Source organism: Chelonia mydas, chromosome 3 (genome assembly GCF_015237465.2).
Source record: "Chelonia mydas isolate rCheMyd1 chromosome 3, rCheMyd1.pri.v2, whole genome shotgun sequence".
NCBI lineage: Eukaryota > Metazoa > Chordata > Testudines > Cheloniidae > Chelonia > Chelonia mydas.
The window spans coordinates 165,639,542-165,697,114 of record NC_057851.1 but is presented as its reverse complement, the minus strand read 5'-3'; the positions used below and the strand labels follow the sequence as shown (position 1 = coordinate 165,697,114).

At 42.4% G+C, this 57,573-nt stretch overlaps 1 protein-coding gene across 3 annotated transcripts; it reads left to right on the top strand.

The window, feature by feature from the left end:
* Window positions 1–11,676: 11,676 nt before the first annotated feature.
* KCNG3 (potassium voltage-gated channel modifier subfamily G member 3) lies at window positions 11,677–49,018 on the top strand. 3 transcript variants are annotated; one of them, XM_043543756.1, is made up of 3 exons: window positions 13,337–13,362; window positions 13,478–16,095; window positions 42,853–49,018. In XM_043543756.1, exons 2-3 carry the CDS (start codon window positions 15,443–15,445, stop codon window positions 43,496–43,498), a joined length of 1,299 nt encoding a protein of 432 aa, XP_043399691.1. In that variant the 5' UTR covers window positions 13,337–13,362; window positions 13,478–15,442; the 3' UTR covers window positions 43,499–49,018. The 3 variants fall into 3 exon arrangements, with proteins under 3 accessions (XP_043399690.1, XP_007068734.2, XP_043399691.1); XM_043543755.1 differs by having other exon boundaries at window positions 11,677–16,095; XM_007068672.4 differs by having other exon boundaries at window positions 11,679–16,062.
* The last annotated feature ends 8,555 nt before the right edge of the window (window positions 49,019–57,573 follow it).

The window sequence follows — 57,573 nt, the reverse complement described above, 5'->3', positions numbered from 1 at the left end:
GTGTGTGAACAAACAGTAGTGCTTACCCAGCCAACACCGTCATTTAGGGCCCAGTTCTGCCAGGTACTGAATGCCATTGAAAGTCAGCTGAAGCCAAGGGAGTTGTACATAGTGTGAAATAGAAGGCTCTTTGCACCTTGCAGAATTGGGCTCCATATACATAAATTCAAGGTCAAATCCTTCTCTGCTTATAGTGAGACTAGTACCATCAAATTCCATGAGAAAAGGAAGAAATATTAAGTTATGAGTGTTATAAAAATGTTAACAGACAATAGCAGAGCTGGCTGAAAAATGTCAGAAGTTGACATTTTGATGAAGCTTTCGGTAGTACTGCCCTACATTTTAGGGTGGTAGTGGTGTTTGACTGTTGCCATCCAAAAACATTCTGTTCCGGAAGTAAGGCAAAGATGGTCTCAATATTCAACTTTTCTGTTGAGAAAACATAAGAGCTGAATTGATCATACTGTAATGAGCTGGCAGTTTTATGTATGCTGTTGTCCTCCACTGGATGGAATCAGAACTGCTCAGCTGGATGCCATAGACTCTATATTGCTAATTACTAAAAGAGATTCTCCTTTAGCTCAAGTAGCAGTATCTGAATTCTGTCTTGGCTCTTGCTGTAAGTTATCATCCTGTGTGGCTTAATGACACCATGACTCAAAGTGACCTGCCATTTTTACAGATCTTTGACTCCTGTATTCCCTTCCCACCCATACATGTCACTTTAAAGGTATAAGTGAAAATTAACAGTATTTAGTTGTGATTTCAGCTTCTCTTTTGAGAGAAATTGCCCCATTGATCAGGTTCTTCTTTCCCCTTGAAATTCAGAGGATAAAAAGCGTTCTAAGGATTGGAAGAAATATTTGTTACTGAATTAATTTTCAATGAGTTCCTGTTTCTGAAGGTGGTAATGCATGGTTCAGCAACATCAGTGTTCATAGAAAACAGCTAATCTTTGTATACTGGCTAATTAGGAAGACTCCCTACATTCCATTCAAAATTGTTTCACCAGCAAAGAGACAGAAGAAAAATTACAATTCTGCATGTTTCTTTGTAAAATGGAATATTACATCCAAGTATTAGCTTTGTGCTAGAGGCTGCTGTTTTGAATGAGGAAAAAAGAAAATGTTATATTATTTTATAGATTCCAATCCTGGCAGCCTTTTGTGTGCAGAACTTCTGGGCACAGAGGTCCCATTGTGTCACCATTCATAACTCCAAAGTTTTCTCCATCACTATTTCCATTATCAGCCTCTATAAGATTTTATAACTTGGCAGTAAAAGTTGATGCTGGGCTGAAATTTGTCCTAGAAGGTTTCAAGAACCCAAGAGCAATTATTTTCTTTTGATATCAATTATTTTTCTAGTTGTATGAATGTAAAGTGTGGTGGGTTTTTTGTGTTTTTATGACTGCATAACTCAAAACAGTCTAATATCTCAAAGCTTTTTGCAAAGCAATTCGTTTATAAGGTTGCTTCTGTTCAAAATACCTGTATCTTAGGTCATCTGGGTGTTTTTGTGGGGATGAAGGCATTTCAGAAGGATTAAGAACAGCCATACTGGATCAGACTAAAGGTCCATCTAGCCCAATATCGTGTCTTCCGACAGTGGCCAAAGGTAGGTGACCTAGAGCAGAGGTGGGCAAACTATGGCCCACAGGCCATATCCAGCCCACGGGACCCTTCTGCCTGGCTCCTGAGCTCCTGGCCCAGGATGCTAGCCCCGGCTCCTCCCCTGCTGTTCCCCCCTCCGCTCCGCTCCCTGCACCTCCAGTGCAATGCTCTGGGCAGTGGGGCTGCGAGCTCTTGCCGAGCAGCGCAGCTGCAGAGCCGTGGCCTGACCCTGTGCTCAGCACTGCACGGTGGCTGCCCGTCCTGGTGATCTGTGCGGTGCAGCTGTAGCACTGTCCACCACTGGCATTCCAGGCAGTGCAGTAAGGGAGCAGGGGGGTTGGATAGAGGGCAGAGGAGTTCAGGGTGGTAGTCAGGGGGGAAGGGTGTGGATAGGGGTCGGGGCGGTCAGAGGGTGGGGAACGGGTGTTGAATGGGGGCAGGGGTCCTGGGGGGGGCAGTCAGGAAGGAGAGGGGGGTTGGATGGGGGGGCAGGGGTTCCAGGGGCGATCAGTGAGAAGGGATGCTTGGATGGGGCAGGGGTCCTGGGGGGGCAGTCAGGAATGAGAGGAGGGGTTGGCTGGGGCAGTGGGGGGCAGGCAGAGGTTCTGGGGGCCAGTCAGGGAACGGGGGGTTGGATGGGATAGGAGTCCCGGGGGGCTAGCAGGAGGTGAGAAGCTGGGGAGGGGCAGCAGTGCCTCCCCTAACAGGCCATCCATACAATTTCAGAAACCTGATGTGGCCCTCAGGCCAAAAAGTTTGCCTGCCCCTGCCCTAGAGGGAATAAACAAAACAGGTAATCAAGTGACCCATTCCCTGTCACCCATTCCCAGCTTCTGGCAAAAAGAGGCTAGGGACACCACTCCTGCCCATCCTGGCTAAAAGGTCCGTCAATGGCTATCTTCCATGAACTTATCTAATTCTTTTTTGAACCCTGTTAGTCTTGGTCTTCATAACATCCTCTGGAAAAGTGTTCCACAGGTTAACTGTGCATTGTATGAAAAAATACTTCCTTTTGTTTGTTTTTGAACCTGAGGCCTATTAATTTCATTGGGTGACCCCTAGTTCTTGTGTTATGAGAAGGAGTAAATAACACTACTTTATTTACTTTCTCCACATCAGTCATGATTTTATAGACCTCTATCATATCCCCCCCCTTAGTCATCTCTTTTCCAAGATGAAAAGTCCCAGTCTTATAAATCACTCCTCATACAGAAGCCGTTCCATATCCCTAATAATTTTCGTTGCCCTTTTCTGAACCTTTTCTAATATGTCTTTTTTGAGATGGGGTGACCACATCCGCAAACTGTATTCAAGATGTGGGCGTACCATGGATTTATATAGAGGCAATATGATATTTTCTGTCTTATCTATCCCCTTCTTAATGATTCCCAACATTCTGTTAGCTTTTTTGACTGCTGCTGCAAATTGAGTGGATGTTTTCAGAGATCAAACTAGGTAGAGTCATAAAGGGTAACAAGAAAACATTTTACAAATGCATTAGAAGCATGAGGAAGACCAAGGACAGGGTAGGTCCATTACTCAATGAGTGGGGGAAAAAAATAAAAGAAAATGTGGAAATGGCAGAGGTGCTTAATGACTTCTTTGTTTCAGTTTTTACTAAGAAGGTTGGTGGTGATAGGAGGTCTAACATAGTGAATGTCAGTGAAAATGAGGTAGGATTGGAGGCTAAAATAGGGAAAGAACCAGTTAAAAATTACTTAAACAAATCAGATGTCTTCAAGTCAGCGGGGCCTGATGAAATGCATCCTAGAATACACAAGGAGCTGACTTGAGGAAATATCTGAGCTATTAGCGATTCTCTTTGAAAAGTCATGGAAGACAGAGATTCTAGAGGAGTGGAAAAGGGGAAAATATAGTGCCAATCTATAAAAAGGGAAATAAGGACAACCCGGAGAATTACAGACCAGTCAGCTTAACTTCTGTACCGGAAAGATAATGGAGCAAATAATTAAGCAATCATGTTGCAAACATCTAGAAGATAATAAGATAAGTAACAGTCAGCGTGGATTTGTCAAGAACAAATCATGTCAAACCAACCTGCTAGTTTTCTTTGACATGGTAACAAGCCTTGTGGATGGGGGGGAAGCAGTAGACGTGGTATATCTTGACTTTAGTAAAGCTTTTGATACTGTCTCGCATGACCGTCTCATAAACAAACTAGGGAAATCCAACCTAGATGGAGCTACTATAAGGTGGGTGCAAAACTGATGGGAAAACCGTTCCCAGAGAGTAATTATCTGTGGTTCACAGTCATGCAGGAAGGGCATAATGAGTGTACAGTGATCAGTTCTGAGTCCGGTTCTTTTCTATATCTTAATCAATGATTTAGATAATGGTATAGAGAGTACACTTATAAAGTTTGTGGACGATACCAAGCTGGAAGGGGTTACAAGTGCTTTGGAGGATAGGATTAAAATTCAAAATGATCTGGACAAACTGGAGAAATGGTCTGAAGTAAATAGGATGAAATTCACTAAGGACAAATGTAAAGTACTCCATTTAGGAAGGAACAATCAGTTGCACACATACAAAATGGGAAATGACTGCTTAGGAAGGAGTACTGCAGAAAAGGGTCTGGGGGGGTCACAGTGGACCATAAGCTAAATATGAGTCAACAGTGTGACACTATTGCAAAAAAAAGTGAACATCATTCTGGGATGTATTAGCAGGAGTGTTGTAAGACACAAGAAGTAATTCTTCTGCTCTACTCCATGCTAATTAGGCCTCAACTGGAGTATTGTGTCCAGTTCTGGGTGCCACATTTCAGGAAAGATGTGGACAAATTGGAGAAAGTCCAGAGAAGAGCAACAAAAACAATTAAAGGTCTAGAAAACATGACCTATGAGAGAAGATTGAAAAAAATGGGTTTGTTTAGTCTGGAGACGAGAAGACTGAGAGGGACATAACAGTTTTTGAGTACATAAAAGGTTGTTACAAGGAGGAGGGAGAAAAATTGTTGTTCTTAACCTCTGAGGACAGGACAAGAAGCAATGGGCTAAAATTGCAGCAAGGGAGGTTTAGGTTGGACATTAGGAAAATCCTAATTGTCTGGGTGGTTAAGCACTGGAATAAATTGCCTACGGAGGTTTTGGAATCTCCATCGTTGGAGCTTTTTAAGAGCAGGTTAGACAAACACCTGTCAGGAATGGTCTAGATAACCTAGTCCTGTCATGAGAGCAGGGGACTGGACTAGATGATCTCTCAAGGTCGCTTCCAGTTTTATAACTATGCACAATGACTCCAAGATATCTTTCTTGTGTGGTAACAGCTAATTTAGACCCCATCATTTTAGATGTATAGTTGGAAAACATAACCCCAATGTGCAGTACTTTGCATTTATCAATATTGATTGTCCGGGCCACAAGGCGGAAAGTATACCAGGTAGGGAAGTTGTGGCCATACAAAATTACCACAGACAACATTGTGCAGGGAGGAGCAGGCTTAGAGATACTATCCACTCTTTGTGCATCAGCTGGGGAGCAGAGAAGGCCAGGGGCTGCATTGGATCAGTGAATCTGTTTGGAAGCCTCCTCCAGCAGAGCTCCTATAAAGTCCCTGACTGAAACTACAGCTGCCCCCAAGCAGCAGCTCCTACCAGTGTAATTTCCCCTTGAGTGCTTAGGATCTCACTGATGCAAAGAGCTGCAAATAGCAGCTCTTCATACTGGGCAGAATGAATCTGGCTCTGCATCTTTACCATTCAGGTCATCACCTGCATGGTGTTAATCCAGAAACCATCTATTACAGGCGGTGCTTACAGACTGTTCAGAATGAACCTTTTTCAGTACTTGGCAGCATAAGGGAAATCACATTTGACTGCTTGAGTTATGAAATGGGAATTAAAGGCAATTTATTGCAAAGGTGAATAATACTGATAGACGCTTGTTTTAGAACACAAGATTTTACTACCAGAGATCTATTGGGTGGGGGACACAAGGGTTGGGATGGAGAACCCTACCACGCACACAATCACCCTTATCAGATGAAAATTCACTCTCAAAAATCAATTACCAAATTCCAGACATCCTACATATTAAGATTGTTAATTTTGAGCTGAGTATAATAACCAATTGTCATTATTCCTTTACTTGAATGTAGAGCTGTATTTTATTTGCATGATTATTATACTAACAATTTGGTAAGAACATGGCATTGATTTCTTCACTTATTCTGATCATTCTTGATACAGTCATCAAATTATGTCATTCAATTATGTAAAACTATTAGTGGTTATGTTGACAGTCTTGAGTGATGTCTTAAATTCCACTCTTAGATTACATACCCTAAGGGTATGTCTTCACTGCCAACGTTACAGAGCTCTCCCATTACTGTAAAAAAGCCACCCACACGAGGGGAGTAGCTACCAGCGCTGGTGCACTGTCTACACTGCCACTTTACAGCGCTGAAACTTGCATCACTCAGGGTGTTTTTTCACATTTTATAATGCTAGGTATTAAGGACCAATTATTGTGCCCAAAGTAAATTGGAACTCTACCTCTTGCTGCAGATTTGTACTGCAGAATCTAAGCTTTCATTTAAGAAAATGATTTTAGCTCTTATGTTGGTGAAAATAACCTTGAAAACATGAACAGAGTGTCAATTGAGCGTGACCACCTGAAAGCCACTTAATCTGTGCCTCAGTTTCCCCTCTGTAAAAGGGAGATATAACACATCCCATTGTAAAGAAAGGAGCTATATATAAATAACTTTGTATATTTATAATATAAAATGTTAATGAAGCAGTAATGTCATCCTGTGTTTGCAGACAGCATGAAACAGTGGTTCTGAGAGGTGTGAATAACCTCATTCATCTCACTGTGGGGTTAACCCTGAAACCTAAAGCCGATGATTAAAATGTCAGCACTTTCTATTACTTCACTGCTGAGAATGTTGGCAGAAACGTACAGTTAAAGTGATTGCTCCACAAACCAAACTGCTTCAAGGAATAGCAGCCATGAAAGGGACAAGAACGTCAATTTCACATATTTTGTTTCAGGAACACTATATATCAGTGTTTCCAACATGAAATTTTGGGGAATCTCCAATTCACTGAGAAGTTCAGTAAAATTGCTTTTGTTCTAAATCAGAGTGAAAGCAAATTTGGAAATACTGAAATGTCTCGTCAACAGAAACACCCACTGCTATTCCTCACCCCACGCCCGGTTTCAGCCTGCTCTATTCCTGTGTGCCCTTGGGCAAGTCACTTAGTATCTCCTTGCCTCAGTTCTCCTTCTATAGAATGGGGATAATAGCACTGCCCTACCTCACAGTGAGGTTGTGAGGCATTCAAAGAAACAGTAATGGGGACCATGAAAGTACTCAATATAGAATATTGCTCATCATATACACTGGAAAACCAAGGGGAATTGCAATTGAATTGTGTGAGCTGAAACGAGAGACAGTCCTTATTACAACATCTCCCTGAGAGGAAAAAGAAATAAAGGAGGGGGCTACTGTTGAGACTTGAAGGAAGAGCTGGGGTAAGGGCTGGAACTAAAATGTTAGGGAATTCTGGCTGGAAGGAAATATTACTCATTTGTGGGCTCAACAAAATATATTACTCAGGCCACTTTGCAGCTGCCAATTTTGCCCAGAATAGATATTCTTCAGGGAGCCTGTATGTGGAAAAACTGGTTAAGATTTTTTTTTTTTCTTTCTGTTGAAAGTTTACACTGCCATTTGTTCTAATTGTTCTACTGTTTCATCCATCAAAACAGGCACTTGTTAAACAGACCTAATAAGTTTCCTTCTGGTTCTTAACTCTAAAGATCTCAGATTATTTTTTTCTTCTGGAAAAGAAACCAGTTTAACTATCAGAAAATGTTAGACAAAAGGGCAAAGAAAGCTATGGATGTACTTTAATGAATTAAAGATATGGATGTTAACAAGAAGACAGGGCACTGAAAGTATAAGATGACTCTTCTCCGTTTTGTTGAAGTCTACCCAGCAGCACCAATCTCTCAAGATGAAATAGCTTTAAAAAAAAAAAAAGTCATATACACAATCTATTGGGGGAAAATTGTACTGATCATCTGATAACTTTCTGAAGAGTAATGTTAGGTCAGTAAGGAGAGCTTGAGACCTGTAGTATTTAAAAAACAGCACTATTAGCTTGTATGTTAGTGGAATATACAAAAGCAGAGACACTTTCCACAAAGAAGAAGAAGCAGCCCTTTTGAAAGCAGACATTCTGTGCTACTACTGTAGCTCTTAACCTTTTGCCACTAGAAGAGGTAACACTGGATTTGTTAACGTGCAACAGCAACCCGAACGGAGGCCACGTCTACGCTATGGGTGCTCCAGTGGCATATCTATAGTGCTGTAGATATGTCATTGTAACCTGGCAGCGCAGATGAAAACTACAGAAGGGGTTTTTCCAGCACTGTAGGAATGCCAAGTGATGGTAGCAGTTCAACAGAAGCATTATTCCATCCACCTAGCTGCATCTGTACTAGGGGTTAGGTTTGCACAGCCGCTGCACTCAGGGGTATAGATTTTTCACACCCCCTGAGCTCTGGAGGTTTTAAGGTAGACTGAGCCTGAAATTGGAGTAGGGACCTTGAAATGACCTTTTCTATATCCCATCCACAGGGTTTCCTTTAACCTTAGCTTCAACATTGAAGATGTCAACAATTTGCACAGTCAAGCAAAACGACATCTGGCTTATATGGGTCAGAGAGAAATTTGATTTGGAGCTTGAAATTAGTGACCTACTGTGTAAGTCTACTCACCACAGGCACACACCCCTCTTTTCCTTTAGCTCCCCCTGCTCACAGCCAGTCTGGCCTTGCGATGGTCCGCCTCTTTCTGTGACTCAACCCTCCAACCAGGTTACTTTTAGTCCTGCCTCTTCTGCGGAAAACCAAGTCCAACAGACCAATAGTCTGGCAGCATCATGCCAAACCTTTAGCCCAACTTCAGACTTTGGAGGCTTTCCAACTCTTGGCTCTGGGGTCTTCACCCCACTGCCCTGGGGAAGCCAATAGGTGAACCTAGGCTCAACCTCTACCCTGGGTTCCAGGCCAGGAACCCTGTATGGAGCAGATAAAGTATGTTTGTGCAGACTCTTCTGTATCCCTGAGCTTCTTCCTACCATTGTCTGCAGCTGGGCCTATCTCACCATCTCTTCCCAGACTGACTCTTCTACACATCTGCAAAAAGGGAAACGTTAGTTATGGGGAACAAAAGGTCCCATATGAGACCTACCAGCTCCAAGGAACTCTGACCCCAGCCAGCCCTTCCTTTATAGGACTAGCTCAAGAAGTCCTCTCTCAGTCAACCACTAGTGAGCTGAACTCTTACTTGTTTAACTCCTCCTTCCAGACTTGACACCTAACACAGGTTTATCAGGGTGGGTCTGATTGGGCCCATAGGCTCTCATTAACCCCTTCTTGGTCTGTGTGCCCTATTATACCTGTCATGTTCTGACTGCTGCAACTGAAAGACACAGCTATTAATTGGATAGGCAAGTTAAACCATTTACTGTACATTTAAGGACAGATCCTAATCTGCTGTAATTTGGCAACTCTCCATTGAGGAGCTGTTCCTCAGTCACTGTTTCTGGGAAGGACTTCTTTATAAACAAGAGCAGGGAGATGTGGAATTCTGGTGTCCTGTCTGCTGAATCCTGGTTGGATTTTGTTTCCAGCCTGTTGGCAAGGTTGTTGGCAAAGTCCCACTGTTCTCAGCCATTTGACTGCACAGTTTATTACAACTAGGAACAAGGGAAATTATAGGAAGCTTAAGCTGTTGGTTTGTTCATTGGCATTTTCCCCTGCATGCACAATGGCAGATGGGGCAATGGCAATTCTGGCACTCCATTTTGTGTGCTCATTTGGTATAGTTTAAAAGTTCTGAGCAGCCCTGGTAATACATTGCAAAATCCACCAGCAGTGTTTTGGGGACAACCAGGTGACAGAGGAAGAAAGATATTTTAGTCTATTAGTCGCTGCCCAGTGCAAACTGAATCTCTAGAAATATTCAATCTATTCTTCATTTACTGCTTCTCGGCATAATTGAGATAAACATGGCCAAGCAATATATGCAATAACCTTAATACCAAAAAGTAAGGAACTGGGTTCTTTTCCAATGTGTCATCTTACTCATTGCAAGCTCTCTGGGGCAGGGACTGTCTTTGTGTTCTGGGTTTATATAGTGGTAGCACAATCGGATCCAATCCATGACTACAGCTCCCAGTCCTGCAGTAATACAAATAAATAGTATTGGCAGAAGTCACCTCATGTTAGGCTAATCCTGCACGCCTTTATATCAATAGTGATATGCCCATTGACTTCAACAGGTGCAGGATCCAACACAAAATTATGTGTAAGGAACTTTTTAGTGGCAACCACTGTAACTAGATCCATATGATCACATAAATGAATTGGGAATCCTTTTATTGAACAAACATAGCATTACAGTCAAAACAGAACAGTGGCCCCAGCACAAAGCCAACATGATTTTGGAAGTTTGTAGAAAAGATTTCAAATATATTAAATACCTTCATGATGTATTAGTACAATGAGAACTGTGAAAGGAGGTGCTGTTATAAAACCTTACAAAATGCCTATTCAAAGCTCCTGGGCAGTGAATGCTAAAAGTGCATACCCTCACGAAATTAAGGTAATTCCATGATTTAACATCATATTGAATATTTCCAGAGCTAAATATGGTTTGCTGAATAAGTGAGAAATTCAACTGCCTGATTGAACAGGTTTTTTTCATTATGTTTTTTAGACCAATATCCTTAGTCAGTAGCACTGAAGATTCATTTTAAACCTATACTGTAGCTGTGATGAAAAGGATCAGTACCATTTACCAATTTTTATGCTGACCCACTTACATTGTCTGGCTTGCTTGCTTTCTTGAATTAGTACCGTCCTTCAAACTAGCACAGCTGGAACTACACAATGCACAATTCTGTGTTGGACTTTGTTTTTTTTTTTTTTTAAATTAAAGCTCTTGCTCCTCTTATTTTCCTGGATATCTCACTTACAGCCTCACAGTTCTCAGACTCTCTGCTGACTTTCCTGAAACTAACGAATTTCTTATATCTTCCAAGTTCTAATCTCCTTCTTTTCAAATCTCATGAAGTTGTCACTCATGAGATATAACCGAAGGGGATGCTCTCACTGAAATCTCTGGAAGTTTTGCCTGTGATGGCAGTGAGGAAGCTTCAGTGAGGAAAAGTTTGGACTCCCAGCACCAGATTCTGATCTGTTGTAAATCCAGAGTAACTCCACTGAAATCAGTCAAACTACTCTGGATTTACTACAATGAAATCGATGAAGTTACTACAGATTTATCTGCCTCCAAAATTCCAAAAATCAGATCACTTACTGGACAGTTACAGCTTCTATCTATTTGGTCACAGACTTGAATGATTGCATTACCTGCTGCTCCAGTTAAGACAGCTACTTAATTTACAACTGTACATTTGTTGATGATACTGGCTAGCAGAATCAAATGTACATTCTGTTGAAAAGAACTAAACTATTTAAAATAATTTATGGAAAGTGAAAAATACATTTTGGGCCCTTTTGCAGATTAAAGAAATTGCAGTTTTCAGATTAGTTTGTTCTAATATGCAGCAATTCTAATATGCAGCAATATTGTCCTTATGGAGAATTCTGTATTAGGTGTCATATTAAAAAAAACTAATTTATTTTAAAATATCATCTCATGTCATCAAGCGATCCACTGAGGAAAGTGAAGTTTGATTCTTGTATTCCCAATCTCTAATCATCCTTCTGCTCCCGCAATACATCTTGTTATAAAGCCACTTTTCTATGATATATTCTCTAGACTTCGCATTCCTAGCCATTCCTCTGTACTCATGTCTTAAAGTCATATTATTTATATACTGCTCTATGAATTAGCAGATAAGGTGCTAAAGGGGTTAAACAATGTATTGAAGCAGCATTTAAAATTACAAAGTTAGAAATGACTGGGTAAGTCATTATCAACATGAATGTGCTAACTACTGTCATTTGCAGCTTTTGAAACTATTTTTAACCAGGCCTTGAGCAATTGCTCCTGAAAGTGTGAAATACAGAGGCATGTACCTTAAAGCAAAGGTGAAGAAGGTTAGTACAAAGAAAAGGAGTACTTGTGGCACCTTAGAGACTAACCAATTTATTTGAGCATAAGCTTTCGTGGGCTAAAACCCACTTCATCAGATGCATGCAGTGGAAAATACAGTAGGAAGATATATACACAGATAATGAAAAAATGGTTGTTGCCGTACCAACTGTAAGGAGACTAATCAATTAAGGTGGGCTATTATCAGCAGGAGGGAAAAAAAACCCTTTTTTAGTCATAATCAGGATGGCCCATTTCAAATCGTTGACAAGGTGTGAGTAACAGTAGGGAAAAAATTAGCATGGGGAAATAGTTTTTACTTTGTGTAATAACCCATCCACTCCCAGTCTTTATTCAAGCCTAATTTAATGGTGTCCAGTTTGCAAATTAATTCCAATTCAGCAGTTTCTCTGAGTCTGTTTTTGAAGGTTTTTTGTTGTTGGAGAATTGTGACTTTTAGGTCTGAAATCGAGTGACCAAAGAGATTGAAGTGTTCTCCGACTGGTTTTTGAATGTTATAATTCTTGACGTCTGATTTGTGTCCATTTATTCTTTTGCGTAGAGACTGTGGTTTGGCCAATGTACATGGCAGAGGGGCGTTGCTGGCACATGATGCCATATATCACATTGGTAGATGTGCAGGTGAACGAGCCTCTGATAGCGTGGCTGATGTGATTAGGCCCTGTGATGGTGTCCCTTGAATAGATATGTGGACACAGTTGGCAATGGCCTTTGTTGCAAGGACAGGTTCCTGGGTTAGTGTTTTTGTTTGGTTGCTCGTGAGTATTTGCTTCAGGTTGGGGGGTGTCCATAAGCGGGGACTGGCCTGTCTCCCAGGATCTGTGAGTAAGGGATTGTCCTTCAGGATAGGTTGTAAATCCTTGATGTGCTGGAGAGGTTTTAGTTGGGGGCTGAAGGTGACAGCTAGTGTCGTTCTGTTACTTTCTTTGTTGGGCCTGTCCTGGAGTAGGTGACTTCTGGATCAGTGTGTGTTTGTTTTTTTTTTTCCTCCTCCTGCTGATAATAGATAAAAGGTTAGTACAGTGATTATTACTTATCAAATAAACTGCAAGCAAGAAACCTTTAACTAAAGTCAGCACTTGATAGTAAAAATCTTTCCAGATACATGAAAATATAAACTAGAGTTTGTTATCCCTGAAGAAATCTAGAAAATGAATTTATTGTGGGACAGTACATTGATTTGTATGCTTGACTACTTTTTTTTTCGCTCCCTAAATTAACGGAGAAAAATGGCTTTCACTATGACCTCTAGTGGACATAGTGCAATCAAGCATAAAAGTGACTTATCTTACAGAAACAAGGTGGGTGAGGTAATATCTTTTTTATTGGTACAACTTCTGTTGGTGAGAGACAAGCTTTTGAGCTTACACAAAGCTCTTCTTCAGGTCTGGGAAACTTAATCAGTGTCACAACTAAATACAAGATATTACATAATTCTTCCCAGTAGTAATGTGCACATCTGATCTAATCTGTCGCCTACCATATTGCAGAAAGATCACAGAAACTGATTAAAATCAAGAGCATTTATTTCATGTTCTCATTGTCTTTGAAATATTTTGTTACTAAACTGTAGGACTATTCACTTTTTTTAACCTTTATAGGTGTCCTACAAACATCAGCTGTCGAGGTAAACTGATAGTAACAAAACAATTTAAATGTATTTATTTTTATGGGTTAGCAGCAGCAGTAAAAAGATGCAATAGTAAAACAATGGTGTATTTTGTCCTTGCTGTTCCCTTTAGAAGTACTGGCTTCTGCCCAGGTTTGGCATCAGTTCTGAAGAGATACTCACTTGCCCTTCCTCTTGGGCAGAAGGAGCCAAATTCGGTAATACCTGGTGTAAACTGAACGAGACGGATAGTTATACTTTGGATGAGCTTATTCCAAGGTGCTTCAGATGCTGATGACTATGTGCCTCACTTAAAAAAAAACAAGGGAGAGGAAAAATAACGACCTCCCCGCAACCACTAAATCCCAAACCAAGAAACTCGGACAGGCTCATCATCATCATTGTGCTGTAACAATGTGTTAAAATTCTGTTCACAAGGACAAACTCATGCTGAACGCTGGGTAACTAAGTAAGACATGTCTTAGTAAAAACAAACATTCTGTACTGGTATAAGAAACAACAAGGAAGAAAAATGAAGATAAATAAAATCAGCGCATAAATACTCTACTGAAGTGGCTATAAATAGAACAGCCAGAAAGAACTGACGCTCTTGCACCGTTTCCTAAGTTATGCGTGTGGTGGGTCTGTAAGAGGACAGACAGAAGATAAGGAGGGGGAGGAATGTAAGCTCCTAACCCTGAAGTGCATCGGGCACCTTAAAAAGAACAAACACGTCAGAATTCAGAAAAAAATGAATCCAAAAGATTGGTGTTTCCCCCACCCCATATCCTCAAAGCTGTGTAGGTGCGAGCGCGCTCTGCCTACCCAATTCCCATCCCAGCGAGCTTTTAACAGCAGGCTCATCATCCCTAATATGAATGTAAGGATACGATGAAAACAAAGAGCGCTGGTTCCCAGCTGGGTTAAACAAGCAGTGGGTAAGGTGGTGATCAAACGTTTCTGGGCCAGGGACTTTCAGTCACTTTGTTGGATACCGCCGGCTCTTTGCAGGCAACTTCTCCAACGTCTTTGTACGCAGAAAGCTGCCAGCAAACAAACGTGTTCTTGGTCTGAGTTTACAACCTCCCGCTCTCCGCAGGCTGCGGTGCAGAGTCCGACGGAGCCCAAGTCATCAGCTTTGCAAAAGTCACGGGCTCCCCCTAAAGCCACCCACTTCTGTTTTCCACCCTGCTCCGCTGCCTCAGGAAGAAGGCGAAAATGGGATGAAAGCTATTCGGGCCGAGAGCAAGTTCTGCTCGTGTGAAATATTAATGCACCCGTGAAATGGAGCTTTTAGCCAACCGAAGCGCAGCCCTTTCGCAGGCAGGAGCCAGGGGGAATCCCAGCGGGGCTGGCGAGTAAATGACCAGTGCTTGCTTGGGAGGCCTCATTCCGGGGAGCCGAGCGGGGCGGGGCTGGCCCAGAGGGCGGGAAAGGGAAGGAGAAGGAAAGCAGCCGCTGGGTGAAGCCCCCCCCTGAGCTGCCGCCAACCCCTGGCGGCGGGGGACGGAGGCAGAGGCGAGAGGCAGCTCCACTCCCTCGCTGTGCCAGGGAGGCAGGAGGAGGCGTGTCCCCTCCCCGCCGCCACTTCCCTGGCTCCGCGGAGCCGCTCTGTCTCCAGCTCGCCTCTGAGCAGACAGCGGGCGGCGGCAGCGGGGAGAGCGGAGGAGGCAGCGGAGCGGGGCTCTCCAACTTGGCGGGGCTTTCCCTTCCTCCCTGGCCCCGCGGCGGCACCATGCCCTCGGCGCCGCCTCCGCGGGCCGCCCGCAGCTGCAGCAGCAGCACCACCACCCGGGCACAGGGAGCCCCGACGCCCGCAGCCGCGCCCAGCGGGCTCCCGGGCTCTTCCTCCGCGCCCCACTGAAGCGGCAGCTCCCAGCGCCGCGGCTTGCCTGGGTCTCCCTCCGCCCCGGGGCGCGGGCAGCCGCTGGCTCCGAGGGGACGCACGCGCCTCTCGCCGCGCCCAGCCCCGGGGAGCCGAACCGCAGGAGGGGCGCGGGGACCCTCCTCTCCCCGCCCGCGGGGGGCATCAGCCGGGGGCCCCGAGCCGAGGCCAGCAGCCGCCTCTTGCTCTCCTCCCCCCCGCCCCGCGCAAGCCATGAACTTTGGCCGGGGCCGCTCGGTGGTGTTGAACGTGGGGGGCACCCGCTACTCCTTCTCCCGCGAGGTGCTGAAGGACTTCCCGCTGCGGCGGGTGAGCCGGCTGCACGGCTGCCTCTCGGAGCAGGACGTGCTGGAGGTGTGCGACGACTACGACCGGGAGCGCAACGAGTTCTTCTTCGACCGCCACTCGGAGGCCTTCGGCTTCATCCTGCTCTACGTGCGGCACGGCCACCTGCGCTTCGCGCCGCACATGTGCGAGCTCTCCTTCTACAACGAGATGATCTACTGGGGGCTCGAGTGCTCGCACCTGGACTACTGCTGCCAGCGCCGCCTGGACGACCGCATGTCCGACACCTACACCTTCTACTCGGCCGACGAGGCCGGCGACGGCGGCGAGGACACGCGGCCCCCGGCCGAGCCCCCGCCCGCCGCCGAGGGCAGGAAGTGGCTGGAGAGGATGAGGCGGACTTTCGAGGAGCCCACCTCGTCCGTGGCCGCCCAGATCCTGGCCACGGTCTCCATCCTCTTCGTCATCGTGTCCATGGTGGTGCTGTGCGCCAGCACCCTGCCCGAGTGGCGGGCGGCGGAGAACCGCAGCGTGGAGGAGCACAGCAGGTACACAGCAGACTCAGTGAGGGAACCCTCCGGGTAGGACGAGTCACTTATTTTCCCACTGTCCAGTCCGGTGTGTCCAGTCCCGTGTGTCCTGCCGCTCATCCTGACAGTTAATGACTATCAATTATTGAGCACCCTGATACTCCACACTCTCCCCCAGGACTGACAGCCCACCACACAACCAGCCCTGAAACTCCCCCGGGAGGGTAATGCCTGCCCTGGTCGGGTTTGGATCGGAACCTCCTTGTCCTAGGCCCTATGCTAACTCCCGCATAAAAAACCTCCTTACCCATGAGCTGACATTGTAATTAACAATTCCCTCATCTGTAAACTAGACGGCTCTGAATTTCAATATTTATTTATTATAGTGGAAACCTCCTAAGTAATAGGAGGAACCTTGTAGCTATTCTTCGTCTAGAAAGAGGGGGACAGATTCTAATCTCGGTTACTCTGGAGTAAAATGGATCCTGCACCCCTTTTGCCCACCAATAATCATAACCCATAAGAATAATCCCTTTTAAGTCTGTGGGACTCTTATGAGTAAGGATTACTCAAGTGAGGAAAGGGTGTAGGATTGGTCCTCCTAAGTGGAGAGAAGCAAACTAAAACCCTAAACTTTAAGAAATAGATTTATTTTGCCCATTTTTGATTGTTTTAAAAAATTAAATGCAATATATATTCCATAAATATACTTACAAGGACCCAGTCCTCCAATATATACTGTACACAAATGCCCCGCTTCTGCAAGTTCTTAAGTATGTGAGTAACTTTACAGCCCTACATCCTGGCAGGACCAGATTCTATACATAGACTCATAGACATTAGAGATGGAGAAAGTCTGTTAGAGAAATGATTCTGTTCCCTTACAAGTGTATTATATAGTGTCCCAACAGATATTTAAATTGATGCCATATATTACATTTGATTTTAGCCAAAACATATTTAAAAACATTAAGGTTGTGAAATAAACAAAGACATACAAAATTAATATTGTGGCTTTCGGGCTCAATCCTGCAGGTCTTATAAATATGAGCAATCCGTATTGGGCTTGATTCTGATCTCACACCAGTGTTGAACTGGTGTAACTCCATGGATGTCAGTTATTCCTGATTTAAACAAGTGGGAGAACGGACTCAAATGCACAGACTAAGTAAGAATTACTCATCTGAGGGAGTTTGACGTATACCAAAAAAAAAAAAATTTCTGTTCCTCTTTGCTGATGGGGGATATCTGTGTGCCAGCAGAAGTTTTCATCCTCCACAGTTCAGCCTATCCTGCTTTTCTCTATAGTTAAGTCATCTTGTCACTATGAAATCAGTCTGTTGCCATAGAATTAATTGGTATGTGATATATTCTGTGCTAATAGTCAAATTCATTCCTTGGAAGTATGTTCATGGTTTCCATTGACTTAGATATGTGTGCAGCTCCAAGTTCACTGTAACTGGGCCAAAGACTTCACTGCAGGATCAAATGGGGGTGGAGATGGACTGAGAGGGAGTTTCAGAGTAACAGCCTTGTTAGTCTGTATTCGCAAAAAGAAAAGGAGTACTTGTGGCACCTTAGAGACTAACCAATTTATTTGAGCATGAGCTTTCGTGAGCTACAGCTCACTTCATCGGATGCATACTGTGGAAATTGCAGAAGACATTATTATATACACAGACACCATGATGTCTGTGTATATAATAATGTCTTCTGCAATTTCCACAGTATGCATCCGATGAAGTGAGCTGTAGCTCACGAAAGCTCATGCTCAAATAAATTGGTTAGTCTCTAAGGTGCCACAAGTACTCCTTTTCTTTTTGAGAGGGAGTTGACTCCTGTTTAGATACAAATACCATGGGTAAAAATGAAAAGATCTATAATTAAGCTTGATATATGTGAAAGTTTCTGGCGGTTTAAAAGCTCGCCTTTAAATTGTCCCTAATTATTTCAGATATCTCCAAAGAGTAGATACCTTGGGTGATTTTTATATAACAAAAACTTATGTAGATACCTAACAGATAGAAAAATATGTGCTGACACACCTAAGCACTGTTGACTTTACTCACAATAATTCTTGATAGTGTGCAGGTCAACTGTAAAGTTGTTGCACTTACCTAAATGAGTTTTTATTTACAGCTAAGCGTTACATGTTTTATACTTAGCTTTTAAACAAAACTTAGTACCCCTTCCACAAAAATGCATTTATATAACATTACTCACCAGGGTAACCTTGTCATATGTATAAGTATTTGCAGGAGTGAGCCTTAGATACTAATAACATACAATGTGGCCAGTACCTGGGGAAGAGAAGGAAAAAAAATATTGAAGAGTGGTCTGTAAATAATTGGAAAAAAACAGTATCAATGGTAGGTTGAGAACTATTTGTGATGCCATATGGAATTGCAAAGAACTGGCCTACGGGATAGGGAATCAGGGTTGTGCTTCAACAATCCCTATGCTGCTCTTGCAGGAATCTTTACTATCTAGCCAATGATGTAACTTGGTTCATTTGAGATATAACTTTTTTCATATATTATTGCTTCACAGATGTTAATAGTTTAACATTGAACATATTGCAAATGGGTGCATGTTCTTCCTCCGGTTGCCACCATACTTATAGGACACGCTAGCTGAGGTGGCATAGTTCTTACATAGAGTGGCTATCATAATTATGCACTTCAGTACTAAAAACATCAGGAGCTGGAAGAATGTGAGTTTATTTGCAGCTAGTGTAAATCGTCATAGGCACGTTGACTTCAGTGAGCTTGTGACAGTTTACACCAGTCGAGAAGCTGACCCTGAGAGCCCAGTCCTGCAAACACATGAGTATTTGTTACTTATGTATTTCCAGGATCAGGCCCCAGCACAGCTGTTATCTGGGTTTACTGCCTTCCTGCTTGCTTACCTTTGAATTTCCTTGCTTTCACTGGTATAGTTACAATTTAACGTTATTTACATTTAGAGCCAGATTTTCAAAAGAGCTCAGCGCTAAAGTTTTTCCATGAAATCCAGTATTTTTTTGAATGTAGGTACCTGCTGTGTTTTTAGTCTCTAGTATGTTCATTAATAAAAACTATTGGCCTTTTATCAGTGTTCTTCCTCCTCTTAAAAAGAAAAAACACATAAAAAAATACAGTGTAACAAAAACTCCCATTAATTTCTTTGGTATGAGGGACAAAGTATTATATTTTTCTCACAGCACTGAGCTGGTGACTATATTTCAACAATAAATGGAGATGTTATTTAAATAATTCAGAAATAAGAATCTTTTCATCTTCTTAGTGTATGCACAATGTGCCTCGAGTGGCATGTGACAAAGATTCATCACCGTATGTGGTCCACTGGTTGGATCATTAGCTTCCCTGGTGCAGGCCGGATACTGAAGGGGAGCACAACATCCCTCCCTCACCCCCATTTTCATAATGCAAAAGATCAGATGACTGCAAAAGTCCTCAAGATTGGCATGTGAAAGTTAAGGTATATCACATGACTGGCATTTGGCACAACTTTTTTTTCCTCCTGGATTTCACAGTGAATCAATTGCCTCAACCTTTAAATTCCATCAGTAAAGTTTAAAAAAAGGCTTAATTATTTTTAATACCCATTATAAATTACCTTTTCATTAGCTTCTAGGATTTCCTGAAATTCTACTGGACTTTTATGGACTTGCAGTCCTTTTGCAGAAAAAAGTTCCCATTTCAGTTAGCTGAGGAAGGACCGCAGGAGTAAACCCATTGACACAGTTTTAGGACAAGCTTTAGACTCTTTCTAGTGTCTTAAGTGCACCCCTCAGGTGACAAGCGTTTCTTCCTATGATCCAGTCTCTGTTGGACTGGATCGTGGGTGGCAATTCCCTGTTTTACAACTATTAACAACAGGCCCAACTGTGTTTTGGGGCCTATATAAGCCCTTTTCCTCTGGGGACCTGTGACCAGCAAACTGAGTAAACAAACTTCTAAACAAATCATTATTCATCCATCCAAAAGGTACATAGCACACAGAGCAAAGGGTAAAAACAACAGAGGTCTGTATATATAGTTCCCCTTACCTACACCTAATCTTTTCTTAGAAGTTTAGTAAATTCCTTTCAGCCCAGTTAGCTCTGTCTCTGGTATGGGAGAGAGCCTGTTTGCTGCAGTTTGTGTCTTTCTCAGACCATTTCCATTTGTGTCTTCCCCTGGGCAACTACTGAGAACCCACCAACAGGTAAATTAAGGTGCATATGATGATATTTATAAAGTATATGCTTAATTATTTCACTCTCTATAACCATACGTTGTTAAGTGCATCACTTTGCGCAGCACTCCTAAGGTCTAATGGAAAGGTCAACTGAAGTAAGTGGAAAGACTCTCATGGACTTTAACTGGGTTTGGATCAGGCCCCTAGTCTTTGGAAATCTAGATTAATCAGGGAGGGAGGTAGTTTATCTCCTGGAATATTTCATTATATTCTGGGGGCTTTCTCTTAAAAAGAAGATGAACAAGATAGCTAACTACCAGAGTATTTACTGCTTTTTAAAAATAAATTAACACATATAATAATTGCAGTTAATTTCAGTGCCCACTCATTTGTGTCAGAACCTTGCTATTCCCCTACCAATTCTTTACCTGCACATTCCTTATACATTTATAATGTTTCAGTTTAAAATGTGCCCATCCTATTGTAGGCATCTGTAAACTTTTTATAAAACCATCAGTTTAGAATCAATATTGTAAGAGAGAGACCCACTGTCACACATCAGTAGAATAAGCTATGATGGTTACATTTGTCCTGTGTCAAGTAATTCTACAGTACAACAAAGAGATGCATTCTGTTTTCATTGGAAACCACAACGCTTCATTACGATTTTTCCCAGGCTATTTTTCAATTTAAAAAAAATAATTTATTTCTTGGAGAAGGCAGACTGGTCATCCCGGCAAGTGAATGGTTATCTGCAGAGCAAGTAAAGTATGGACAGAAGCTGGGCAAGCTTCCCCCAAACAGTCCTACCAATCAGCCTTGACCCCCTTCTGTGGGTAATACCACTAAGAATGATAGAGTAGTTCAGTCCACAGCCTATACAGTCCTCTGACTTTATGGAGACTGTTAGTAAGAGTGGTGTCTACTAGTGCCAACTGACACCAGTTTTGTGTACATGTTCAGATGTGAGCACCCATTCACAAGAAAAAGAACTGAGAGCAACAAACCTTTCACGTGGTCCTCTGAACAGCCATCAGATGATTATGAGTTTTGGTCATGACCATTTGGGTCAATATGTGACCCAGTAGTAAAAAGATCTATATTCTGTCAATCCCCTGGAGTCAGGTTCCCTTAAGTTAAAGCCATATCATATCCTCTCACTTCTGGGAGGGAGATAGAGGGCCTAGGAAACTCAGGGAGAGTCACGTAAGGGTCCTCTCTTAGGGAGAGTCATGGAGTATAAGAATTCCAAATCCTGCCAATCCCAGAGATTAGCAGGGAATGGGGCTTCTGGTTTGCAGTGAGGCTGCCCTCCATGGGGCTATTCCTAGGAATGAGGGAGTAGAAGTACAGAGCAGAAGTTATTACTGAAAACATTTCGCACAGCAATGTATTTTGTGACCTTGCTCTCCTACCTGGTACGTCCCACTCCTCAAGGGAGAAGAATTGTTCCAGGACTTCCACAGGCTGCTGTGGAGCAGACAGCAGCAGCCTCAGTCTCCCCTTCTGTTGCTTCTGGTGATTTAAAGTCCTCCTCATAGACTCATAGATATTAAGGTCAAAAGGGACCATTATGATCATCTAGTCTGACCTGCACATTGCAGGCCACAGAATCTCACCACCCACTCCTGCAATAAACCTCTCACCTATGTCTGAGCTATTGAAGTTCTCAAATCATGGTTTAAAGACTTAAAGGTGCAGAGAATCCTCCAGCAAGTAACCCGTGCCCTATGCTACAGAGGAAGGCGAAAAACCCCCAGGGCCTCTTCCAATCTGCCCTGGAGGAAAATTCCTTCCCGACCCCAAATATGGCGATCAGCTCAAACCCTGAGCATGTGGGCAAGATTCACCAGCCAGATACCCAGGAAAGAATTCTCTGTAGTAACTCAGATCCCACCCCATCTAACATCCCATCACAGGCCATTGGACCTATTTACCATGAATAGTTAAAGATCAATTAATTGCCAAAATCGTGTTATCCCATCATACCATCTCCTCCATAAACTTATCGAGTCTCCTCTTTGTTCCCCTGTGTCACACAGCAAATGGGTATTTAGGGTCCTGAAAGTTTTTAATTTGTGGACCCATCTATAAACTGATCCTGTTATGACACTGAAATGAGAGCTGTGCAAAATCTTTTGGGGACTTCCTAAGCCTTTCCATTGCAGGTCATTTGGAGCCTGTCATAGACTCACCATCCTGGAGCACCTCCTCATGGCAAGACTCAGTATTGCAGCCCCTCTGTCTTACCCTCCTCCTCCAGGCTTCAGTGGTCTGTGCAGTGACTTGGCCCTCCACTAAGGTCACACTAAGAGTCCGACCCCTCCTAAGAATTCCATCTTGAAGGAATGAAAACTCTTTCACATGTCCCAGACGCAGTCATCCACAGACTCTTTCCCCCTCTCCCAGACTCTGTACATCTCTTCTCACTCCCTTTCCTCCTACGGCTTTCTCTCTGGAGGACCAATTTCTCTTAAATCACTGATCCTTGGGGTATCTTCCCTGGAGTCTCTCTTCTCCCAGGCTAGCTTCAGGAGTCTCATTTCCCCAGCTGTCCTCTTCATTTAGGGACAGTCCCACAGCATAAGCTTTTTCCCACAGAGCAGAAACTCACACCTTCTCACATATGACTCCACTTCCTAGTGCCCTGCAGTCCCTCCTCTATACGAATCACCCAGTCTGGTTCTCCAGCTAGGTCTAATGCTTAATTACCTGTCTCCCATCCAGGTGCCACAGAACTGACTAATTGGGCTTTCTGTCTCTCCTTAATCCTGCCTCTCCCAGTCCTGTTTGGAATGTACCCTATCACAGAGCCTTTACAACCTATTGTGCCAATTGGCTGTTGTGCGTGCTCATTCTCAGAACTGTTTTCCCAGGAAGAGATGCCCGCCCCCACCCTTTTTCACATACTGAAATCATGGTTGAATGTGTAGAATGTAACCCCCAGTTAGTAAGTATGTATAACTTATGCTTTCCTAGGCACGGTAAAACAAAAATAGCTGCTTTTCTAAACACCACCTATCATCAATTACCAGAGGGCATTTGTTCACATTATAAAATAGATCTCTGCAAAATTTCAGTTAAAAAACTTGAGCTGTATTTGAATCTCCGGAGCCCAGAAAATATGTTTGAAACCACTAGTGTTTAGTTTCCTACCTTCACAGAACTTCAGAACACCAAACACATTTGTTTCCAACATTTAATAAAAAAGAAGAAGAGCTCCTTGCCAGGCTGAGATCCAGTTTGTCGTGTTTTAGCCCCAAACACTATTTTATAGCTACATTCTAAACTCCTTTATATATAGAGGGCTATGACTAGGTGATGGAACTACATACATCAATTTAAATATAGGGACATGAATGCCTCTGCTATAACTGACTTGTCCCATGAGACATTCATACAAAGGTACATTCAGACTGGAACAGATTGTAGCTAGCCCTGTGTGCGGGTGCACCAGAGAACGAAAGGGTGCCAGGATCTGACATGTCTCCTTACTTCCTCACATAGGCTGGCCATAATGGGCATTGGCAAGATCTACTCAGGACTAGGTGCTGCAAACTTCTAAAAAGTGGGTAGGAAGGGATGGTGAAGAGCTAGTGTTTCCCTATCCCCAGCAGCAGTGGTCAGAAGACAACTGCAGAGCAAGTGCACTCTGTACTTTCTTTAGGCACAATAACTGAACCCCTGGGAGCTCCAGAAGGCATTTTGGGAAAAGGGACCTTGTTACCACCCCTAATGTGGGGCTGTGATCATGTATGACATAGTCTAGCCCATTCAGATATACTATCACTGACAGAATGCAGAACTGAAAGATGTTGACAGGAAAGTTTTGAGAACACAGTAAGTCGAGAATTCCCAACCACTTTACAGATTCTAGCCCTGATTCTGCAATATTTGCTATTTTATACTTGACGTTTTTCTAGTTTAATGCTGCTTTTATGTGGAAATAAGATTTTAGGAACAATTTAGGCACAAATGGATGTTGACGGACTTTAATCACATATTGTCTTGTCATGTTTTCTTCATGTGTCCTGTTGACTGTGTATGTTTTATTCAGAAGTTTAATAGATGATAAAGCCACTCCAGTTAATTCTTTTTTTGAGATTTCAGCTAATTTCTTGGAGAATATTCTAAAGAAAAGAAAATTATCAGTTTAAAAAAAAAAGAATTCACAACTGAAGGATGCTTTGTGACAATTCAGAATATGATTACTTTGAGTACATCACACTAGTCTTGTTAGTGACTTTAAAAAAAGGCATTTCCAAAGCAGTCTAAACCAGTCTATATGTAAAATAGGTTATTCTGCTAGGTAATTATAATTCAGAACAGAAAATTAAACAAAATGATTGGTTTAGAAAAAGAGCTACAGAGGACTGATTTTCATTTCACAGACAAAGAACCACATTAAAAATAATGCTGAGGGTCTTATTTGAAAACTGATAAATACCTAGAGATTTAGCGTTTTTGATGAGAACTAAATTTTCATTGTGTTTAGGCACAAGCAGGGGTCATTGACACAATAGAAGATTTTACATACCATCTGTGCTAGAATAGCTAACCACTGAATAAAAATGAGAGTTCAGCATTTTCTCTGAATTTCTCAGATTTTGTGAAATTTTGAGGGAGCATTATTTTATGTTTGTTTTAAAAATATTTTCTCAATTTTTAATGGTCAGTTGTTTTAAAACTGAAATGAAGAAGGGGAAAAACCTGCTAAAAATCTTGATTGGAAACATACAGAGTAGATGCTGGTTTGCCTAATGATATCAACATAAAGTCTGTGTTGTAAATATGTATTTAAACTTTTTAAACTTACATATGATTTAAACAATGGACTATAATATATAGTCTGTCAGGTGAACATAGAGTGAGACAGTTTTAAAATGTATATGCTTTATTTATCCTCTTCCACCCTGTCTCCTCCTCCATTAAAAAGAAGCAGGGTGTTTGGCATAAGGAAATATCCAGAGTATTTTAAGAAAAGTGAATACAGAATATGCTGTGTCCTCATTCTTCCAGGTGTATGCATCTTAGTTGGTTTTAATTTCATATTATATGTCAAAGATAATTAGGCAATATTAAGGGCTAGTTGCTAAATCTCAGTTTTCTTAACTGATGCTATTTATCTATTAATGAGCATACAAGTAACAAACAATGAATCATTTAAGGCAAAGTTACTCAATCTGAGGCTGCAGAGCTAATATGTAGCCCTGCTGAGTCCTCATATAGGCCGTAGGTCTGATCATCACGTTCTTCTTACTCTGCCTGGTCTCAGGAGCACTAACTACCTGTCCCCAGTGACACATGTGGGATAGGATGGGACTGGATGGAACAAAGCTACTGGAATTATTCTATGAAGGGGAGGAGAGAATGGTCATAGAGAAGAACCGTATCCTTCCTATCAATAACCGGGAAGTGGGGGAATGGAAGAGGGACAAAGAGAAGAATGGAGCCTTCTTCTCAATAGCTAGGAAATGTGTGGATGTATGGGGGGAGGTGGGAAGGGGCAGGTAAAATGGAATGATTGAAGCTATCCTATTGATTGGAGGGAGTGTCAAAGCTAGAACGCATGATATCCTAATTTTAGTTCACCCATGCTTGCATCAATAACATAAGACCTGATGAAACAACCAGAGTAGCACAGTATGCAGCAATTATTTTGTAGCTCTGCAGTTCAATTCTGTAATAAAGTGACTCCTGTTTTTCAAGATGGAGTACCACTGATTCCCTGTCCAGCTAAAAAGCTGTTTCTGTTGCTTGTGCTCCAAAGTGAGTGCCACAAGCTTCCCGGCTTTCACAATCTTGGAGTTTCTCATTGTCTTCAGAGAAGTAGCACTCCTAGCTTCTGGATATGTAATATCTATTTCATAGGGCTGTCAATTAATTACAGTTAACTCACACAATTAACTAAAAAAATTAATCACGATTAAAAAAATTAATCGCGATTCATCACAGTTTTAATCACACTGTTAAACAATAGAATACCAATTGAAATTTATTACATATTTTTGGATGTTTTTCTACATTTTCAAATATACTGATTTCAAATACAACACAGAATACACACTGTACAGTGCTCACTTTATATTATTTTATTACAAATACTTGCACTGCAAAATAGATACTGTATTATTCAATTCACCTCATACAAGTACTGTAGCGCAATCTCTTCATCGTGAAAGTGCAATTTAGAAATGTAGATTTTTTTTGTTACATAACTACACTCAAAAACAACAAAATGTCAAACTTTAGAGCCTACATGTCTGCTCAGTCCTACTTCTTGTTCAGCCAATCGCTAAGACAAACAAATTTGTCTACATTTATGGGCGATAATGCTGCCTGCCTCTTATTTACAAAGTCACCTGAAAGTGAGAGCAGGCATTCACACGGCACTTTTGTAGCCGGCATTGTAAGATATTTACATGCCAGATATGCCAAACATTCATATGCCCCTTCATGTTTTGGCCACCATTCCAGAGGAAATACTTCCATGCTGATGACGCTCGTTAAAAAATGTGTTAATTAAATTTGTGACTGAACTCCTTGGGGGAGAATTATACATCCCCTGCTCTGTTTTACCAGCATTCTGCCATATATTTCATGTTATAGCAGTCTCAGATGATGACCCAGCATGTTATTCGTTTTAAGAACACTTTCACTGCAGTTTTGACAAAATGCAAACAATATACCAATGTGAGATTTCTAGAGAGAGCTATAGCACTCGACCCAAGGTTTAAGAATCTGAAGTGCCTTCCAAAATCTGAGAGGGATGAGGTGTGGAGCATGCTTTCAGAAGTCTTAAAAGAGAAACACTCCGATGCAGAAACTACAGAACCCAAACCACCAAAAAAGAAAATCAGCCTTCTGCTGGTGGCATCTGACTCAGATGATGAAAATGAACATCTGTTGGTCTGCACTGTTTTGGATTGTTATTGAGCAGAACCTGTCATCAGCATGGACACATGTCCTCTGGAATGGTGGTTGAAGCATGAAGGGACATATGAATCTTTAGCGCATCTGGCACATAAATATCTTGCAACACCGGCTACAGCAGTGCCATGCGAATGCCTGTTCTCACTTTCAGGTGACATTGGAAACAAGAAGCAGGCAGCATTGTCTCCTGCACATTTAAACAAATGTGTTTGTCTGAGCAATTGGCTGAACAAGAAGTGGGACTGAGTGAACTTGTAGGCTCTAAAGTATGACGCTGTTTTATTTTTGAATGCAAAATTCTACATTTGTAAGTTCAACTTTCATGATAAAGAGATTGCACTATAGTACTTGTATTAAGTGAATTAAAAATACTATTTCTTTTATTTTTACAGTGCAAATATTTATAATAAAATCATAAAGTGAGCATTGTACACTTTGTATTCTGTGTTGTAATTGAAATCAATATATTTGAAAAAGTGGAAAATATCCAAAAATATTTAAATAAATGGTATTCTATTATTGTTTAACAGTGCGATTAATCGCGATTAATTTTTTTAATCGCTTAACAGCCCTACTACTTCACCATTTCTTGGCCAACTATAATTGACCCTATCCTAGTACTTCACCAAACAGGATCATCATGCAGGGCAAATGGGATCATATAAATGACACTGAAAGGCTCAATGGAGCCTAAGTTGCATCCTGTAATGTCCTAAGGCAGCCATGGCGTCAACCCAACTGGCTGACACAATGGCAGTGAAGTTGAAGAATAAGAATTAAGATGCTGCCTTTAGGTAAAGTCAAAAGCCAGTCTATCTCCCTGTCATAAATATAAAGGGAAGGGTAACAGCCTTTATGTATGCAGTAACATCAAATCCCTTCTGGCCAGAGGTACAGAATCACTTACCTGTAAAGGGTTAATCAGTTCAATTAACTTAGTTGGCACCTGACCAGAAGGACCAATGGGGAAAGAAGATACTTTCAAATCTGCAGGGGGGAAAGGGAGGGGGAAGGTTTTGTTTGTGATCTTTGTTTTGTTCCCTCTCGGGACAAAGAGAGAGACCAAGCAGGTAACCCAGCTCCTACTGAAATGATACATCTAAAATTACAGAAATTGTAAGTAATAGCAAGGAAATGCATTAGATTATCTTTTGTTTTAGCTTGTAAATTTTCCCTATGCTAAGAGGGAGGTTTATTCATTTCTGTAACTTTGAAGTTGTGCCTAGAGGGGAATCCTCTTTGTTTTAAATCTTTTTATTACCCTGTAAAATTACCTTCCATCCTGATTTTACAGAGGTGCTTCTTTTACTTTTTTCTTTATAATAAAGTTCTTTTTAAGAACCTGATTGATTTTAGTGTCCTAAACATAAGGGTCTGGTCTGTACTTTTATTAAAGGCAATTGGTTGGTATATGATTCTCAAGCCCCCCCAGGAAAGTGGATGAAGGGGCTTGGAGGGATATTTGGGGGCGGGGGAGGGAATAGGGCTCCAAGTGGCCCCTCCCTGAATATTTGTTTAAATCACTTGGTGGTGGCAGCAATACCATCCAAGGACAAGGAAAGGAATTTGTGCCTTGGGGAAGTTTTAACCTAAGCTGGTGGAATATAAGCTTAGGGGGTCTTTCATGCGGGTCCCCACATCTGTACCCCAGAGTTCAGAGTGAGGAGGGAACCCTGACACTCCCCATCTAATTGTGACACACAGGGCAGTCACTCACGTCCTAGTAGTGTAATGTTTAGAGGAGCTAGGAGGTCAGTTCTGCAGGGGACATGTTCCCAATGGGTGCTGTCAGAACAAGAATGGGAAGTTATGGAAAATGGGAGGCAGAGAGTTCTTTTCCACATTGTAGTCATGAAAGAGCCCTTGGTACATTCTGTAGGGGTGCCAATTCAGGCCAAATTTCCACAGTGTAACTGCCAGAACAGGAAAGACCTCATCCCCTTCCTCCTCGTTTTTATTCATAGACTGGAAGAGAAAGATACGTTTCCTGCTTTTTCAGCTCCCAATTGATTTCCCAACTTTGAATGAATTAGTCCAAATGAAGAAAATATTCCTTCTGTGCCTGCAGACGAGACTACGCTGTCAATAGCTGGTTTAGCACTTCAGCAAACTCTGGTTCCAGGTGCTTAGCTAGTGACTTCCACCAGTTCAGTGGTGTGACACTTTGCATTAAGAAGTGAGCCAATCAGAGCTCAGATAGGGAGAAGCTATAAAATAGGAGTATGTGACCACCTAGGCGGGTTTAGTGGATGATCTTGATGAGATACATGATGGTGTTGTTATACCAATAAAATAAAAACCAGCAGGATCTTATTAAAGGGAAAAAGGCAAAATACCACATTCATTGTGAATACAGAAAGAATCATAGTAAGCAGTTAGTTATAGCTATAATATTCCATTCAATCTCATATTTATTTACACATTCATACACACACAGGTTCTGCAAGGTTGTTATCATAGTTACCAGCCTTAGAGTTGCTCATGCCAAGCCACTGGCCAGGTGGCCTGGCCATGAGGAGGGAGCAGGGCCTTGTCAGATGCTCATCTGATGCTCCTGGAAGTTGGTTTGCAGAATCAGACCCCCCAAAGTTCTCACTTTCTAGAGTCCATTTTTATAGGAGTTTTTTCCTATGCCAGTCTATGGGAATTGCTTCATCATGCTGTTGCTGAATCAAGCAGCAGGTAGCACATTCCTGACGGCTCCCTACTGCTAGATGTTATCTTGTTCTTTAGTTCTCCCATTCTTGAGGCTGTTGGGTGGATTCCAGTCTGCCCTCCGGGGGTCCTCTGGTTATTTCCACTTGACGCCTTCTTCAGCTGATGGACACTGGATTCTTAGGCTGGCACCTCCCTGATCATTCAGTTATTATCCACACCAAAGCATCCATCCACATACATCCTCTATCTCTATTTTAATCACAATTGTTAATACAAGAAAAGGGCGGGGAGTCTCTGGGTGCCGTTTCTGTTGTTACAGAGTATTGCTTTGAGAACAGACTCTGTCTTAGAATGTACTAATGCAATTAGCAGCTTGCAAGTTTCACACATAGAGGGAGAGAAACAGTACCAAAAACCAAGAGACCTCTTAATTAGTAATACCCTGGAATTTAAACTATGGGGAATCAAACTCATTTGTGATTTTAATACAGAACTTCTTTAATATGATCCAACAGTGTCTCCTGGAGTAAGAGGCTAGATCCCAAATCCCGTGATGACTGCCAGTCTCTTGCACTCAGTAGCAGTCCCTGGGTCTCCCATACACTCAGGCCGTTAATTATTTCTAAAGTTTGACCTGAAAAGTTAGATTCCTTTCCCCTGATTCTTTCTTTATATAGAAAAGCAGCCTGTAATGTAAAGGTTTTGATAGAGGCTCATGGACTCATCATATTTATTTTTTATTTAAAATTTTGAGAGTTTATAGTGAGTTTAGGCCTCCCATAGTTTGCATTAAAATCAGATTTAATTTTAAATAGGTTTATTTTTAAAAAGAAAAACTTACAATAAATTTAAATAACAAAAATCTGATTTAAATTAGAAAAAAATCCCCCCCCCCCCATCATCGATTTTTATCCACCCTTCCCAAAAGCTACATGGGGTCCACTGAATCAATACCAACTCACAGGGAAGATTCCACCAAGACTGGAACCTAATGTTCCCTAGATGTTCCACATCCAAGTATTGACCAAGCCACACCCTGCCTAGCTTTTATACAAGAAAGAATCAACATAACATGCTCATGGCCTCAGGAGGAGCTATCAAGTGGAATTTTTTTGGATGTGCAAAAAAACAAAACAAAAACCTCTTTCACTTAAATGTTGACTGCCAAGGGTCAGAGCCACAACATAAATCCTGGAAAATAAATCCTAGAAAATGGATTGGAATGGAATGAAGTCCCCTTAAATGTAGAATATTTTTGGGCACACTTAATAATCTACATAAATTCTATATCCACAGCTAGGAATTGTTTATTATTATTAAGATCCCAGACAGCTTACAACCTGTAAGCAAGTGCAGACTCTGTCAGAGTCTGCATTAGCATGACAGGTTTCAGAGTAGCAGCCGTGTTAGTCTGTATCCGCAAAAAGAAAAGGAGAAATTTGTTAGTCTCTAGGGTGCCACAAGTACTCATTTTCTTTTTGCATTAGGATGATTTGTATTAGTTTGCCTTTGCTATTCAAGAGAGGGAGAGAGGAAATGGTCACAGAAAATTCCAGAGACACAGTTTTTCATTTTAGTGTGGAGCATGGGAGAGATATAAAATGATACAATATTTTTGAAGGGGACTGTGTTCCTTTGCCAGCTCTCTTCTAGCAAAATAATAGATTATTTTTTCCGTGGTATTCAATCATGAGTGACAAATACTACTTTTTAAATCAGGAAAGGAAAATACATAATCTATTAACTAAGTTCAATAATGTCTTTATGGCTGCATATAATCTGTGCATTTCTGTATGTTTTGTTTTGAGAGAACACTGCGATCTGAACTGAACTGCCAGATGCTATAAACCTAGGTTTTTAAAAGTGGATATTTTGTAGATATATCTAAAAGGCATCCTTATAACTTATGTTTAAGGCACTCAGTCACTATTAAATAAACACTAACATTACCAAAAGCTTCAGATCATTTAGACAACAGGTCCTTTTACTATACTGCACTATAATTCTTAAGAGAAAACATTTTGATTTATGTGGATCTACACATTAAATTTTTCTAAGATAAATTATGTCAATATATTTGTATAGGCCTTATCTGAGAGAAAAGCCCCTAACTCATAGATGTTTCATGGACATCCCTGGCTATGTATGCAGATTCAGTGGCTGCCTGTGACTGAATGACAGGTTTCAGAGTAGCAGCCGTGTTAGTCTGTATTCGCAAAAAGAAAAAAAAGAAATGTGACACCTTAGAGACTAACAAATTTATTTGAGCATAAGCTTTCATGAGCTACAGCTCACTTCATAGGATGCATTCAGTGGAAAATATAGTGGGGAGATTTATATACGTAGAGAACATGAAACAATGGGTGTTACCATACACACTGTAAGGAGAGTGATCACTTAAGGTAAGCTATTACCAGCAGGAGGTAGGGCGGGGAAAACTTTTGTAGTGATAATCACAGGTGGGCCATTTCCAGCAGTTGACAAGAACGTCTGAGGAACAGTGGGGGATAGAGGGGGGGGGGAATAAACATGGGGAAATAGTTTTACTTTGTGTAATGACCCATCCACTCCCAGTCCCAGTTATTGTATCCAGGTGTTTGTCTCTGTCTGAGGGGTTGGAGCAAATGCGGTTGTATCATAGAGCTTGGCTGTAGACAGTGGATCGTGTGGTATGTTCTGGATGAAAGCTGGAGGCATGTAGGTAGGAATAGCCGTCAGTAGGTTTCCGGTATAGGGTGGTGGTTATGTGACCATCGCTTATTAGCACAATAGTGTCCATGAAGTGGATCTCTTGTGTGGACTGGTCCAGGCTGAGATTGATGGTGGGATTGTGGGAAACTGTTGAAATCATGGTGGAATTCCTCAAGGGCTTCTTTTCCATGGGTCCAGATGATGAAGATGTCATCAGTGTAGCGCAAGTAGAGTAGGGGCATTAGGGGACGAGAGCTGAGGAAGCGTTGTTCTAAGTCAGCCATAAAAATGTTGGCATACTGTGGGGCCATGCGGGTACCCATAGCAGTGCCGCTGATTTGAAGGTATACATTGTCCCCAAATGTGAAATAGTTATGGGTGAGGACAAAGTCACAAAGTTCAGCCACCAGGTTAGCCGTGACATTATCGGGGATACTGTTCCTGATGGCTTGTAGTCCATCTTTGTGTGGAATGTTGGTGTAGAGGGCTTCTACGCCCATAGTGGCCAGGATGCTGTTTTCAGGAAGATCACCGATGGATTGTAGTTTCCTCAGGAAGTCAGTGGTGTCTCGAAGATAGCTGGGAGTGCTGGTAGCGTAGGGCCTGAGGAGGGAGTCGACATAGCCAGACAATCCTGCTGTCAGGGTGCCAATGCCTGAGATGATGGGGCATCCAGGATTTCCAGGTTTATGGATCTTGGGTAGCAGATACAATACCCCAGGTCGGGGTTCTAGGAGCGTGTCTGTGCGGATTTGTTCTTGTGCTTTTTCAGGGAGTTTCTTGAGCATATGGTGTAGTTTCTTTTGGTAACCCTCAGTGGGATCAGAGGGTAATGGCTTGTAGCAAGTGGTGTTGGAGAGCTGCCTAGCAGCCTCTTGTTCATATTCCGACCTATTCATGATGACGACAGCACCTTCTTTGTCAGCCTTTTTGATTATGATGTCAGAGTTGTTTCTGAGGCTGTGGATGGCATTGTGTTCTGCACGGCTGAGGTTATGGGTCAAGTGATGCTGCTTTTCCACAATTTCAGCCCGTGCACGTCAGTGGAAGCACTCTATGTAGAAGTCCAGTCTGTTGTTTCAACCTTCAGGAGGAGTCCACCCAGAATCCTTCTTTTTGTAGTCTTGACAGGAAGGTCTCTGTGGGTTAGTATGTTGTTCAGAGGTGTGTTGGAAATATTCCTTGAGTCGGAGACGTCGAAAATAGGATTCTAGGTCACCACAGAACTGTATCATGTTCATGGGGGTGGAGGGGCAGAAGGAGAGGCCCCGAGATAGGACATATTCTTCTGCTGGCCTAAGAGAATAGTTGGATAGATTAACAATATTGCTGGGTGGGTTAAGGGAACCACTGTTGTGGCCCCTTGTGGCATGTAGTAATTTAGATAGTTTAGTATCCTTTTTCTTTTGTACAGAAGCAAAGTGTGTGTTGTAAATGGCTTGTCTAGTTTTCGTAAAGGCCAGCCACGAGGAAGTTTGTGTGGAAGGTTGGTTTTTTATGAGAGTATCCATTTTTGAGAGCTCATTCTTAATCATTCCCTGTTTGCTGTAGAGGATGTTGATCAGGTGATTCCGTAGTTTCTTTGAGAGTGTGTGGCACAAGCTGTCAGCATAGTCTGTGGGGTATGTAGATTGTAATGGATTTTTTACCTTCAGTCCTTTTGGTATGATGTCCATCTGTTTGCATTTGGAAAGGAAGATGATGTCTGTATCTGTACGAGTTTTTTCATGAAGTTGATAGATTTCCACTCCATACGGCTAAATTCAGTGCCTTGCATAATGACAGGTTTCAGAGTGGCAGCCATGTTAGTCTGTATTCGCAAAAAGAAAAGGAGTACTTGTGGCACCTTAGAGACTAACAAATGTATTTGAGCATAAGCTTTCGTGAGCTACAGCTTACTTCATCGGATGCATTCAGTGGAAAATACAGTGGGGAGATTTACATACATAGAGAACACGAAACAATGGGTGTTACCATACACACTGTAACAAGAGAGTGATCACTTAAGGTGAGCTATTACCACCAGGAGAGCGGGGGGTGGGGGAAGAGGGGGACCTTTTGTGGTGATAATCAAGGTGGGCCATTTCCAGCAGTTGACAAGAATGTCTGAGGAACAGTGGGGGGTGGAGGGGATCCTTGCAACAAAGCCCGTTGCCAACTGTGTCCACATATCTTTTCAGGGGACACCATCATAGGGCCTAATCACATCAGCCACACTATCAGAGGCTCATTCACCTGCACATCTACCAATGTGATATATGCCATCATGTGCCAGCAATGCCCCTCTGCCGTGTACATTGGTCAAACTGGACAGTCTCTACGTAAAAGAATAAATGGACACAAATCAGACGTCAAGGATTATAACATTCAAAAACCAGTTGGAGAACGCTTCAATCTCTCTGGTCACTCGATTACAAACCTAAAAGTTGCAATTCTTCAACAAAAAAAACTTCAAAAACAGACTCCAAGGAGAGACTGCTGAATTGGAATTAATTTGCAAACTGGATACAATTAACTGGGACTTGGAGTGGATGGGTCATTACACAATTAAAACTATTTCCCCATGTTTATTCCCCCCTTCCACCCCACACTGTTCCTCAGACATTCTTGTCAACTGCTGGAAATGGCCCACCTTGATTATCACTATACAAGGTCGTCCCCTCCACCCCCTTCTCCTGCTGGTAATAGCTCACCTTAAGTGATCACTCTTGTTACAGTGTGCATGGTAACACCCATTGTTTCATGTTCTCTATGTATATAAATCTCCCCACTGTATTTTCCACTGAATGCATTGGATGAAGTGAGCTGTAGTTCACGAAAGCTTATGCTCAAATAAATTTGTTAGTCTCTAAGGTGCCACAAGTACTCCTTTTCTGACTGAATGGGTACTTATCTTTTTTTAATGGTAGCGTTTAGTTTATAAGGCAGAAATTATTCCCTTGCTATTGCCTGACCATTACTACCCCCTCCATTTTTGAGGCTGGGGTGTCTCTCTTTTGTTGGGAAGAAGGACCTGCATTGAAAGCCAATCCACGGTGGCTAATGGAACCAATGAGTTTCAGAAGGCTCTGAATAATATTATCTTTCTAACAGACCACTATCTTAGGCTTTGTCTACACTACACAGCTTTTAGCGACATGGCTGTGTGGCCACAGTCGTGCCGCTAAAAGTCGTGCAATGTAGCCGCTGTTTGTTGGCTCTCCTGCCGTCAAAAAACTTCCACCCCCAAGGAGTGGGGTTAGCTTTGTCGGCAGGAGAGCGCTCCTGCCAACAGTGCACTGTTCTTCTTCGAGTAGTGTCCTTATGGGTGCTCCACTTTAGGTGTCTGTGTGCCCCTGCACCTCTAATCGGAGATTTTTGGTAGCAGTGTCTGGTAGCAGTGTCCCGTTGAGCCCGCGCATGTGCTCTCCCTTCCTCGTGGTCTGCCTGGAGGCTATTTAGCACTGCACAGGCGAACCCCTGTCACTTCCTTCTCTACTGCCTTTGGCCTCTGGCAGAACAAGCAGTTGTCCCTTCCTTATGTGTCATTAGCATAAGTAGTGTTTGGTTTTGTTACCTTTGTTCTCCCTAAAAGTACTCAAGTTAGTGTTTTATTTTATTTTATTCCTTTGGTTTGAAAAGAAAAGAGAAAAAGGAAAAGAACTTCACTTTCCTTCCCTGTCTGGTGGCATTCCCCCTCTTCCCCAGGCATCGAGAAGACTCAATTATTTTGCTTTTCAGTTGTTAAAAAAAAAAAAGAAGTAAAGACGATGTTCGTCTGCATATTCCTCCCTGCTAGAGGATGACAACCCCCTGCCCAGGGGCTTGCCTGGCTTTCTCTGCTCCAAGCGGTGCCTCTCCTGCCAAGAGTCAGTTCCTGTAATGGCCAGACACTCACTGTGCCTGGGAGACCCTCACAGAAGTGCTTTACCTCCACACGAGTTGGGAACTGAAGTAAAAATTCCTCCCTATAGAGAAAACACTTTAGTCTGCAGGGGACTCCGGTGGGTGTTGACCCCAGATCATCCCTGGAGCCTTCACTTCAAAAGGGGTCAAGTGGTGAAGAGGAGAAGAGAGAAAGAAGAAGCCACCAGCAGACTCCCCCTGGAAAGGCTCCTCCGAGCAACTGGCCAGTCAGAGGGGTGTTCCCCAGTGCGGCCATCTCGGCACCGATCCCTGAGTAGCTGGCCAGCCAGTGGGACTCCCCAGAGCGGCCACCTCGGTAGGACAATACCAGCAGAGGAACCTCCTGCTGTGAGCTCAGCTGCTGCTCTGGTTGGGCATGGAAGCTCTGGAAGCTGAAACCTGAGAAGAGGCTTCCTGCTGTGAGCTCTGCTCTCCCCACGGACAAGGGGCTTCTGTAAGCTCTGTGCTGCTTTGAGCTCTACTCTGGGCAACTACTGCACCGAGAGGGGACAGTTACCGTACCATCTCTAAAAGAGCGACACAGAGAAGCCCTGCTGTCAGCTCTGTTTTCTCACTGAGACACCAGAGGCTTCCACCCTCATGCTCTGAGGCAACGGTACCATCCCCTAAGGAGAGGGTACAGTTATGGTACCATCTCTAAAAGGGCGGCATAGAGAAATGCTTTGGTACCAGATGCAACAAAACTCCCATCTAGGAAGCGTTCTGCACGTTCCCAACCATTGATACCGACTACAGACAGTCCTCGGGGGTTCCGGCTGAGCCCATGGTAACACAGGTGCTCTGATACTCTGGAGACCTGTGGCCTCAGTACCCAGGGAGAGACAATTACCACACTGTCTCTAAAAAAGTGGCACCAACAAACTTTTTGTACTGGGCAAAACTCTCATTTAGGGAGTGCTCTGCCCAACTATCAGTACTGACAATGCACCACATTCCCTCCTCTGTGATACCAAATGAACCCATGGTCCTGCATGAGCTCTGATACCCTGGAGACCTGATGATTGGGGAAGGACCACAATCCCCATTACTTGGTACCAGGACCCCGGTATCGAGCACATCCCAGCACCCAGAATCGTTCTTAGCACTGGACTGTATACTGCCAATACCCCAGACAGCGGCACCCTTACCCACGGGCGAATCTGACACTGTCCAGGAGGAGATCATTCCCTGGCCCCTCAAGGTGGCCCACCACCACACTACAAAGGTCATCCCCAATTCCATCATGCCAACCGCCCTGCCTCTCTCTCCCAAGGCCATATTGTAACTCTTCGGGTATATACACACACATGGCGCAACCATCTCAGGGAGAGTCCACCAGATGGTTTGCTACAACCTGGCACCTGAGCAAGGGCAGGAGAGCACCTGAGCCAGGACAGGAGAAAGCTTTTTCAGAACAGGAAAGAAGGGGGAAAGGGAAAAAAAAACCCGGAAGAGGAAGCTACCTCTTCAGCACACTTCTCCTCATCTCTCCCAGATGAGAGTGCTGCCCACTTCTCATCACTAGGTGAAGATTTAAGAACTTTCTTGATCTTACCAAGAGGGTAGCAGACGAGCTGAAGATTCCCTTACAGGAGGTGGCAGATACACATCACAAGTTGGTGGAAATTCTGCACACTACCTTCTCATCTAGAACTGTCCTCCCAAGTAATGAGCTGATTCTAGATCCTACCAAAATCATCTGGCAGAGCCAGCCTCCATCGCACTAACCAGCAACAGAGTGTAAACAAAAACAACCCTACATCTCTACCCAAAGAGGCAGACTTTGTTTTCAACGTCCGCAACCCAACTCCATCGTAGTGGATGTAGTTAATTCATGAAGCAAGCAACATAATGCCAAGTCAACTCCATATGATCAGGCTTCGCAAGATGGCGTATTCATCGACAACATTATTGTTTAGAGTCATAAATTACCAAAAGCTGTCATGGCCAAAACAGTTTTGTTAATCTTGGGAAACCCAGGATGTTTCTGAAACATTACTGGAAACACAAAAAGAACAGATTCAGACCATTCTTAGAGAAGGTCAGTTAATAGCCAGACCGGTCCTGGAGACACCACTGGATGTAGCTGTTACAGCTGCCCGCCCAGTCTCCATGACAGTGGTTCTGAGGTGGGTTGTGGGTTTTGTTTTTTTTTTTGTTCGCTACACCTCTCTAGATTGCCCAGAGAGCTACAGACTTCCAATTTGAAGGGCCAAACTCTTTGAGGAGAAGATAGATTTTCTCTCCACATCCTGAAGGAGTCTCGGACTGCACTACACTCCTTAGGAATCTACACTGTGGAACAGAAGAGAAGATATACGTCTCAACCACACCACAGATCACAATCTTCTCAATACTCACCATCTCTGTGCTGTTATGAGCCACAGTGTAAGAGGTCCAGGGGTCAAAAGTGAGAACAGTCTGCACCCCAGTCCATGACCTCTCAAACTGCCTCTTATAAGCACTTTGATGAGCTGGTGGGGGCCTGAACAATGATACCTTACAGCATCAGCTGCCATCTATACACCTGTCACGCCACTCAGAAGTCACCTTACCTTACTTCACAGCAGTTAGGACCAGCTCTAGAGCAAAGAGATTGATTTCTAGCCCTGAACCTACAGGGTGCCTACTTCCATATCTCAATACAACCATCGTACAGGAGATTTCCTACTGCTTACCTTTGGGACAGGATCATTATAGGTACAGACTGCTCCACACAGGGCAGTCTCCAAGGTTCACTTCATTGTAGTGGCATACTAACCCCAATACGGTGACTGGACTTTATCAGCACCAACCTAATGCAGTACAAGTGAGAGCCTCCTCTCACTACCCACATTCACCACCCTGGGACTCGTCTCCCTAATATGCTGGGGAGCTCACCTACACAGCAACACGCAAAGGTTATGATGGACTTAATGTGACCTGTATGTTTCGTATAAACTGCCAAGGAGCTGCCAGATCTCCCTCCCTCTGCAAGACAGCATTCAAACTTTGGAACTGATGCACCCATCACAATGTGCTCATCTCAGCTGTCTGTCTACAAGGGATACAGAATGGGATAACCAACAGTCTCAGTTGGAATTTTTTCACAACAACGAGTGTGTACTGAATTCAGAGGTGCTTCAATATATAGCCACCCTTTGGGGAAACATTCACTGGCGGTTGCCTTTATCTTCCCAGCGGACAGGGCCCACTTGTATGTCTTTTCCCAGTTTCCTACCCTATCCAAGGTTCTGTTGAAAATTCAACAAAACAAAGCGAGAGTTATTGTGATTGCCCCTCTTGACTATGACAAGTCTGGCTCCCTTACCTGACGCAGATGGCAATATGCCCTTCTGTTCCTCTGACATCAGCCCATTCCTCACCCACTCTCTCAAAACAATTGGCTGACCCTTCACCCCAACCCATGGGTCCTCCGCCTCCAGGCTTGGATCTTTCTTTGTTCCAAGGCTTAGAAGCAGAATGCTCTGACAAGGTGAAACACATGTTGCAACACAACCACAAGTTGACCACTCCACATACCTATCTACAAAATGGAAACCACTCCAAGTTTGTACCGTTCCAAACAGACAGACCCAACCTCATCTTTCCTCCCTCTAATTTTGCACTACATTTTAAACTCTCACTCAGCTCCCTTAAGGTACATCTCATGGCAAAAATGGCTTCCCACTTGGAGTTTGCTCAACCACTAATGGCTTTGTGGGCATTGGGACTCTCTTCTCCCATGTGACACCACCCGCTCCAGCCTGGGACTTTAATCTAGTTCTCAGGGCTTGGACTAGACCTCCCTCCAAGTCCAGGGCAACTTGTTCTCTCTTACACCTGTCCATGACAACGGCATTTCTAATTGCCATCACCTCAGCTAGGCACATAGGAGAAATAGCGGCCCTGATGGCACACCCATCATTCACGGCCTTTGTCTTAAAAATAATAATAAATAATAATAATTAATAACAACAACTTTAAGGCCATATCCCAAGTTTCTCCCTACTTCTTCTGCACTTTCCATATGAATCAACAGATCCATCTCCCTGTTTTTTCCCAAAACCACATTGTGACAACTGGGAGACAACTGTGCATATGCTAGATATTAGAAGGACATTAGCATTCTACTTGGACAGAACTGAGGACTTCAGGAAATCTCCTAAACTCTTCCTTTCATCCACAGAAAGATCCAGAAGCTCTGTGATATCTCCTCAAAGACTATCCAAATGGGTCTCTAGTTGCATTAATCACTTAGCAAGGGCGCAACTTGCTTCCGTCCATACGCACTCCATGAGATCAGTTCCTACCTCAGTCACATTCCATAGGGATACCCCTATCTCCCCAATCCATAGAGCAAACTTTCGCAGAACATTATGCAATCACTGAAGATTTGGCCGCTGACACCATCTTCGACTCCACAGTATTCTCTGTAGTAAAAGACTCCGCTCTGAAGTCCCAGCCTCCAGTGGTGGGTACTGCTCCAGAGTCACCTAAAGTGGTGCATCCATAGGGACACTACTCGAAGAAAAAGAGGAAGTTACTCACCTTGTGCAGTAACGATGGTTCTTCGAGATGTGTGTCCCTATGGGTGCTCCACAACACGCCCTCCTCTCCTCTACTTCGAAGTTCTCTTTGGGCTTTGTGGTAGAGAAGGAAGTGAGGGGGGTTCGCCTGTGCAGTGCTAAATAGCATCGAGGCAGACCATAAGGGAGGGAGAGCACATGCGCGGGCTCAGCGGGACACTGCTACCAAAAATCTCCGATTAGAGGTGGAGGGGCACACAGACACCTAAAGTGGAGCACCCATAGGGGGACACATCTCGAAGAACCATCGTTACTGCACAAGGTGAGTAACTTCCTCTGCACACTGTCACTTGTCGCAGCAAAACTTTTGTCTTTTGGGGGACGAGGGGGGTGGTTTAACACCTCTGAAACACAAAAGTTTTGTTGTTCAGTTGCCAGTGTAGATATAGCCCACGTGGTTCAGAGAAATACCAGCATGTGGGCTAGATTCCATGCTATGCCTCTCAACAGAACTGGTTCTCTAGCAAAACAGACAGAATCTTCTCTGGTTGCATTTCAGCCTATAATGCTTGCTAGGGCTCTGAAATTGTTTGGGCACATACAGACTGTTATCTTTGAGTTACAGTTTGTCCTTCCTGGCTGGTTAAAGCCAATGCAGAGGTGTTGGCACCATTGTTGGGGCTGATATTTAGTGCCTCCATGAGGCGCTATCTTTTCTTAAAGGAATAGTTGGATTCTTGCTTAAGAAGCCATCACTTGGCATGGACAATCTCTCCAAATATTGCTCCATTCTAGATCTCCAGTGGTGGTGAAACAACTCCAGTAAATCTAGAGTTTTCAAGTCTTTTTCGACTGCCATCAGTTGGGTTTTAGACCTCTTATGGTACTGAGTTTTGAGTTTCTGAAGGCAATAGATGAAAGTGCTTGTGAGATAGGGAAAGCAATGAGAGAAAATAGCAGATATTATATTAGCCCTCTTAATTAACAAGATATGCTCATGATTAATTTAATAAGAGGGCATGTTTCCACCTGCAGGATATCATACTGGATCCCCAGCAGCTACTGGATACCCAGAAACAGCAGTTGCTATTTGTGCCTTCTGCTGGCCCCAATTCAGTAAAGCATTTAAGCACGTTCTTAAGTCTTGCTGACTTCATTGGGACTTAAACATATGCTTAAAGTTAAGCCCATGTGTAAGCACCCTTCCTGGACAGGGATACTTTCCTGCATCCGGGCCCATTTGTACTTGATAAGAAGGTTGTGCCCTCACCATTGACTTGGTTACTGTGAAATTAGGTTATTGCAATGCACTGTACATTTTTAAACCCTTTAGAAATTTCAGCTAGTGCAGAATGCAGTGATTCCACTTTGAAAAAGGAGGTTGAGAGCAAACTTGCATGAGCTATTTTCCCTAAAAGTAGATTTTCAACTTCTCAGTGCTCACTGTGGGGTTTAATTTTTGTGGCCCAGGTCAGCAGACACGTCTTTCTCCTTAATAGGTTGTTCTGCTAATGAGCTGCCACTCCATAGCTTTTGGTAGCTACGATAGCTTGCAAAGTATGGAGATCTTAAGCTGGATAGGGATGTAGAGTTTTAGATTTAGATATGAATAGCTGTCTACATTATTTTAAGACATTATCCTGTAGTGTTCCTGACTTTGCAGAAGTATCCTCACATATTGGTAATGTTAACAATTTGTAATTCTAACAAAGTGTTTACTAAATGAATTGCAGATATAATCAAATCCTTATGAGTAATCAGTTCTGAGTTGTACTCACTGTAGCATGGTATTATATTTACACAAAAAAGCTCAGAATAAGAGTTTGGCTCACCATTTGGCACACCCTCCACTAAGGCTCTGAATTAATATCAGTTTAGTAATGTCCACAACCAAACCTTAATTAAAATGCTCATATAGAATTAAAATGCTCCACTTTGTTTCTTTTGACAGGATCATTGAAGCTATCTGCATAGGCTGGTTCACTGCAGAGTGCATTGTGAGGTTCATCATCTCCAAAAACAAGTGTGAGTTTGTGAAGAGACCCCTGAACATCATTGATTTGCTGGCAATCACTCCTTACTACATCTCTGTGCTAATGACAGTTTTCACGGGGGAAAATTCTCAACTCCAAAGGGCTGGAGTCACTCTGAGGGTTCTTAGGATGATGAGGATTTTTTGGGTGATTAAACTTGCCCGTCACTTCATTGGTCTTCAGACACTTGGTCTGACTCTGAAGCGTTGTTACAGAGAGATGGTGATGCTTCTTGTCTTTATTTGTGTTGCTATGGCAATTTTTAGTGCACTTTCACAACTCCTTGAAAATGGGCTGGACTTGGGAACAAAGAATAAGGATTTTTCCAGCATCCCTGCTGCCTGTTGGTGGGTAATCATCTCGATGACCACGGTTGGTTATGGTGACATGTGCCCCATCACTGTACCTGGAAGGATTCTTGGTGGAATTTGTGTGGTTAGTGGGATTGTTTTATTAGCATTGCCTATTACCTTCATCTATCATAGCTTTGTGCAATGTTATCATGAGGTCAAGTTCCGATCTGCTAGATACAGCAGAAGCCTCTCTGCTGAATTCTTAAATTAATGAGTGCGCCTGCTTTTTGTAATAGTACTTGCTAACCTTTGGTGGAAGAGGTAATGGATGTGCACCCATCTTGCCAGATGATCTAAGGAACAGCATTGTCATCAGCCTTGAAGGATGTCAGTCACCATTCTCATCTGAAGGATGACTACCTGCTTTGGGCCCCATGGTAGGGAGTGTGGGTGGGGATGTTGAGATCTGAGAGGAAGAAAATGGTAGCTTCTAGAACAACAACGGGACTGGAAAGTTCAAGACCTCATGGGGACTGGACTTCTCTCTGCCTATCCAGACAACTACACACACAAATCATGGGCTTGGTACCAAGAGAGATGAAGACCTGCAACTCAGTGGGAGTTGCAGGTACTCACCCCTCCTCATACTGATATCCCATAGCCTTCCAAGGAAAATATAACAGATGTCATTCAAATATTTTAAAATCTAAAAGGTCCCTTGGAGGAGTAGAGACCTTGTTGACATGAAGCCCGCTCCAGAAGAGTTGAGGACATGGGAGCAGAATTGCTGCTACTCTTAATTCCTCCAAGTCATGCAGCAGATGGAATAATCTGATCCTACGACTGAAGGAGGAGAGGAAAAAAAAAAATATAAATACACAAGGCAGAGAGAGTCTCACAGCCCAATTCTGATCTCAGTTAAAGCCACAGTGATAGTGAGGTCAATGGGTTTTTTTCCAGATTTTTACTGGAGTAACAGAGAGGAGTGTATGTCCCTCTCTATGTTGTGGCATATGCTTAACCACAACTGCCATTTCTCTGGGAGTAAGATCTATAGTAGCAACTAATGTCATACTTTATAAAGATCAGAGTAAAATTCAGTAGTTGATAATACAATCAATATATCAACTGCTAGCTCAATGGGATGCAGATATCCAAATTTGACTTATGCACTCAGCTAAACTCCATCAACATGAAGACATTTACCAATAAGCCTTGATTTCCCCCCCACCCCATTTTATTAACCATAATCACCTCATAGTGAAATAGCATTCCAAGAAACATGATGAGTCTGTCACTTGAGAGGTTCAAAAACTTTCTAGACAAAGCACTAGAAAACAGGAGAACAATCCTGCAGTGTCGGGGCTGGGACAGATGGAGATGGAAAAAGACCCACCAGGACAAATTCTATGATGATTCTTATTGAAGGATCTATTATGAATTGATATAGGTTAATTTAAATTTTAACAACTGTAAAACAGCCCAGGTGATACTGAAAAGTAGCATTTGGATGGAACCTGTGCTTGGCACAAAGTAATATATTCTCCCCTGTAAATATGGAATTAAGATGAATGAAGTTAGGTTCTCATGTTTCATACACTACATTTCTTGTGTAGTACTGCTCAGTAGCACTATTAAATATGACTTTGAAAAGCTGCCATGTAGAACTGTGCTGTTAAACATTCAAACAAATGTAGGCACAACTAACCCAGTACTATTTACCACCCACCATTAACAGGAAATATTTTTGTTAACCAGAATCACCAGTCTATTTGAATTTGGTGTGCTTGCCTGAAAGTCATTGTAAAATGTTTACTGTGTTTGAATTGTAGAAGCACCTTTGGATGTTTTGTGTACATCTGTCAGCTTTAGAAATAGAGAGACCGGCACCTCTCAGCAACGGAAGTCTTTGGTACTGATCACTCAAACTAAAAATATTAGGTGGGATATATAACTAGTACTTGAAGGCCATACGCTGAAAAAGAAATATGCTGCCATTTTTGCTGCTCAAGACCTGAAAAGTTATGGATCATGTTAAGTGGCATGCTGTTGTTTTTAGGGGAAAGGGATATCTACTGATAAAGCCAGTCAAGGAGGGAAAGGAAATTGTTTCACTACTAGAAGTTGTAAAGTAACCTGAAAGAAAAGTTACTCGATTGCAATAGCCATGAGTTTGTATTTCCCAAAACTAGTTTCCTTTTTTCTGCTATAGTTTCTTGAGGATATATTATTGTGTAGTGCCATATCTATACCTTTGAAATCTGTGTATCTTGCAGAGAGGTGAATATTCCTTGGGAATGGGGGGGGAAATCGCTTTTGGGGAGAGCTTCTCAGCTGGTTTAAGCTGGCCAGCTTCCATTAACTTCAGAGGATCTATACCAGTTGACACCAGCTGAGATTCTGGGACTTAGCATATATAATAGAGCTGATTAGAGAAAAAAATTCCCCACAAAAATGAAAGTTAGTTTCTGGTAAAAGAAACTGAAATTTGACTTTTATTTTCCAGCCACTGAAGACTGAAACATTTCAGCCAAAGTTAGTTTATGTTTTGATAAAAACTTAACAATTTGGGGCGTGGGGGAGAATTCTCTACAGAAAAAGTGGCTTTGACAAAATAAAAATTTTCCATCCCTGTAATTCTGAATTTCTATTATTTTCTTCATCTACTAGCGTTGATAAAGCTAGCTCTACTCATTTAGAAACTCTAGGGTGAAATTGGTTTCCATGTAACTTTTTCAAGTCTACTGTGCCTTCCATAGATTATATTTAAACAGATTAATGCCCTTTATTTGGGATGCAAAATAAGATATACCCACTTTGCTCAAATTGGATATCTCATAGTTTTAAAAATATACAAATATGAAATATACTTACAGTAAGTAGTAGTACTAAATTCCAGAAAAAAATTAACTTGTATTTTTATCACTACAGTATACATAAGGTTAGTTTTTTAGCTTCATGTGCAAAAAAAGCAGTCAGGTATAAATTAATGCACACAATGACTTTCAAGTACTAATTTGTATTGTACAGGCAATTGAATACTAGACATTCCAAAGACAAACTAGTGTCTAGAATATGTCTGACATAAGAGTCCAGAAAATGTGCTATTTTATAAAGGGTTTCCAAATGTAGATTCTTATAGAATACGAAGAATATAATCACCTACTTAATATACTTATGTAAAGGAATGTATATTTATGAAAAATGGAGATCATCTGAAATACAAACATTTAGATTGTTGTAGATCAATTTTTTTATTGCAGAATGTGAACAAAAATGCCTCATGTATTTTAAATTTGCATTACAGTAGAATAATTTTGAATAGCTAAGTGGATATAAAGTAAGAATCTAGTCCATAAAAAACTTGCCCTAAATATAAGCTAGCTATGGAGAGATATTTGCTCTTTTCTTTATTTTAGCGTAGCATGGTTATTAATGTATTGACAAGAGGTTTCCTTTACTCTTTTTAGAAACCAATTTGAAGTAGCCTTATATCAGAGGTAGCCTTAAAACAGAGAGCCTTATAGTGAAGGGATAGGGTATTCTGATTTATAGTGATGCTTATTGTCTTATTTTCTGTAGATTGATTTTCCTAGTGAAACTTTCTATAAATAAATATTGAATTATACATGTGTATAAAGATAAGCATTTCTTTAAACTGGTCAAGTTACTTCATTAAAATGCAGCTGAGCTTTCTTTTCAATTATATACAAACATTTTGGCATAGTGTTCTCTCCACCTAATACAGCATTTCAAAAACTAAGAGAGGATAGTTGGCTAATTCTCAGCTACTCCCCCCATTTTCACACCAGAATAAAATTGTGATCCTATATATAAGGTGTACAGTAAAATCTCTGGGGATACGTTCTCGAAGAGTGTAAGACACAAACTCCTATATGTATCCTGACAATTTAAACAAAAATAGGGAGAAAATATGAATGCAGCAAATCTAAAAATTTTTTTGTCACAATGGTACACAAAGGCTTCTGTTCATCCAAAATGCAGCTAGTGTATATGAATACCAAACTGTGGAAATTCCACCACTTGACTAATTGTCAAAGCTAATTGTCAATTAGATGTTGGCCTCAACCCCGCGGGGTGATGAGTGTCTGAGAGAGCTAGGCTCCCACTGAAATCAATAGGCGTGGAGGGTGCCCAGCAACTTGCAGAATTGGGCCCAGAGTCTATTTTTCTCTTACTGTCCTGCACAAAGAGACACCACTCCAAAATCTCCAGTTATGGAATATTAGTTACTATCTCTTTGGATATTAGGTTGCTTCAACCAGGATACTCAATGCCTCTAAAGACACACATGAGGGAAGGAATATAATCTTTGGCCATTTATCCTAAAAAACAGATTAAGAAACCAAACAAAACACCACAGAGACAAGCTATTGCAGTCATGGTGCCCTCTCCCAGGTGAGACTAGACCCCACAATGGTTGACTATTTTCAACAACTTTGTCTAGATGGGTGCAGGTTGTCTATGGCTTGATTATTAATTCTGAGGTTAAAAAATATCCTTGTGTCAGAGGGGCATGTTTTGAGCCTCATGAACATTGCAGAGGGCCCAGTGAATACGAAAATCCTCTTATGAGATTCATGGCCTGACTAACATTTATGTAAGGGAGGAATGGTGGGTGGGAATTTTCATTGTGTAAACAATCTGTGGCTGTACCACAGCCTTCAGCTTAATCGTGCTGTATCAGGGATAGAACTGTATCAGGCTTTGTGGCTCCAAAACCAGAGGCCTCTTCCACTTCAGTTATCTTAATCACAAACACCTTAACAGATCTGAACTTCAGCCCAGGAGAAGGCATAAAGCCCTGAACATTCACACAATGCCTATAATTTCTTCCCACATAAGAGGTCCATGGTAAGATTATCAATCAAGCTCTGGCCATTTGAAATTTGTATTGTCAGTATACGAAGGCCCAGATGCTGCAGTTTCATCCATCTAGGCGCAGAGGTCCGTTCACAAGGAGGCAGCTGTAGGATCATAGCCCAAGGCTGCGCATAATGAAATAGATTGATCATGTTGTTTTAGAGAGAGAGATTTTGTTTTCATCACTTGAAAGGGAATCTGGCTCAAAGAAACAAAAGATACATTGTTTTTAAATTAATTTTTACATTTAGAAATGGATGATTTTCTTACTGATGTTTGTCTATATTTTACTGGTTCTGTTCTCTCCCTGCTGCATAAAAATAGCTCCTCTTTACGTTAATGGGAGTAAAGAGAGTAATGAGAGCCCCATTGAAGCTATGGCAGTTTACACCAGCTGAGGATCTGCCCCAGCGGGCATGGAGGAGACAATAAATTGCTGTTCATATAATTAAGCCTTGAAAACTACCTAATGTAATGTATGGCTTATGAAATAAAATTTGGAGTAAAGAATCTCCTTTGTGGATGGCATCATGGGTTAAACTTCAAGAGGAATATATTGTGAGATTGATATGTATGTTCAGTAAAATTGTTCATTTGCGCTGAATCTAAATTTTAAGGGCCAGAGATTAAATATAAACTTTGATCAAATGATTAAAGTGACAATGTTGACTGCAGCTTTTTAGAATCCTTTGTTCTTTGCAAACTCAGTAATTAATCATTTTTATAGAACATTGATTTTATATTGTTTGCATATGTGTAAAAAAATTTGACGAGTTAATACAGTTTTGCTTCCTTAACCACCTGTATACAGTATTACATGCATATGATCTCCAAATAAATCTACTGGATTCACTAGCGTATTTCACTGTGCAAGGCTTAAGATAGAACACAAAATAAAACTGTCAGACTTTTTAAATAGAAGTCTTACATTATTCTGTTTTATTTTCAGGTATGGCATTGTTTTGAAAAGTGACTTTGCAAAATTGATACCTTTCTTATGCAACAGTTCTACTCCCTGCAGTTATTCATATCTGTTTGGTGTACTGACCCCCGAAAATAAAAGTGTTTCTTAGGCCATGTCCACACTACCACTTTTGTTGGGATAACTTACGTTGCTCCGGGGTGTGAAAAAAAACACCCCCCTGAGCAACATAAGTTATACTGACAGAAGCGTCGATGTGTACAGCACCAAGTCGGCGGGAGAAGCTACCATTGCTCTGATTTTATTATGTCGACAGGAGAGCTCTCTCCCATCGGCATAGAGCGGCTACACAAGTGATCTTACAGCTGCGCAGATGCATCAGTACATCTGTGCCGCTGTAAACTTGCTAGTGTAGACATGACCTAACTTTTTAACTCCCATTAGAGCTGCAGAGTCAATAAAGTTGTGAGAGAATGAGCTGAATTCTAATCTAGCTCCGCATCGACATAATTTCACAGGAGCCAATTCTGTCCTCAGATACCCCTGGGTAACTTCAGTGAACACAATGATGGGGGGAGAGGGGTGTACTGGTGTACAGAATTTGGCCTGTATATAATCTTTTATTACTGGAGACAAGGCATGACCCAAACAGAACAATTTGAGTTTCAGAACCCAGGCAGCGTTTCAGGTCTGGAAGTTAAGATGAGCCATTGTGCTTACATTTGATCAGGAAGTCACTGAGACACAATAAATAATGAACCCCAGGGTGCTGTTTTTACAGAGTCACTTTTCACAGTAAGAGCTAGATATATTTTACAACCACAGGGAACAGAGTAATCAGAATAATAGGTAAAGCACCATGTAATGGAAATATGTAAGCCCTTGGACCAGTTCTGATGAACTCATAACCCAGAAAACAGATGAAAGCGAGATTTAACCTCACTGAATTCTTTGAAATGTATTCACTTTTAAAAAAATACCCTATACTTAGCTCTGAGTTTGTTCTGAAGTTTCAAATCAACTGAAACATTGCCTAGTATAACATTTACTGTGGAAATGATTTCACCAAAGCCATCTCAATTAAAAATAATCACAGATAATGTTCTTCAGGTTTCTTTTTAAAAATAAATTAGAACTTTATGATTTGGACTTCAAATCAGATCAATTTTGATTTTTCGGTGTCAGAGCAATTGGATTGTGACAAAAATTAACAACACATAGATTAGAAAATAATATTTTGCCATTGTATTTATCAGTTCAAAAAGATAGATTAATCAGTGAACAAACAACAAATAGAGTTCAAATACTTGCTTCTTCATTAGCTATACCTTGCACACAAACACCGGGCAGTAATGGCTTGTAACATTTCAGTTTGAGGGCAGAAAGCCTTTTAATATCCTGTTTCCTTAGCATCCATGTCTCACATGCATATGGTAAGATGCTGAAGATGAGACTGCACTTTACACTTCATTGTAATACCTTTGCTTCTCCAAATGGCACTAGAGTAGCAGTTACTAGTCCAATTCTATGGAAGATGCCTAAGTGATGTTTAGAGTCCCTTGCGTCATGCTACTCAGATAGTTCACGTGCTTAATGTACTCCAGTGCCTCCTCAGATCTGAGCAGGAATCTCTTTGTCTTTTCAGACCATTGTCTATAGATTCGTGTGATCTACTTAGACCTAACCGCTCCACTTCCAGTCTGCTTCCCGTTTAGCAATTTTTGCCCCTCTTCTTGCAATGATCCAATCAGGTCAATATCATCAGCAAAGCACAGATGACTACTTTTTCCTCTCTCCTTCACTAACACTAATAAGTAACAGTCAGATTAATTAGTTCCAAGACTCGGGATTGCTTCTCAAAAACCAATTCTTCTTGGTTTTAGTCTTTGTCCAATCAGATTTTTTAGGAGTTTAAGAAGAAGGGAACAGTTGGCTGTTTTTTGTCCCTGGCTCCCACTGACTTTAGGGGCAGTTCTGTACAAATATCTGAAGGTAGAATTTGGTTTGTAAGCACATCAAAGCGATAGCTTAAGTTACATAGCTGAATAGGAATGGACTACCTGATTTCTTTTCAGTTGATTCTTAAATGCTTGATACGGTCAACTAATTTAGTACTAATGTTGTGAACTGGCAAAGTGTGGGTAATGCACCTCTACCCTTGACGGCTGGTCTACTACAAGTTAACAGCCTACTACTGCTACCACTTAATAGCCTAGATAATTCTTTAATTCAAGTGGTGTAGGTTTGGGCTGCAGTGCTGAAGGTCCCAGGTTAGGACCCATGTGGAGAATCATTGCATTAAGCTTTGCTCCGACCCCCACTTGGTGACTTATCTGACACCTGAACCGAAAGAGTACCCTTGAGAGAGCAGATGGAAGATTTATCATGGGAAAAGGAGAAAAAGAGGCTTTAAAAATTAAATGCTAATTAAATACAAAGTCAAGTCTTGAGTAGTCATATTTGTGACAGGCACTAAGACAGTAACAAGAGACTTTGTGAGCGTGACTACTAGAAAGTCATGAAAATTAAATGTAGGCAGTTGCCAAGTGACAAATACAATGAGACTTTACTGTGCCTTTCAGTCCATCTCACTTTCACTGCCTTTGCTCCCTTTCTCTGTCTAGTGTTTTACTCCTTCTCCTTTCCCTTTGCTCTTCTCTCAATTCCATTTCCTTCTCTTCCCATTTGTCTTCCTTCCCCTTTCTGCCCCCTTCTCTCTATGGCCCCAATCCTGCATTGTGATCCACACCAGCAGACTGCTGTGGCTGCACAGAGTCCCACTGACATCAGTGGGGCTGTGTGCCAGTGTAGCAGTCATGGACATCACAATGCTGGCTCAGTGTCTGTGTCTCCAACCTCTCCATTCTGCATCTTTCTCCCAGTTCTCCTTGGTTCTCTCCTCCCTTCTCTGTGACACTGTGCAAAAGGTTATTTCAACCTTTCTCCCCTCTCCCACCAGCCGTGATGTCTGATTCTCCAGTGGCAAGCATATGGCACATTACATTGGCCCGTGTTGCTACAACCCAACATCCTCCTCACTTATTTCCTTGTAGCTACCCACCACACTGATCTTGTGTTGCCAGCACTCATGATATTATCACATACCTCACTATATTTGGTGTTTTTCATAATGTCCCAACTCCTGGAGTCCACGGGTAAGGTGAGTGCCCAGAGGTGCATTTACCTGCCAATGCCCGGTCGTGACTGTGGGTAGCATCACAGTAACTCTGCTTCAATTTATGCTCCCACCCCCAACAGCTGGTTGGTCGTGTGCCAGGCAGAGTCCTCTTATGACTCCAGCCAGGTCAGGAGTCTGATAGACCGGGAGTCCAGTGACCCTAACAATGAGTCAACAGTCTCAGTCCCCTGCTGTGTCTTGACACTTTTGCTCCAAGACATTTTACTATTCCCTTTTTGGGGGGATGGTAGAGGAGCCCAGGCTGACCCACTCCTCTGGGTTTCAGCCCAGAGACCCAGCATTAAGTCATTGGGACCAGTTCCTCACATTCCTCTCTATTTACTCACTCATCTCTCTTGTAGGCCTTTTCCAGACTCACATTCTCTGATTCTCCCTCTCTGGAAGTCCAATTTACTGGGATACTTCCCTCCAGTATACTGCTAAAGATTACATCTTGGTAGTCTCTCAAGTAGCCACCCTCTCCTCTGATCTGCAGCCTTCCCCACGTGTTGCTGACCCAGCAATTAGCTCCAGCTGAGGAACTATCTCACCTACCTGTTAACCCCTTAGTGGCCGTAATAGAATGGGGTATAGACACCTTGCGACAATTAGAAGCTTTAAAAAATAAGTTTCTAACACTCATGATTGTGGGAGAAAGCTGGAAACCAGAAACCTTAAAGGCTCAAACACCAGCTGGCAAATAAGAACTCAACATATATTTCAGAGAAGCAGCCGTGAGTACTCCTTTTCTCTTTCAACATATATTATTTTTATAAAATCTCATGATTTCGAAGTCATTCTCACAATTTTGGGGGGATTAGCAATACTGCTTCAAGTTTTTCAGTTCCTTTCCTGATCAGGAGACTGCATAAATATCGCACTTTGGACCCTGTATCGGTGGCTGTAAAATGCTACTATTCTGATTTGGTAGCATTTTACACCAGTCAGCATTCTTTGTGAACAGACTACATAAACGTGCAAGGCAATGCAGAATCAGGTTCTTTGCATGCACACTCAGGGTCTGATGATGCAGTTCTTACTCAGGCAAAATTCCCATTGAAGCAAATGGGAGTTTTGGTTCAGTAAGGCCTGTGGGACAGGGTCAAAGGGGATGTGACTTCCCTCCCTCTCTTTCTGGCTAGTTGGGAGGAGGGTTCAAAAACTCTCTGTTGTAACATGGAGCCACAGTATAGAAATGGTTGCAAATCCCCTGCCCTAGGGTTTGACCATGACTAGCTGGTACAATGCTGAACGTGACCTGTCACTAGTGATATTATCGCTAACTCGACTAGTCACAATCATGTTGTAACGCAATGACATTAGTAGTGATCACAAGGCCTCAGCCTCTCTAGCTTTGTGTTTAGAAGTCATGAATCAAAGCTGGCAGAATGAAAGGTCCCTTTACCCATGTGCTCCCTGTTGCCATACTCAAAGTATTGCCATCCTTTTCATGAAGGACATAGGGTATGTTTACATAGGGTGCTACTCCTGCTTAAAAAAAAGAACAGAAGAGAAGCTCAGCTGAATCACCAAGGATTGTGCTGAAGATTTGGAAATAAACCTATAGTACTTAACCAAGAATTTGCTGTCTTCAATTGACAGAAAACTATTCACTCTGAGAGAATCAGAGTTGAGAGGAACAAGATTAGTCCATTGTAACAACATGCATTTATTCACCAGAAGTTTAAAAAAAAGAAAAAAAAAAGCACCACACGCTCACTGTTAGATCTTGTATTTTTTCCTTCTCCATCCAACATGCAGATTGCATTTAATGAATTCTGGTTTATGTATCCACACTTAAGAATTCCTTTAGGATTGTAATCTCCCCAAAAGTAGAGGTAAATCCAAGGAGTAATGTTGAATAAGTCTACTTTGTTTATGCATGAAACAGTGTCAGCTCTTAGAGAACACTTAATATATACAAGATCTTAAACTAAGGTTCTCTAATAGCACTGGGAATATGGTTCCCATGGTTCCATCCATATATGGGACTGAAGCATCTTTTGAAACGGTTGGTTGTGGATCTTATTCCTAATGCATTTCTGCCTGAAGCACTGGACACATGATTTTATAATTTAACAACCCGGAGAAAGAAGAGAAGGAAATAAATGAATTTAAATAACTAAACTTCCGGAATCCTAATATAATGCTTATTCGACTAGGTGGCACTTAGCCAGTGTATGTAAGGGGCATGGGGTTGTGGGTTGAGGTGCTGCTGACCTGGTTTATAGTATCCTCTGTTTGGTGTCAACTGTATCTGGTGTAAGGCATTCATGATGTCAAAGCAGTGCCTCTAGCTCTCCTGAGGATGTGCATACAGAGGGTGTCACTCTGCCTTCTAGACCAATGTCAATAAGCAATATCCCCAGTGCTCTAAAAGAGCTAAGGAGCCAGTCAGGATATAATCTGTATTACAAAAATACCTAAAGGCAAGATACTAAGGGGGGGACACTGTTGGAGATGGAGAAAAGATCAATATTTAATAAAGCAAACAACAAAACAATCAGTGTGCCAGTGCTCCCTTCCCACATTCCTTCAGGCCTCAGAATATGACCTTACTGGTCTTACTAGAGCAGGGGTGGGCAAACTTTTTGCCCCGAGGGCCACATCTGGGTGAGGAAATTGCATGCAGGGCCAGGGCAGGGGGTTGGGGTGCGGGAGGGAGTGGGAAGTGTGGAGGAGGTGTGGTGAGCAGGAAGCGGCTCAGGGCAAGGGGTTGGGGCAGAGGAGGGGTGCGCAGTGTATGAGGGGGCTCAGGGCAGGGGGTTGGGGTGCGGCAGGGGGCTCAGGGCAGGGAGCTGGGGTGCAGGAGGGGTTCGGGCTCCAGCCCGGTGCCACTTACCTGGAGCGGCTCCGAGATGGCAGCAGCATGCTCCAGGGCCGGGGCCAGGGCAGGCTGCCTGCCTGCCTGCCTGCCTGCCTGCCCGCCCTAGCCTCAGCCCCACGCCGCTCCCAGAAGCGGCCGGCATCACGTCCCTGCAGCCCCTGTGGGAGAGGGGGGGCAGAGAGCTCCGCGCGCTGCTCTTGCCTGTGGTACCTCCCCCGAAGCTCCCATTGGCCGCGGATCAGAATTTTAGGGTTGCAGCCCCCTTACAAGTCAGCATATTTATCCCAGCAGATCTGACCTTAGTGCAATACCTGCAGTTCTGCTCTCTCCCAAGGGCTCTGACAGTGTATACCAGTAACGAGCCAGCTTTCACAAAGCACAGTACATTTATTTAGGGCACAAGTATCATAGAGAAAACATAAACCAATAAAGAATCTACACTCATGCTAAGCTTACCAGGTGTCCCCCTTCTTCCACATGAAGGTAGGTTCCAGTCCTTCAAACCCTTCCAGCTGGGTGTTGCTCTCTTGATTACAGTTTCATGTCAGTTTGAAGATCAAATGAGGGACTTTCGGTCAGTTCAGGGTGGCCCTTTATACCAAAAGCCCTTTCTTTGTCTTCTGGGCCTCTTGACCCTGGTCTGAACAGTATAGGCAACTCCCCCAGGGGAATGGTACTACTCTGGAGCAGTTTACCTATCCCAGGATTTGGAGTGATTATCCCCCACTATCTGGGTAACCCTCTCCCATAGAGCTAGAATACAATCCCTAGCTCACAAATATACCTATCACATTTATAGATACAAAGTTTTGATTAATATTCCCTTTGCCCATAGCCTCTGGCACATCTCAATATAATAGTATTTTGAAATTTCCACACTTCCAAGGTCTCACGTCTGCCACACCAAGATACTGTCTCACCAGTCCAGCCCAGACCTGTTGGAGGTGGGTCCCATGAGGTAGAGGGGGCTCCTGGGAATTCTTTTTTCAGGTGAGTGAGGAGGATTCTGACCCCTTTGTGGCCCAGCCTGCCTGCAGAGGTCTGCAACTTCTCTGTAAGCCATTCTGTCTCCTGTTGGGTGATCACCAATCAACTGAATCCTTAACCCTACCAATGGGCCCATAGTTCATTTACCCAAAAGATCCTTCTTATCTCTGCTCCTCTAAAGCCTTGTAAAAGACTATTGCAAGCTTCAGGGACATGATCAAAACACAGTTATGTCCCATCTACACTGTGGTGTAGTCAGCAATCCATCCTGTGACTTTTAATTCTGGGGAGAACCTATGTATTAGCACTAGGCAGCACAGTCTGTAATAGTAAGTCCTGGCGATAGAGAACCAAGGAGAACTACAGGGTCTGTCTATGTCCAGTAGCCAGAATAAAAGAATCCTTTTATATTCATAAAAACAATGAGGAGTCCAGTGGCACCTTAAAGACTAAAAGATATATTTGGTCATAAGCTTTCGTGAGTAAAAAACCCACTTCTTTAGATGCAGGTGCCACCGAACTCCTCGTTGTTTTTATATTCATGACATAATACTCTCTGCTGCACTATCAGGGGCACTATTTGTAGAGCAGACAGGCCACAGGTATGGTGCGTCAGAGAAAGCACTTGAGGGTGACAGAGGAGTACAGGGTGGTCAAGGACACAATAAGAGAGCTAAAGCCATGAAGTGAAGATCACCAGTCCAAGCATGAGTAAATCGTCAAAAACATGGATACCTGAGATCATTCTTGTTTGAATTAATGTTTTCTTGCCACACAATAAATGATATTTATTTTCCATTCAGTGGTATGAGGCATCCAGAATCTTGCAAGAAATTCCAAAAACTTCATCCAATCCAAACCACTTGAGTTTGCCCATCTGTAAACAGGATAAACTAGTATAATTACATCCTGTATGGGATGTCATTGAGGCTAAGCCACACTGCAAAGAAGATAATTAGCAGATAAAGTCAGTTACAAAGGGTGTTATCGCAAGGTAATGGTCTCTTGGTGCTATAGGAATACCCTTATCGAGAATAATTTGAAGGCAAAGTTATGCATTTATTTTTGAAGCTGGAGACACTGATCTCATGCCAATAGTTTATTATAGTAATGTTACCTCTGTTATACAATATGATTCATATAGCAGGTATCATTTGCTATGAGTAACATTTGTGGAATAGCAGGACAGTTTAATCTAGAAATGTGGAAATTTCATTACTGACTTCAGATATGACCTGTTTTCTTTAAATTCAGCCAAATAGAAACCAACCTAAAGTACTGTTTGTTGTTGGTTAAACTGGGTGAATTTGATCCTTATGAAAGCGATAGGCTAGCAATACTGGTTAGAAGCAAAGATAATTGTATGCAAATACTATGATAGCCTCCCTTATGAGAGCTCTGCCAGTGTTCTGAATTCCACTGTGCTCTAAGAACATAAGAAGAGCCAATGCTCCATCTAGCCCAGGATCCTGTCTTCTGACAATGGCCAGTGCTAGATGCTTCAGAGAGAATGAATAGTGCAATTATCAATTGATCCATTTCCTGTTG

Coding starts and splice junctions, on each gene's coding strand:
- KCNG3 (XM_043543755.1), top strand. CDS start 15,443: ATGAACTTTGGCCGGGGCCGCTCGGTGGTGTTGAACGTGGGGGGCACC. Junction 16,096..42,852: donor TCAGTGAGGGAACCCTCCGG/GTAGGACGAGTC, acceptor TTCTTTTGACAG/GATCATTGAAGCTATCTGCA.